General features: G+C 37.3%; 2 protein-coding genes across 2 annotated transcripts; both read right to left on the reverse strand.

Annotated features, from left to right (window-relative positions):
• Positions 1–11,160: 11,160 nt before the first annotated feature.
• Positions 11,161–13,483, reverse strand: LOC143856017 (uncharacterized). The gene is made up of 4 exons (XM_077366060.1): positions 12,894–13,483; positions 12,212–12,788; positions 11,776–11,896; positions 11,161–11,582 (listed from the first exon to the last, which is right to left on the reverse strand). Exons 1-4 carry the CDS (start codon positions 13,481–13,483, stop codon positions 11,161–11,163), a joined length of 1,710 nt encoding a protein of 569 aa, XP_077222175.1.
• Positions 13,484–44,681: 31,198 nt separating this feature from the next.
• On the reverse strand, positions 44,682–52,906 carry LOC143856354 (BTB/POZ domain-containing protein At3g56230-like). The gene is made up of 3 exons (XM_077366550.1): positions 52,389–52,906; positions 51,690–51,863; positions 44,682–45,789 (listed from the first exon to the last, which is right to left on the reverse strand). The coding sequence occupies exons 1-3, from the start codon at positions 52,599–52,601 to the stop codon at positions 45,316–45,318; spliced, it is 861 nt and encodes a 286-aa protein (XP_077222665.1). The 5' UTR covers positions 52,602–52,906; the 3' UTR covers positions 44,682–45,315.
• Between the last annotated feature and the right edge of the window lie 19,183 nt (positions 52,907–72,089).

Raw genomic sequence — 72,089 nt, forward strand, 5'->3', positions numbered from 1 at the left:
TCACTTTCTTATTTATTTGTGCTTGCATTCTTACATATTTGGAATTGAGTGAGTAGTTAGCATTTTGGTTTTGATTGAATATTGGTACCTTGCTAACTAGGCTATAAATCACCTAATTAAGTTTGCTAATCAACAAGGGTTTTTGAACTTATATTAATTTGTAATATTGTTTAAGTTCAACTATTTCAAACTTAATTAAACAAGGGATAAGTCTTGGGTGAAATTTTAGTAAAAGTTTTCAAAAGGTAAAAGTTTTATAAACATCCTATTCACCCCCCTCTAGGTTGCCAAACCAAGTCACTACTTGGATTTCAATTGGTATCAGAGCTTGGGCTCTTGATTAAGACCCTAACCGGTTAAGAGTTGAACGATCTAGTTTTTTTTGCAACTTAAAAGATGGGATCTAGACTACCTATTTTGGATGGTTCGGATTATGGATCATGGTTGATCCATATGAAGACATACTTAAAAGGTCTAGATAAAGATATGGTAAAGATAATTGAAAATGGATTTATTTTAAATGCTAAATCTAAAGGATTAAATGAATATAATAAAAAATTATCTTTATTAAATACGAAAGCCCTAATTGCAACATGTTGTGCATTACCACCACACATTTATGAGAAGGTATCCTCATGTACTAATGCTAAAGAGATTTTAAACAAACTTGAAAAATCTTGTCAAAGTGAAATCCTATGCTTAAGTGGAATAATTGAGAAATCTAATGAAAATGCTTTGGAAAATATTGATTTCACATTTGAAGAACTACATTGTGCTTTTCAAGATTTGAATAAGAAACTTGAGGATCAACTAACTAAGAATTCAAACTTGAAAAATAATTTAGCTAGTATTCACAAGGAGTTTAGGTCACTAGAAATAGACCATGCACATCTTAGTGAAGAGAATGAAATGTTTGAAAATAATTTTATCGAACTAAGTGAAACCATTAAATCACTAAGAGAAGAAAATGAACTCCTTAAAGAAGAAGAAGATAAAATCAAGAATTCCTCATCTCTTGAAACAAATAACTTCAAAATGGAAATCAATGATTTGAAAATCAAGAATGAGAAACTTGAGTTGGAAAATTACAAACTACAAGAAAGTGTAAAACATAATTGCCATCATGACCATTCTTGTAGATCATCATGTTCATCCCGTCCATCTACCTACTCATATATGTCTTGTGATTTTTGTGGTAGATTTGGACATTACAAATCTAAATGTATGTTTAGATTTGTAAAAAGCAGTAAGTTTGTTTGGGTTAAAAAGGACTTATCACCTAGAGCAAACTTGCTTGGAACCAAGATGGTTTGGGTTCCAAAATCCCCTACTTGAATCACATCATATGATTAGTAGATTTAGGGGTAATGAGCTTAAAATGAAATATCTTTTGATAGATTTGTTTGTGTAGATACCATGTACTTATTCTTGTTTGATTCTCATGTATCTATACGTTCTACTCTAAGTGCACACACTATGATTTAGATCTTATTGCACTTAGTATTCATCCACATTCATGCCACTATAGAATTTAATGTGAAAACCATAATTTGATCCTAATAGAATATACAACCACATCACTTGCCCATGTGTTCAAATTAAATCTACAAGTATATCCTTAGCATTTGAACCCATATTGGTAGTTGCTAGTAATTACATTAAATGATCACATCTTTCTAGCAAAACCAAAGGAAACCCATAGGTTTAAGACTTGAACCTAAATGGTTTTAAAATCCTTGGTCTCTTCCCAAAATTCATAAAAGGATATAATTTGTAAGGAAGTTGAAAATATGCCTAGATTCAATGTATCACTTGAAATGAAAATATCATAGGAATCTAGAATCATATTTGGGCATTTACTCACTTGAGTAAAATTAAAATTCACTATGGTGATTGTGTACACTAGATTATGATGGGAACATATATCTCCCACACATCTTGGTTTTCAATGGGCTTATGCACTATGTGCTTAATGCCTTATCTTTACATTTGTGGTATGTGAATGTAGGAAGAAGATGTTTGGACCATGTACCTTATGTATCATGATCATTGTGTCCAAACATGGTAGACTATCCATGGAAGCTTTGATATAGATCATATCTTCCTCATGATTACCCATAGTGGTATACTCTCACTCATGAGCCATGGATGTCTCTCTTAGACATGGTTCTTTAATGTCCATTCTTCTATGTCTAAGTTCTATAGAATCAAGTCAAATTGGAATTCTTATATATATATATTCTATAGATATCACCCCTTGGTTGATTATATCTACATGTATGAGATGTCAAACTTTAACTTAAAAGTCACTCAATTGGTGCCCTTAGCCTTCTTAGATTCTAAGAGGGAGATGGTACACTCACCGTAATTAAAATATTTAACAAATTGGCATTGTGCCTACCTCTCAAACATGAATAGGTATACATTTACATGTGATCTCCCTGGCTAGTTATATATGTTGCATACTTAGGGAAGTAAAACTTAAATTTGAAAAATATTATATCACATTTAGGGGGAGCATGAGCCAAAGATTGAACATCTTTTGTGCTATGCTTGTTTATCATGATGAGCTAGACTATGACTATCATTTTATCATGATAAACCGACACTTGGAGAGTAAAGTGTCTTCGTAGCCCAAGGGTTGATCTAAAATCATTCATTTGAAGATCCTTAGAGTCTATGTTAGGACTACACTTTGGATTCATGCATTGCATGACTCTCTTTCAAAGGGGGAGCTTAAAGGTCAAGATTTGTCCTTAGTGGCTTATCATATGATACTCAATGTATATATCATTTGGATTATGATAAGTACACCCATTAGGAGCCATGATTGCTCCATATGTGGTTAGTTCGGGCTTGTCTTATGCTCCTAAATTGGTATCATCTAGCTTGTGACTGTTTTAAGACAAAAAGCCCATAGCCTAGGACTTAAAGTCATATCTTTTAGGCTTTTAGACTTATCTTGGATGATCTAGATTGGTATCATCTATTCCAAGAATAAGTTTTGATGGCCAAGCATTCAATTGTCATATCTTTGGCCTATTGTGTAATGTCATACCTTGTTTTTATATAAGGCAAATGACAAATACAAAGGGGAGAGATTACCTTTGCTATATTCATGTTTAAAATGACTATAATGACTTGCTTATATAGTTCATTTTTTCATTCCCCACCTATATGTGCTTATATGTTCATACTTTAACAAAAAACAAAAAAAACAAAAAAAAAACAAAAAAAAGGCTTAAATGTTCATCTTTTTGAATTTTGTGCTCAATCTTGAATATCTTTCTTGTTTCCCATTCATAGGAGAAAATTATACTTTGTAATCTTAATCTCTATGAATTTGATTGCTTATCATGTGTACTTTCACTTGAAAATTTGTATTTTCATGATAAGTTTCACTGTCATGCCATATATCCTAATAGTTAGCCATATTAGGATCAAATGTCCATTTCTATGCATGACAATTTAAGAATATATTTTTAACTTGAAATATATATATTCTTGCTTATCATGATGAGTCTATACTTACACATCACCTCATGATAAGATTCTAATAGGAATTTTAAAAAACAAAAGGGGGCTTATCATGCTAAGTCTAAAACTTGCTTAATTTCTTTCATGATAAGTAAAATATAAGCTTTAACTTGCTAATCTATTACTATATTTTGGGTCATAGGGTAGATTTATATTGGAATTATATATATACTAAGATATACCCTAAAAAGTTGTGCTAAATTTGGAATGTCTCTTTGTTTTTCCAACATAGGCTTGATTTGTTTTGTGTCATTCCTTTCCTATGTTGATTATATCTTATCATGCCATATATACATTAATTTAATTGGTAAATCATGATAAGAAACTAGGGGGAGCATCATATTCTCATTGTATATCTTGATGCTTTATGTATTGTGCTTAAGTGCTTAATTCTTCCTTTTTGCTTATGCCAAAAGGGGGAGAATTTGTATAATTGATTAGATCCATTATCATATGCATTCTTGTATTATACCTTGTTGAATATATCTCATGCATATGTTGAGGGGGAGTAGTCATGATTAAATTGTCCATCTAATCCTCATAAGAGGTTCCTCCCACCTATCTAATCAATTTGGTTTGTCATCATCAAAAAGGGGGAGATTGTAAGCCCAAGGGTTCCCCAAGGATTCCCCATGGGTTCATTCAATCACCTTGTTTTGATGATTAACAAACACAAATTGATTAGTCGTTTATGGACTGATCAGTTGCCTTGAGTGTTGTGTCTTAGACAGGAACTTGACATGCTTGACATGTCATATCGCCATTACACAATGCAACACAACACATGCTTGAGGATCAACATGCAAAGGAGCTTGAACACATTGGTGGCATCATCCTTGGAAGATGTTAAAGCAAGGAGCTCAAGTGAAGATCCCACAAGCAATCCAAGAACCACATTGAAGATCAAATGAAGATTGGCTCAAGAGTTCATTCAAGAGAGTGTTCAAAAGGATAGTATGTATCACCTTTCTCTCTTGTGTTTTCTCTTGATCAAGGCACATCTTAAAACCCCTAAAATATGTTTTTTCAAAGAGACTAACACACCCTTTAAGGACTTAAATGGATAAGTGAATGGCCATGGTGGTGTACCAACATGTTGGGACCCATATGGCATTCAACACAAGAATGAACAAAACAGAGTTCCGAAGCAACAACCTGGACCAGCAACTAAATCCTATCAAAACTTATTTAAAACATTTTCAAATATTTTTGAAAATATTTTTAACAGATAGCTCTCATTTTTCTCATATCCGTAGAGTATAGGAACGTCAAAATCCGAAGAGAAATGAGGGAGATATGAATTTTACAAGTTCGACACTGTTTGCTGGAAACCAGTCTCGGAACTCCGAGAATTATTCTCGGAGCTCCGAGCTCGGAACTCCGAGAAAATTCTCGGAGCTCCGAGAAATGCACCAGGTTCTTAAACTTAAATCTCTGTTTGGTTTCTCGGAACTCCGAGAAACCCTCGGAGCTCCGAGCTCGGAACTCCGAGAAAACTCTCGGAACTCCGAGAAGTGTATTTTCTCAAAAAATTATAGCCGTTGGAGGCCCAACGGCTAGTTGATTTTTTGACCCAGTTTTGACTGTTTTACCCCCCAAACGGTCACATGGAGTTGGGACTTCATATATACCCATCTAATGGGTCTAAAACAAGAGAGGAACATTGTCCAACTTCAACAAACCATAGAAAATCATTTGTGAACTATTTTTGGTTAAATTCTCTCACCAACCAAACTCTTTGTGCCTTGATTTGAGAAAATCTTTTGAGATTGGTTTAGGCTTAAACTTGTTTATTCTTGAGAGCATCTTTGGAGCTTCAACTTGCATTGTAGCCTACATAGAGGCAAAGCTTTTATCTTCTTCTTTATTCTATCGGTGGCAAGGGCATCCGTGTTTAATTCCCTTGGGAGAAAGCGCTTAGAACTCGGCGGAGAAGGAGAGTCATTGTAAAGGTGGAAGGGCATCCTTATCTAATTCCCTTGGAGTGTAAAAGCCTCGGAGCCGGGCGTCGTGGAGGTCTCAATAGTGGAAATCCTCAAGTGCGACCTTGAGTAGAGTGGAGTAGGCCGTTTGCCGAACCACTATAAATCTTTGTGTCACTTGTGTTGGTATTTCTCTATCTTTCTCTCCCTCTCACTTTCTTATTTATTTGTGCTTGCATTCTTACATATTTGGAATTGAGTGAGTAGTTAGCATTTTGGTTTTGATTGAATATTGGTACCTTGCTAACTAGGCTATAAATCACCTAATTAAGTTTGCTAATCAACAAGGGTTTTTGAACTTATATTAATTTGTAATATTGTTTAAGTTCAACTATTTCAAACTTAATTAAACAAGGGATAAGTCTTGGGTGAAATTTTAGTAAAAGTTTTCAAAAGGTAAAAGTTTTATAAACATCCTATTCACCCCCCTCTAGGTTGCCAAACCAAGTCACTACTTGGATTTCAACTCTAAAGTGAGTTGACCAAAGAGGTCTTTATGAGCATATTTTTGAAGTATTGGAATTTTCACACTTGATAATGCTCACTCTAAGGTCATTTTAAAGGCAACATATCAAGTCCAACAGGGTCAATTTGTTAGATATTAAGACTTGGTATTTAGTGTTGCCCTTGTGGTGGAGGGAGGACACATGAAGCAACAATATCTTAAGTTTGTGATGGCTATAAAAATATGATGGGATCCTATTTTTCTCTCTTAGAAACAAATTCATGAATAGATTCAGATCTTACTATCGATATTGAAGTTTCATGTGAGGATTCTTAAGAGTAGATTCTAAGTAGAGGAAAATTGGATGAATACATTAGGGAATGAGAATAAAGTACGGATTGAAGCCATTATCATTATCTGTTAATTTCTGAATACGAGTTTCATTAGTTTCAGAAACTTTATTTCAGGAAACTTGGTTCTTTCAGCTATGAATCAAAGTTCGGAAGCATGGCGGGTTCTTTCTAATTTTTCATTCCCATTCAGTATGTAAGTGGTTCTTTTTCAAAGGCAATCCATAAAGATTCAGATCATTTCTTCTTATTATCAGACTTGAATTACCTCACATGAGAATAAGATAGTCAGTGATATTGGAGATAAGCAAGTCGAGTGGATAAGAGCTTATCCAATTAGTGGCTCAAACATTGCGTTTCATATCTGTTTGATGGATTGGTTGAAAGGAAAGTTCTAAACTTATTTGATTCTATTGATTTCAATATTTGTATGGAGTACATTAAAGGAAAACATATAATGGTAAGGGTCTAAAGGTGTCACTTAGCCTCCTAAATAGAGGTGGCCAACCGGTTCGGTTCTCGGTCCTTGGTAACTTTTTTTTTCGGTTCTCGGTTCCCGGTTCTGTAGACCGTAAGACCGAACCGAACCGGACTACATAGTTGGACCGAACCGGACCGAACCGAACATAATCGGTTCGGTTCGGTCCGGTTCTCCGGTTCTCCGATTAACTATCTTAATTACTTAATTAGTGGTTTAAAAAAGGGAAAGCTTGTCTGCAAAAAATGCCTTGTTCGATGGTCCCTAGCAAATCCCTTTAAAACTTGGAATAATGTTTTAAAAAGGCTACTGATGTTGGCACTACTATATTTTGAAAATTGCACTCACTCTGCTTATCTTTTATCTTTAAATTTCATTAATATATTAATGATATATCTATAATTACTTCATTGCATTGCATGATTGCATCCATAATAATAATCTCAAACCAAAATATTACAGTCATGATATCAAATTTAACTTCCAAACCAAGTTCCAAAGTCCAAGCCACAAAAAAGCAAGCTCCTCCTCCTGCAGAAAAAAAGTTCCTAAGTAAGGTTTCAAGCAGGCAGCAACATCGAACAATAGAAGTTAAATCATAAAGAGTTATTAATGGACAGAATTACAGAAACATTATTAAGTACCTATTCCACTTCCAGGCAGGCACTAGGCAGCATTGCAGCAACATAGAATGATCACAATTTGTTATTCTTTGCAATTTCTGAAATTAATAAAGGAATTGTTAGTTAGCACTAGTGAGTAGTGACAACAACAAGCAATTGATAGATATATTAACAAAGCAGTAAAGCAAGGTCCATATCATCTCACCTTTTTCGAACACTTCTTGTTCTTCTAACTCTTCCTCTTCCATGTTCATGGTCGAACTAGAGGAAGATCGAACCCAATCCGATCCACAGATGAGTGCCTCGGCTATCTTAGGAGTTAGAGAACTCCTAAAGGGGTTTAGCACTCGTCCACCAGTGCTAAAAGCAGATTCAGAAGCCACTGTGGAAACTGGTATAGATAGGAGATCTCGAGCCATCACCGATAAAACAGGAAATCGAGCACTGTGAAAACTCCACCATCTCAGTATATCGAAGTTTTCATCCGCCTCTTCAATTCCTTCTGATAAATATTTATCTAGGTCGGTTAAATTTGCACCACCTCCAACCTGAGATTGTAATCTTCTAAACTTGGCTCTTGATCTATCTTTCGCTGAAAGTTCATCCGAAACCACTCTTTCAAGCAAACTAGAACTTTGACCCACACTGCTAGCTGGTGAGATAGTATTTTTGTATTCATCAAACAATCTATATGTCAAACCCTTCACTACCTCCGCAACTACCTCTCCAACTGCTCCTTGGTACATTTCTTTGATCGCAAGCTCAACATATTTCAACTTGTACCATGGATCAATTACAACAGCTACAAAAAGTAGCTTGTTCATCTTACACGAATACCCACCCCAATACTTGTCACATTTTTCTATCATTTTGCTTTCCATCGAAGAAATATCACGTTCATTTCCATTCTTCCAATCAAACAACACATCATACAACACAGTCAACTCCTGAAAGAAATTGGATGAAGTGACAAAACTAGTGCCCGAAACCTTGTTTGTGAGCTCATAAAAATGTCGTAGAAAAACCATTAATCTTCTCACTGCAACCCAATCAGATGAAGTAGGCGTGCCTACTCCATTATTCGCCTCTAAATCAATCTTAATCTGAGGCTCTATACACTCAAATCTAGCAAATGCAGGTTCAAACTTTTCTGCAGCATCCAACATAAAATAAGTGGAGTTCCACCTAGTACACACATCCAGACACAATAGATTCTTACTTTGTATTCCTTCCATTTGGACACATTCCCGGAATTTGTGTGTCCTACTAGATGGACCTCTCACAAATTTAATCGCCTCACGAATTCTAGCAATTGAGACATTATACTCTTTCAAACCATCACAAACAATAAGATTTACAATATGCGCAACACATCTCATTTGCATGAACTCTCCTCCTAATATGCTAGAAAATGAACTTTTCACCCACCTCACAAGGTTATCGTTAGCACTAGCATTATCCACGGTACAAGTCAAAATTTTCCGGATCCCCCATTCTTTCAAACACTTTTCTATGGCTCTCCCCATAGCTTCACTCTTGTGATCGATTATAGGACAAAAGTTGAGAATTTTTTTATTCAACTTCCATTGATCATCAACAAAATGAGTTGTGATAGACATGAAACTCGTACATCGATTACTAGTCCATGTATCCGTGGTAATGCAAATGCCTTGGCTACTACTCCTTAAGTAGCTTTTCAACTTGGATTTCTCACCCTCGTATAAAGTTACCACCTCCCTCCTGCATGTTTGCCTCGATATTGGGATGAAGCGCGGTTGTAGTAATTTCAATAAGCTCCGGAAGCGCGGTTGTTCGACAAACTTGAATGGAAGTTCACCTATCCATAATAAAGCAAACAACCAATTGTCAATATTCAATCAACATAATTAAATTAAAAAATAACCTTGAATTGAATGGATACAAACCTTCCATAATCATCAAAGCCATTTCCCTCTTAATAGCTGCGTGATCAAACTTCCATGTCGTTAGTGAAGATTCACCAGATTTATCCATGGAAAAGGTCAATTGTGATTGACCACTAGAAGCTAAAGCTTGCGGCTTCTTTTTACAAACATTCAAGTGCTTCCACAAAGATGAAGTCCAGTTAACGCCACTGTTGCACTTATACTCCTTCTCGCAATAATTACACTTGCACATATCCAAACCATAAAGTGAAGATTCACCACCACTAGCAACATCATCTACGTTGGGCTTCAGTTTTCGGTAAAAATGAGTCCAAATAGCGGATCTTGGCTGCTGCGATTTTCTGCTTCACTTTGTCGAAGTAGTAGCAGCGACACTTGCATTTTCAGTTTCTTCATCGTTGATGTCAATATCAGCATCATTGTTGTTGATGTCGTCGACCACCAACGACGGGAGTGTATCAGAAGAAGAACTCCTTGACATTCTTTAGCTGGCCGAGCGGCCCGAGCAGATGGAGAGATTTGAAAAGAGTCAAGAAGAAGCAAAAAGAAAACCATCATTCAAAAGAAAAAAAAATCATTCAACATTCGAAACAGAAGAAGACCCAAAATAGAACAATAACCCTAATTGAAATTAAATAAGAACAGATACTAGTGGTATCAAAAGTCAAAAGACTCAAAACTCAAAAGAGACCCTTAATTAATAAATTAAATGTTTGATAATTATAGGATTAATTATTTGTTAATCTAGAAAATATAAATCAATCTCATTTATTATTCTTTCAGGGTACGTTTGGGCGTTTGGCAAGCGTAAGATTGGAGCAGCCGAGCAGATGGAGAGATCAGAGATTTGAAGGGCCGGTGAGGGAGGAGAACATGAGATGTGAGGCTGGAAAACATGGAAAAATAAAAAAACTATTGTAAATAGCAATTTTTTCTGATTTATCAGCCATGTTTATAAACAAAGAAGGTTAGGTTGGTTATGCGCCAGTCTAAGACACTTAAGATCTGTGACAACCATAACGGTCAGATATCTCGTTTCTTTAATTTTGATTTTTTTGTATTGATTTCTTTCAGATCTTTGCTACGGGATTTAGACCTGTTTCTTTCTTTCTAGCTTTTTTATTGCAGTTTTTTCATCGACCTCGATGTAGGAACATGTACGGATTGATAAGTCGTGTGTGTGGTACACTTCTGATTTCTCCAATGGGGAATTGAAGGAGGAGCTTTGCTGTATTCGTTTCAGATCACTGGAGAGTAAGTATTTTTTGGCCACTTCTTGCCTCTGCTATTGTTATCATCAGATCATTTTCCTCAATTTGTGGATCGTGAAAACGGGCGATGGTTCAACTTGGATTGATTTATGTCGTGTGCTACTGATCGGATACAAAGTTCCTTCCGTGTCTACGTAGGCAACTTTCCTGTTCCCTCCATGCATTCTGATTGGAAGCTGTAAAATGTTTTGGAAAATCAGATGGGTGTTTGATAATCGAGCTGACATGTGTAGATAAAAAGGCTATTTTTGCCCTAAGATTATAAAGAAACTCGGATCATGATTCGTTCAAGCAGTTGCAAAGGAGGAGACTAGTAGATGGGAGGAGAAGCCGATTGCCATGTAAGTTCTGATTGTTTTTAAGTACTTTCACTATTACAAAAAGCTCAAGGGATTTCAAGATTTTATTTTATTTACCCCTGTTTATACGGGAAAGGCAGCTATATCTTCTTTTTTTGAAATTGTAACATGATATATATTAAAAAGAAAGCACCGAGATGGTCCTTAAGGAAAACAATATAGAAAATAAAGAAAGAAACCAGAAAGGGAGTCAAGAGGGGAGGAAATCAAACCATTCGAAACCCAACCGAGACACACCCGCCCTAGCTAGAGAGTCTGCTTCACAATTAGCAGACCTCCTTACATGCCTAAACACAATAGAAGACCCACTAATTAGGTCAGAAATCTCCTCAAAGAATGAAATAAATCTCCATCGAGGAGCTATAGCTCCTGATAGCCATCTAATAACATTTGAAGAGGCTCCTTCCGCAATAACCTTGTCATAAAATTCCCTATCCAAATGCTTGATACCCTGGAAAGCCGCTAACACCTCCGCTTCATTTGAATCACATATTCCGATAGGCCCAGAATACGCCCATAAAACCACTCCCATAGAATCTCTACACAATCCTCCAATTCCAGACGAACCCGGGTTGCCAAGACAAGAGCCATCAAAATTTAGTTTAATCAAATCTGAAGGAGGGGTTTCCCAATGCTAAATAGATTGAACTCTGCGCTCCCCTTCATTACAAATTATCTGCCAACCTTCCCAAAGATCAAAAGCCGACACAAATCTAAACAAGGGAAGGCTTCTCGCCCAAAGAATTGAGATAGCGATAACCCTTACATAAATCCAATAGGGAGATTTAGCCACCCCATCGAACACCTTGGAATTCCTTTCTTTCCAAATGACCCACCAAGTGGCCAAAAGACAAATCTTCCATAAAACCTTTCCTTTCTTTTTCCAAGTACACAACTCTCAGCTCTTTATCAACCCTTGAATAGATCTAGGAAACACCCAATCTAATCCAAAGCACAATAGAATAAGACTCCAAACCTCTCTTGAAAACTTACAATGAATAAACAAGTGATCTATGGACTCTCCATCAGATTTGCACAAAGGACAGTGATCAACCAACTACATTCCTCTCTTTCTTAGAAACTCAATAGTTTGGATACGCCCATAACACAGCCCAACCAAACAAAGATACCCTCGGAGGACAATGGAAATTCCAGATCTTGGCTGAAAGAGAAACCATTCCACAAGGCACTAAGTGGAAATAAAAGGATTTGAAAGAGAAAAACCCTGAAGAGCTCCAAACCCAAATTCTTTTATCAACCCCACACCTTTTAATGTAATACCCTTCAATCAAACCCAATAGCTGAGAGATTGAATCCACTTCTCTATCAAAGAAGTTTCTTCTGAAACTAGGATTCCAAACCACCTTACAATTGACCCTATCAAAACATTCTGCTACAAAAGCCTCCTTGTGGGAAGCTACCACAAACAAATCAGGAAAAAGCTCCATAAGAGGAACAACAGAACACCAAGCATCTAACCAAAACCAAATGCGATCTCCCATATATACTTTGAACCGAATGCCTTTGTTAAACTCATGACTCACCCTCAGAATATCACACCACACAGTCAAACCTTTGAAGTAGAATTCATTAGCAGAACACCAACTTCCAACCGCAAAGCCATACTTACTCCTAATCACCTTCACCCACAGGAAAGATTGCTCCACCCCAAACCTCCAAAGCCACTTCCCTAAAAGGGCATGGTTGAACTCCTTAACTCTCTTACTACCCAAACCTCCATTCTTTATTGGCTTACAAACAGATTCCCATTTCACCAAAGGAACCCCTCTCTTATTACTCCCACCTCCCCAGAGGAATCTTCATTGAATTTGTTCAATTCTCAAAACCATAGTAACCAGGCACTTAAACAAAGATAGGAAATAAATTAGAATATTAGATAACACTGCCTTAACAAGAACCAACCTCCCTCCTCTCGAGACTAAACCATGCTTCCAATCTTCGCTCGACTCTTTGAATAATTGGGATCGGCCTAGATAAGAAGAGGGCAAAGATTCCAAAGCACAACCCAAAATCTTCGCAAAATCATAAGCATCACTCAAGGGAGTATTGATTGTATACAACCTTGATTTTAGAAAGTTGGATCTTTGACCGGTAATAAACTCATAACACCTTAAGGTCACCTTTAAATTCCAAATTTGAGAGGTCTCAGGAGCACAAAATAAGAGCGTATCATCAGCAAACTGTAAAAGCGATACCTCCACTCTATCCCTACCAATAATAAAACCTTCAAACAAGCCCAAACTGCTACCTTTTTGCATCAATCTACTAAGAGTCTCAGCAACATTGACAAAAAGAAAAGGAGATAGAGGGTCTCCCTGTCTCAACCCCCTAGAAGACTTAAAGAAGCCGTTAGAAGAGCCGTTGATAAGAATAGAAAACCAAGCTGAAGAAACACACTTCCTAATCCACCCTCTCCATCGGCTACCAAAACCCATCCTCCTGAGTAAATAGTCGAAGCAATCCCATTCCACCCTATCATAGGCTTTCTCCATATATAATTTACACAATAATGAGCACATTTATGTGAGAATTGTAGGTAGGAAAAACATGCATATTTTGTGTTTAGAGCGGTACTAATAAGGTGTTTTGCTTGTTTTTTGGTGTTTCAGGGTTATTCTCGAATTCACGGAAAATGGAGCTTAGAAGATGAGAGCACAACACATTTATCACAATGCCAATCATTTGAAGGATTCATATCATTTTATGGCCCACCAATTGGTTGGTTCAAATAAGATTTGGAAATAATATTGAGGCCACAACTAATTTAGATTGCAGCCCACAAGACAGATGGTTCGGATCATCCATTTGATGGCGCACCTAATGAACCGTTTAGATCATCTCATGCCGGAAATTATGGCTTATCAATTGGATGGTTTGGATCACTCTATAGCACTTCAACCAATACTCTCTCTTGTTTTTATCCAACGAATTAGCAATGCTTTCCAGATTTTTAGCCGCCCTTCCCTATTTAATAGGAGCTAAAAATATTGAAATTCGTTATGGATACTTCCTATTTCGTTGGATCTCATTTTTCTATTTAGTAGGAAACTTCTCTATTTCATTTTGGTAATAGGAAAAGGAAAAAGAAATATCCGAATTTTGAGCTCATTAATTGGATGGCTTCGATTGTTCCATGGATACGATTTAAGACTGTGCAACTACTTTACATTCAAGTCCCACATTTGGTCCAAAAATTTTGAGAGTTATGGTTCGGTTAATTGGCATGGGGCCATTGGATTAAAAGTGAATTGAGTTTCGGCCAACTTGGTGGGGCCTACCATTGTTGGGGAGAATGCATATTTCGCTAGCAAGTAATGAGGGCTGTTCGAAATTTTTTTTCACTTATCTAATTAGAGTTATGTTAGAAGATGGGGGTTGACTTTGATTTTTCACTTATTTAATATTGTGGGATGCAATCTCGGGGGACCCATCAAGTGGACGGTTGGATTAACTTATGGAAATCAAATTGGGAAGTTCAAAATGGGTGATGATGCAACCAATCTATCGGCCCATTAAATGAACGGTTCAGATTATAGCACCGTTCAGTCAAGGAGTGGGATAACTACTAGTTGATTATTTCCACTGGAATCCGTTGAAAAGGTCATCTACTGCTTGCACGAGTCTATGTTTGGATGGCAAGTTAAAATTTTGTTTCTTAATTATGAGATGCAAGTATAAAACAAGGGAAAGGAAGGTCCATTGTTTAATAGAAACTACCCAAAAGTAAATGGCAATATTTATTGCCAACATGAACAGCAGCCCACGTTTTTGGATGATTAAGCAAATAGCATTTTCTAATTTCATGTATTGCATAGAAAAGAGACAACATATGTAGGACCCACTTGCTATTCCCACTAGTCTCAATACTTTTGGGCATATTATATGCATTGTTTTTTTTCACAACAGTAGCTTCTATATTAAAGATGGGACGATTTCACATATTAGCCATGCATTATAAGCACAATAGAAAGTGGGACCAATTTGGGGTTTTATCTTAAGGAAAGAGGTTGTTATGGAAACTTTGCATGGGAAGAAAGAACCGACTTCTTATTCTTGGATCTCGGGAAATTTTGGCATTATGTGATGATTATTTCTAATTGGGTAAAAGCTCTCCACGTTTTGGACTATTCTTGGGATATAATTTCTTTGGAAAACATTAGTACCTGTGGGACCCACTTGCTTACTATTCTTATATATTTGGCCTTATATGCATGCGACTCATATTCTTTATTTTTTCTTCTTGCCAAAAATCGCCACCTTTCCCACGTATTTTCTTTGAAAATAGTATTTTCTAATTGCATGTAATTTATATATATGCAATTATGTGGGACCCACTTGTATTTGCTAAAATTCATTCCCTATATATATATATATGAGATTTTATATGATTTCTAACATATGCATAATCATGCTATTTTGTCTTGTAGCAAAATAGCACCAATTCCCACGTAAGAGCAAGAAGAGGAGGACAAAAAGTTAACAAAAATTTACCAAAAAGGAGCGCAAGGTTGCTGAAATTATGAAGAAAGAAAAGAGGAACTTTGCCATTACCAACAAATGATGGAATTTTAGAAATTGCCAAAGACAGGAGGGGTTGCCAAAAATACAAAAAGATGCCAAGATTGTGTCTTTTCTTGGAGATGAAAATAGAAGGGGAAGAAAGCTATATATTGGAGTGAAGAAGACATTCTCTGGACTCTCTCTTTCTCTCTATACTCTCTCCCTCTCTTGTTCTCTTACATTATTTTTTCTCTACTCTCTCTTTTCTCTACCACTCTCTCAAGCTCTCTCTCTCTCTCTTATTCTCTTTTGTTTTCTTATTCAAATTCTTCTTTCTTTCTCTCTACCAAGGATCAACCATCCAAGGCTCCACTCCAAGGTGACATCAAGAGACGAAGAAGGGCAAGTTGGCCGTTGCTCGAAGGAGAAAATGTCTAAGTCTTCTTTACTTTTATTTATTTTTGTTTCAAGTTGATGTAATCTTGTTATAAGAGCAATTAAAGAAGAGTTTTTTTTATTTTCTTTTTCTTTTCATTTAGATGGATATGTCTGTATTCTACATTAATTTCTAGGATTCTTTTCCTTTCTCCATGAGCAAATAAACTCCCTTGCTTGGGGTTTAGATGAAACCATGGGAAGGGGAAAGAATTTTGATTAAAAATATTTTATGATGCTAATATAACGTACATATATATATATATATATATATATATATATGTTGTATAATTGCTCTATCCCAATCATTCATGCCATCGGCTTTTTCCGTTCGTATGATTGATTGTTGATGAAGTAGATTATATACTCCTATATATTCTTTAAAACTTGTTAGATAATCGATACCAACTTACGGAAAATGACATCATTCGATCTTATCTTCCATACACCTTGTTTATCAATTATATAATGAGTTAAAGCAAAATTTTGGTTTAATTAATTATCCCAACCGGAACCATGGTGGATTCCAGCCCGTAAGTAAGTTTTTAATCTATCTTTTATCTCTTAAACAAATCTTGGTTTTAGTTGTCTTTGAATTCTAGGTTTCAAGTTTGATTTCAAATCTGATTTTCCCGTTTTAATGCTGTTAGTCAATTTTCGAAGCCAATTTTGGACATGTAAACGACCAAATCAGGAAAAATCATAAACATAAAAGTTGTAAATATTTCAAAATACATTAAAATGAGTACTCAAGGGTTAAAATCCGAGTTCAGAAGAGTGATATATGACTATTTTAGTAAACAGTGTTTTTAATTCCAAATTCTAAAATTCAGATTTTAGTTTTTGATTTTCTAATTAGAATAGTTTTAATTTGTTTGTTAATTAGTACTGATTTTCCTCTTTAATTAGAACTAATTTTCCTTATTTAGTAGGTAATGAATAGAATCATTAAATCTTTGGTTCACTTTGCCTAGATATAGGAAATAAAGTAATAATCAAATTAAAGTTAATTTCGATCTTTGTTTTGTTTAAGGAGTAAATTTATAGTAAGTTGTTGGCTCCGAGATAAATCTATGGAAATCCTGAGACCCATGCCAGGCAATAACTTATTATACTTTTATTTTCTAAATAATATAAAGATAGAAAGTCTACATCATCTTCCCTAAGATCGATCCTTGACTGCATATGATCCGTGCACTTGCGGTTATTTAATATCACAATCATATTTTTGGCGCCATTGCCGGGGAAGAGTGCGTTATTACTTTAGTTTCTATATTATTCGAAGTGATTTTTATTTCTTTCTATTTTTAGTTTTTCATAATTAGTAAGTTTCTTAATTTGGTTTTATTGCCTACCTCTCTTTCTAACTTGGTTCTTTTGTTTTTATGACTGCAGGTTGGGTACGTAACTTGGCCAATCGATTAGAAAGAGCTAACCAGTCAGAAACAGAGGAAGACATCGAACCAAATCAATGAACTATGGCGGAAGAAGAACCGCCCAAAACCTTACACGATCATTTCTATTCAGCCCGAACTGCGCAACGTTCTTGCATTAGATTGCCGGTTGCGCAGGGCAATAATTTTGAGCTAAAATCACAATTTATCTCTTTGCTTCCTCATTTTCATGGCCTCCCTTCGGAGGATGCTTATTTATTTTTCGTAAGTTTGAAGATGTATGTGCTTTGATTAAGTTGCAACAACTTACCGATGATGCGGTAAACTTGCGGTTTATTACGTTTTCACTCAAGGATGGAGCCAAAAACTGGCTCTATGGTTTACCAACAAACTCCATCACCACTTGGGAGGAGTTCGCCGTCGCTTTCCTAAAAATGTTTTTTCCATTACATAAAATTAATAAGCTTAGGAACGATATTTTACAATTCAAACAAAAGCCATTAGAGTTATTTTCTAAGTTTATGGAGAGGTTCAAACACCTACTCCAAGAGTGTCCTCACCATGGAATTGATTTGTGTTACTTATGCCAAATTGTTTATGAGGGCATAGATTACCAAACAAAGCAACTTCTTGAGTCTATGTGTCCTAACGGTTTTACATCTTTCACGGATGAGGCCGCGGCATGGAACTTCTTACTTGATTTGGCGAAAAAAATAAGAGGGTGGGAATCCACTCAAGACGGTGAGAGAGCCAATTCAAGAAAGGGATTTCTAATAGAGGGTGCCATGGCAAAAGAGGTCCATCTTAATAGCCTAATCAAAAGGCTAGAAGCAATAGTTGTCAAAGGACCTTCACAAGTCAATCAAATTGCACATAGTGTTCCCATGTGTAATTGGTGTCAAGCCACGGACCATGTCACGGAAGAGTGTCCAACTCTTGCTAAATTTGGTAATTCTAATAAGAATGTGAGTGCTCTTTATGCTAATAATCCTTATTCTAGAAATCATCCCAACTTTTCTTGGAGTCAAGGTGGGCCATCCAATTTCCAAGGCCAAGGCCAATTCGGCCATCCTAGGCCCACCTTCCCTCCCACTTTTGTTCTGCCATCCCCTCCCCTTCCTACTTTTTAAAACCCCATAATTAATAATATTTCAAATCAGCCCCCTCCGGGTTTTAAAAAACAAGGGGATTCGGCACGAATTGCATCGTTAGAGAAGAACATGGAGCTTCTCATGAGTACCTTCATGACGGGCTAACACAACTTAGAAAAGCAAATTTCTCAACTTGCTACGGCCCTCAGTGAAAGGGAAAAAGGAAAAATGCCAAGTCAACCCATTCCTAACCCAAGGAATGTGGCCATGAATGGGAATCAACAACCATAGGTGAATCAATTGAATGCCATGCAATCTAGTTTGCTGTAGCATGACCCTGCGAATCAATGCAATGCGGTTTATGCTTTGAGAAGTGGAAAAGAATATCACAAAGAGGAGGTCAGCACCGAACCTTCTAAAAATGTGCAAGATCTTCCAAAAGCGGTAAGTGAAGAACCTCCTTCAACAGGCTCAGAAGATGAGCCCAAACAGGTAAGTATAGAAGAGGTAACTTCTCCCCCTGCACGAGATTTCATTCCTAAAGCTCATTTTTCAAGGATACTTGCTAATAATAAAAAGGTAGATCAAATTGATAAAGTTTTGAATATTTTTAAACAAGTGCATGTGAATATTCATTTGCTTGATGCGATATCCCAAGTCCCCACTTATTCTAAAGTGCTGAAAGATCTATGTACACAAAAGAGAACAACGAATGTGCCCAATTTGAGCCTGTTTGGGAACGGTATCTCATTTTCCAAGTCCATTTGGGATTGGTCTCCTATCTTCTTCGAGCCCGTTTGGGAACGGTGTCTCATTTTTTGAGTCCATTTGGGAATGGTCTCTTACCTTCCTTGAGCCTGTTTGGGAACAGTGCCTCATTTTCTGAGTACATTTGGGAATGGTCTCTTATCCCATTCGAGCCCGTTTGGGAATGGTGCCTCATTTTCCGAGTCCATTTGGGAATGGTCACTTATCTTCTTCGAGCCCGTTTGGGAGCGGTGTCTCATTTCTCGAGTCCATTTGGGAATGGTCTCTTATCTTCTTCGATCCCGTTTGGGAACGGTGTATTATTTTTTGAGTCCATTTGGGAATGGTCTCTTATCTTCTTCGAGCCCGTTTGGGAGCGGTGTCTCATTTTCTGAGTCTGTTTGGGAATGGTCTGTAAGCCCAATGGTTCCCACCTTGGCATTCCCATCTTATTTTGATGATTCCAATACACAAGTGATTTAAGATCACTAATGTGTTTGAATGTCTAAGTTGTAGATCATAATGGTGTTAAGACAAGATTGCTTGGATTGAAGCCAAGAAGCTCTCATTGGACCGCTTATAAAGGCCAAAGACATCGGAGATCTAAGACGAATGAAGACTTGAAGAATCAATTGAAGATCGAAGTCATATTAGAATGCATAAGATCCAATCCTAGTATTAGATTTTAAGAGGCATAAATTAAGTAAATAAACACATACCCTAAATGTTTAAGTGATTGTCCTTGTGGTGTTCCAACACTCTGGAACCCTCATAACAATCCCAACTTGGTGTAAAGTTGGAAGCCCAAAAACAGAATTGAAAATCTGATTGACATAGGCTTCTCGGAACTCTGAGATTTGGTCCAGTAGCTTTTTTGCAACTTCTGTTTATATTCCCGGAACTCCGAGATAATCTCTCGGAACTCCGAGAACACTATAACGGGAAGAATTTTGTGACCGTTGGAAACTTTGCCAGAATTACGACTATGCCCCTCAAATGGTCATATTTGGTTTTTCTATATATATGGGTATTCCCACCTTCCCAATAATTAATCCTAACACTCTAAAACTCTATTTGAACATCCCAAGAGTGATTCAAGCTTGTTTATGCCTCTCATCCTCTAAAATTAGGATTTGGATCATTAGGCTCAAATTTGTACATCTTCTACAAAGTTTGTAAACCCTTGTGAGGGATTTTTTTGTTCTTTCTTTCTTATTCAAGAACATTGTATTTGGGCGAGTGTTCGGAGAAGCGGAGCCCACTCTCCGTGGTGAAGATTGCCACCAAGGTTAAAGGTCGGAATTGTAATCGGCACCGATCTTCGCCGAAGTTAAGAAGATCAAATAGTGAAGCCATCAACGGGTTTGGTTGGTGGAGTGGAGTAGGCCTCACGTTTTGAGGACCGAACCACTTTAAATCTCGGGTGCACTCTCTCTTAAACTCTTGCTTTACATTTGCATTGCACTTAGGATTTAACTTGTGAGCTTGAATTTCATACTTGATCTCTTAATCTTCAAAATTGGGTTATAAGTTTTCAAAAGGTTAAAACTTGTTAGTAACCTAATTTTCACTCTCATAAGTTGCCGTACTCAGGACCACCCTTGGAATTTCATGGTCTCTTATCTTCTTCGAGCCCGTTTGGGAGTGGTGTCTTATTTTCCGAGTCCGTTTGGGAATTGTCTCTTATCTTCTTTAAGCCCGTTTGGGAGCAGTGTCTCATTTTCCGAGTCCATTTGGGAATGGTCTCTTATCTTCTTCGAGCCTGTTTGGGAGCGGTGTCTGATTTTCCGATTCCTTTTGGGAATTGTCTCTTATCTTCTTCGAGCTAGTTTGGGAGCGGTGTCTCATTTTTCGAGTCCATTTGGGAATGGTCTCTTTTTTCTTCGAGCACGTTTGGGAGCGCTGTCTCATTTTCCAAGTCCATTTGGGAATGGTCTCTTATCTTCTTTGAGCCCGTTTGGGAGCAGTGTCTCATTTTTCGAGTCCATTTGGAAATAATCTCTTATCTTCTTCGAGCCCGTTTGGGAACAGTGTCTCCTTTTTCGAGTCCATTCAGGAATAGTCTCTTATCTCCTTCGAGCCCGTTTGGGAACAGTGTGTCATTTTCCAAGTCCATTTGGGAATGGTCTCTTATCTTCTTCGAGCCCGTTTGGGAACAGTGTCCCATTTTCCGAGTCTATTTGAGAATGGTCTCTTATCTTGGTCCAGCCCGTTTGGGAACGGTGTCTTATTTTCCGAGTCCATTTGGGAATGGTCTCTTATCTTCTCAGAGCCCACTTGGGAACGGTATCTCATTTTCTGAGTCCATCTTGGAATGGTCTCTTATCTTCTTTGAACCCGTTTTGGAACGGTGTCACATTTTCCGAGTCCATTTGGGAATGATCTCTTATCCTCTTCCAATTGAAAAATGGTAACTCATTTTCTCCAAATCTATTCATAGTCTTCCATATGAATATGATGTCTCATTCCTTTGAGCCCGTTTGGCTACGGTGTCTCATCTTTTTTAACATCCATTTGGGAATGGAGTTTGGTCCTTTCTTTCCGAAATCTACTTGAAAATGATATTTCATCCCCTTGTTGCCTGTTTGGGAACGGCTCAACATTATGATTACCTCTCATTCTAGGTCGAGTGATTCTCGCTCTGAGATCGAATTCAGTTGTTCATTATTCTGAACTAGCAGCTCATGGAGTAAAGAATAAATGATTTTGATTACATTTAATTATAGGACTTCATCTAGGGTTTTTAGCATTTAAGATTGCATTGTGTGTGGTGAATCTTTCGTTGATTAAAGCTACGCGAAACGGTTCTGTCATTTTTGCTTTGGTATTCGATGACTACGTCATCTCTACCAAAGAGGGGCATCTGTAGACACCCCCATTTTGCTACTAAAAGTGAAAGATTTAGTTGGTTTGTCAAGTCTCGAGTCTGTATTCCGCATTAGATTAGGCATCCATGCATTTTAGGGTAGATTTCATCTCATTTTAGGTGTTTTGAAGTTGATTCGCAATCCTAAAGATTTCTAGGGTGCTCCAATGGTCTCTAGAAGATGAGAATTTAAGTTTCCAATCAAGTAAAAAAACCTGCCATTTTTGAAATTTCGTAAGGTTTTCTCTAGTTTCACCTATTTTGCACCTCAGGGGTAATTTGGTCATTTCCAATATATTTCACTTGACCTTTAGAGTGTATCTAAAGAGTCTTAGATGATTTCATGAGTTTTTGAAAACCAACCAAATTTAGAAACTCTTGGGGGTTTGACTTGACTTGCAAATTTTATGTGTCGAGGGCATTATGGGGATTTTTAGGAAATGTCAAATGATCCTGTTTGATCTTATCTAGCAAAAGAAGCGAACTTAAAGGGTTGCTATTTTTAAGGTTTTTGAAATCCCAAAGGGCAACCCAAGAGGGAGGGTGAATTGGGTTATTTAAGATTTTCTTCTAAAAACTAAAAGGAGTGTGAGATTTAAACCTAGGCTAACCCTTGTTCAAGATGATATTTCAAGTTAAGGAAAAAAATTACCAAACACCATAGAGAAGAGGGGAAGAGTAAAGAGACCACTCGGAGATTTTTATAGTAGTTCGGTCACAGACGGACCTACTCCACTACCCAAGTACTTTGTCTTTTCCTTGGAATTTATCTTCACTATGTTGAGATTTCACGCGCCAAATCTCCGGACTTTTACAACAAATCCGCTTCCAACGGAACAAACCCTCTTCGCAATAACCGTCTCTAAGGAATCAACCATCTTCGCACACCGCCTCAAAGGGTTCAACTCCGCTTTGCAAATACAAGAAAGAAAAAGAAAGATAAAGCTCACAGGCCTCTAAATAGGCAAATACAAATCTCTCAAGCTCACAATCAACTCCAAATGATTACAAATCAAAGTCCTATGGAGTCCTCTTGACTATGAGTAAATGCAAGGTTAAAAGCTTTCAAGAGATTGAAGAAGAATCCTTTTGATTTTGAGAGTACAAGCTCTAGGATTTGCAAAATGATTGTCCAAAAGGTTCTTTGGATGGTCTTGAATGAGGTTTAAATAGCCCAAGTGCTTCTATGACCGTTTGGGGGCAGTACTGTAAATACTGGGTCAAAAAAACGTAGCATGCGCAGGCCCCAACGGCTCTTTTTCCAGACCGAGGCGGTCAACCGAGCTAGGGCAGTCGTCCGCCCTTATCGGGCGTTCATTTTTAATTTTGAATTTCGAACCGCCACGGTCGACCAGGGTTGCCGCCACCGTCCTCCGAGGGCTTCCTGTTTGTTTTATTTTTTTCATTCAAAACCTATACGCGGTCGACCAAGCCAGTTGCGGTCGAGCGCAAAGACCCTTCCTGGATTGCTCCAATAAATCTAGGAGCATATCTGCGGTCGACAGGATTGGCCTCGGTCGACCGGCCCGCTTTCAAAAGGTAATTGCTGGAATTCCAGCAACCCTTCCGCGGTCGACCTAGGTACCCTGGTCGACCGAACCTGCATTGAAATTTAGTTTTACAATTTAAAACTATGGGGCAATGGGCTAAGGTCTTTCAGCTTTTGTCCTATGTTTTCATATACTTTTATAAGTTTGTCAAAATATGTTTTAAAGGGTTTTGAAAACATAAATCCATGCAAATGACTCCATGTCAAGATGACTCTATTACACACTACATGAATCTTGAGTCTTCTTGTGTATTCTTGTGTCTTCTTGAGTCTTTGTCTTCTAAGCACTTGCATGAGATGTTCACTTGGAAGAGTCTTCTATATTGCTTTTGTGCATGTGGTTTCTTTGAGTCTTCAATGCTTGTAGGATGACCACCAAGGCTTGACCTGCTCCAAGTTGAGCCCTTCTTCTCTTTGCTTCTAGTGATGACTTTAATGATTCCTGTCTTAATCACATCACTAGAGGAACCATTAGTAATCTACCATCAATTTGGGTTTGCTGATCATCAAAATATGAATGGGTTGCACCCTTTGGCTTACATTCTCTCCCTTTTTTATGATGACAAACTCAAATTGATTATGGGGTGGAGGCTCCCCATAAATATGATACATATGTAATTTTATGCCTCCTCCTCATTATATGCTTATCATAAATGATGATTAATCATGATATGTACTACGCTTGCATGTATATCTATTAGCGCACAAGATAAGCATAAGTAGTCAATTCAAGCATAGAGGAATTGCAAATATGGTTCATGATCCAAATAATCAAATTAAAGCATAGTCATGAACATACTAACCATAATTAAGATTTCATATTTCACCCCTTTTGGTTTCATCAAAAAGAGTGAGGAGAGAGAGTCTCCATAGATAGCACAAGATTCCCCCCCATTTTTTCACATTTTTTTTTGTTAGGAGTTCACTTTTAACTCCCCCTATCTAACTATGGATATGCCCATACATATATCAAAATAGCATCCAATATCACACATACAATCAAGTACATATAGTAGATATAGATAATCATATAAGCATTAATTCATTCAAATTCTTTCACTTGATCAAGTGTCCACATATTTAAACCACTTCTAAGATCACAAAATCTTTCCTCATTTAGTGGTTTAGTGAAAATATCCGCAAGTCGATCATTTGTATTGATATAAGAGATAAAGATGTCTTTCTTTTGGGAATGATCTCTTAAAAAATGATGTCTTATATCAATATGCTTAGTTCGGGAATGTTGAATTGGGTTCTTGGTTAGATTGAAGGCCAAAGACATCGGAGATCCAAGACTCATGAAGACTTGAAGCATTACAATTGAAGATCGAAGTCGTTTTAGAATGTAAAGATCCAATCCTAGTTTAGGTGTTTAGAGGCATAAATAAAGTAATCTCACACACCCTAAATGTTTAAAGAGATTGTCCTTGTGGTGTTCCAAACACTTTGGAACCCTCATAACAATCCCAACTTGGTGTAGAGTTGGAAGCCCAAAAACAGAATTGAAAATCTGCTGGAAATAGGCTTCTCGGAACTCCGAGAGAATTCTCGGAGCTCCGAGCTCGGAACTCCGAGAGATTCCTCGGAGGTCCGAGAAATGGTCCAGTAACATTTTTCTAACTTCTGTTTCAATTCCCGGAACTTCGAGATAAATTCTCGGAACTCCGAGAACACTATAACGGGAAGAAATTATAGCCGTTGGAGTTTTTGCCAGATTTACCACTATGCCCCTCAAACGGTCATATTTGGTTTTTCTATATATAAGGGTATTCTAAACTTTCAAATCATCAATCCTAACACTCTAAAAACATATTGGAATATCCTAAGAGTGAATCAAGCTTGTTTATGCCTCTCATCCTCTAGAATTAGGATTTGGATCATTAGGCTCAAATTTGTACATCTTCTACAAACCTTGTAGATCCTTGTGAGGGATTTTTTGTTTCTTTCTTTCTTAATCAAGACCAATGTATTAGGGCGAGTGTTCGGAGAAACGGAGCCCACTCTCCGTGGTGAGGATTGCCACCAAGGTTAAAGGCAATTGGAATTATAATCGGCACTGATCTTCCCCGAAGTTAAGAAGATCAAATAGTGAACCCATCAACGGGTTTGGTTGGTGGAGTGGAGTAGGCCTCACGTTTTGAGGACCGAACAACTTTAAATCTCGGGTGTACTCTCTCTTATCTCTTGCTTTATATTTGCATTGCACTTAGGATTTAACTTGTGTGCTTAATTGTCATTTTTTGATCTCTTAATCTTCAAAATTGGGTTAGAGTTTTCAAAAGATTAAAACTTGTTAGGAAACTAATTTTACCTCCTCATAAGTTGTCATTAGGATAATATTCGGGCCTACCCTTGGAATTTCACTTGGTATCAGAGCCTTGGCTCTTAAAAAATTTTCTTTTCTTAAAATCTTTGGTAAATTTTTAAAAACAAATTTAACAAGGAAAAGATCATAAGATCTTTGGCAACTTTCTAATTGTGAAATGGCAAACATAAATGGAACCGGACTTCCGGAAGGCCATTCCACAACTAGACCTCCTTTCTTTGATGGGTTCAACTATGGACATTGGGAGATAAGAATGCGCATCTATCTTCTTTCGATAGATGTGGAGCTTTGGCATATTGTTGAAAATGGATACACTTTGCCTTCCAAACCATTTGAAGAATAGAATGTTGTAGAGAAAAGGCATGCAAATTTAAATTACGAAGCTATAAACTCTTTGTTTTGCGCCTTATCTACGGAGGAGTTTAATAGAGTAGCTCTTTTTTATTCCGCCAAGGTTATTTGGGATACTCTTGCCGTTACCCATGAGGGAACATCACAAGTCAAGGATTCCAAAATAAACTTGTTAAAGAGCAGATATGAAATGTTTAGAATGGGTCAAAATGAAAGTATTTCCGAAATGTATACCCGATTTTCTAAAATAACAAATGAATTAGCTAATCTTGGTAAATCTTATCCTACTGATGAGCTTGTGGGTAAGTTGCTTAGGTCATTTCCTCCACATTGGGATCCAAAGGTCACCGCCATACAAGAATCAAATGATCTCAAGACGCTAACTATGGAGGAGCTTGTAGGATCTCTTATCACTCATGAGATGCTCCTCACTAGCCGTCAAGAAGAGAAGAAGCCGAAGGAGAAAGAAAAAGAAAGTCGATCTCTAGCTCTAAAGGCCTCCAAGACGGACTCATCATCCTCAAGTGAAGCGGATAGTGATGAGGAAGAAGCGTTAAAAAAATTCAAAAGCTTATGGAGAAAGAAGCACAAAAAGGATAAAAACAAGAAGAAAGTGAAGTTGAGGGTAGTATAAGATGTTATAATTGTAAGAAGACGGGACACAAAAGATCGGAGTGCCCTCTTCTTAACTCATCTTCCTCGAAGTACAAGGGAAAGAAGAAGGATTGGAAGAAGAAGGATTGGAAGAAGAACAAGGGTCTCGTCGCCACTTGGGATGCGTCAAGCACGTCGGGCAAAAGTTCAAGCGAATGGGAAGCTAATAAGGATGATCTTTGCTTCATGGCACTCACCCATGAAGATGAGGTAAATTCTAACCCCTTTTGTAATTCATCAAGTAGTGATAGTGGAAACATATCTTATGATGAATTGTGCATTACCTTGCATTCTCAAATTTCAAAAAATAAAGTTCTTAAAAAATCTATTTCAAAATTAGAAAATGAACTTGATGTTTTGAAAAATGAGTCATCTTCTTCCATATCTAAATCTCAAGCACAAATTGAAATTTTTAAACTTGAGATTAAAACCCTTATGCTCTGTTTGGATGCTAGGTTTTTTTTGTTCCCAGGATTTATGTGGGTAAAGTTTTAGTGGTCACATCAGCTTTTTCTTGCTGACATCAGCAAAATCTTCTCTTGAAAATGGTGTTCTCTCTTTCTCTCTCTACCCTCTCTCTCCACTCATCATAATATCTTTCTCTAATTAATGCTTGTCCCCTCTCTTGTCTCCTACCTTTACCCACATAAATCCCAGGTAAAAAAAAAACCCGGCATCCAAACAGAGCATTAAGGGTTGTTTGGATGAGAAAACTTGCCAAATTGCACTTGAAATTGAATATCTTTATATGGTTGTTTAAATATCCTCTCTTGTGTTGAATAAAAACTCTAAATAGGGGGAGTTCTATGTTTGTCTTTTTCCTTGAAAAAGGGGGAGCTTAAAATTGTAAATTTTATCCCTTTGATTTTCTTTTACCCCATCTTTTTTATTGATGCCAAAGGGGGAGAAAAATCTAGTGTAAGAAAATATAAGTATGCTTTTATTGGAAAATCTCTTGTGCTTGTCATCATCAAAAAGGGGGAGATTGTAAGCCCAATGGTTCCCACTTTGGAATTCTCATCTTCTTTTGATGATTCCAATACACAAGTGATTTGATATCACTAACGTGTTTGATTGTCTAAGTTGTAGATCATGAGTGTGTAAAGACAAGATTGCTTGGATTGAGGCCAAGAAGCTCTCATTGGACAGCATTCGGAAGGCCAAAGACATCGGAGATCCAAGACTCATGAAGACTTGAAGCATCACAATTGAAGATCGAAATCGTTTTAGAATGTAAAGATCCAATCCTAGTTTAGGTGTTTAGAGGCAGAAATAAAGTAATCTCACACACCCTAAATGTTTAAAGAGATTGTCCTTGTGGTGTTCCAAACACTTTGGAACCCTCATAACAATCCCAACTTGGTGTAGAGTTGGAAGCCCAAAAACAGAATTGAAAATATGCTGGAAATATGCTTCTCGGAGCTCCGAGAAATGGTCCAGTAACATTTTTCTAACTTCTGTTTCAATTCCCAGAACTCCGAGATAAATTCTCGGAACTCCGAGAAAATCTCTCGGAACTCCGAGAACACTATAACGGGAAGAAATTATAGCCGTTGGAGTTTTTGCCAGATTTACCACTATGCCCCTCAAACGGTCATATTTGATTTTTCTATATATATGGGTATTCTAAACTTCCAAATCATCAATCCTAAGACTATAAAAACCTATTGGAATATCCTAAGAGTGAATCAAGCTTGTTTATGCCTCTCATCCTCTAGAATTAGGATTTGGATCATTAGGCTCAAATTTGTACATCTTCTACAAACCTTGTAAACCCTTGTGAGGGATTTTTTGTTTCTTTCTTTCTTAATCAAGACCATTGTATTAGGGCGAGTGTTCAGAGAAGCGGAATCCGCTCTCCGTGGTGAGGATTGCCACCAAGGTTAACGGCAATTGGAATTGTAATCGGCACCGATCTTCGCCGAAGTTAAGAAGATCAAATAGTGAAGCCATCAACATGTTTGGTTGGTGGAGTGGAGTAGGCCTCGTGTTTTGAGGATCGAACCACTTTAAATCTTAGGTGCACTCTCTCTTATCTCTTGCTTTATATTTGCATTACACTTAGGATTTAACTTGTGTGCTTAATTGTCATTTTTTGATCTCTTAATCTTCAAAACTGGTTAGAGTTTTCAAAAGATTAAAACTTGTTAGGAACCTAATTTTACCTCCTCATAAGTTGTCATTAGGATAGTATTCAGGCCTACCCTTGGAATTTCATGCACAACAAGCTCATGCAGCATTGTACTCTGCTTCTGTGGTAGACAGGGCAACATAACCAAGACACCAAGGATTTTCCTAGAAACTGACAAGTGCCACTAGTGCTCTTCCTATCAATTCTACATCCGGCAAAGTCAGCATCGCAGTATCCTACTAGGTCGAAAGAATTTGACCTTCCATACCATAGACCTAGACCGGGAGTGCCTCTCAAATATTTGAATATCCTTTTTACAGAGAGCAAATGAGATTCTCTTGAGTCTGACTGAAATCTAGCACATAGGCAAACACTAAACATGATATCCGGTCGGCTAGCAACTAGATAGAGAAGACTCCCTATCATGCCCCTATACTTTTTCTGATCAACCATTGGTCCAATGACATCTACTGTTAATTTTGAAGATGTGCTCATAGGAGTGGACTTTGGAGGAGAGCTTTCCATTCCAAATTTCTTAAGCAGTTCTTTTATGTATTTTTCTTGGTTAAAGAAGATTCCATTGGGCAATTGGTGGATTTGTAGACCAAGAAAATAATTAATTTCTCCCATCATGCTCATTTCAAACTCATTTTGCATGCATTTGGAGAATTCTTCACACATACTCACATTAGTTGACCCAAAGATGATGTCATCTACATAGATTTGGACTATGAGTATGTCTTCACCCTTCCTTTTGATAAATAAAGTCTTGTCGACTTTTCCCATTTCAAATCCTTTGCCTAATAGAAATGAACTAAGCCTTTCATACCAAGCTCTAGGAGCTTGCTTCAATCCATATAGGGCTTTGCCAATCTAAAGACGTGATCCGGGTACTTGAAGTCTTCAAATCCAGGAGGTTGCTCAACATATACCACCTCCATAATATATCCATTTAGAAATGCACTCTTGACATCCATTTGATATAATTTGAAACCTCTATAACACGCATATGCAAGAAGCATTCTAATGGACTTCAACCGGGCTACAGGGGCAAAAGTCTCATCATAATCAATCCCTTCTTCCTGGTTGTAACCTTGGGCGACTAAACGGGCTTTATTTCTTTGGATATCACCATTTTCATCCAATTTGTTTCTATAAACCCATCTAGTTCCAATCACAGGATGATCTTTTGGCCTAGGAACCAATTGCCATACTCTATTTCTTTCAAATTGATTTAACTCTTCTTGCATGACAATTATCCAAAACTCATCCTTTTCTGCTTCAACAATAGACTTCGGTTCAATTTGTGAGATGAATGCTAAGTGACCACAGACAGTCCTAAAATGAGACCTAGTCTTAACTCTATGTAAAGTTTCACCAATAATTTGAGTAAAGGGGTGGCTTGCAATAATTCTTTTCCCTTCTGGATCCTCTTCCTCAATCCGTCTCTCTTCAATTGACTCACCTTCAATGCTAAGATTTTCCATTGAATTAGTTAAGGTGGAGGTGTTCTTTTCACATACCACTGGATGAATCTCATCTTCCTCATCTAAGTTAATTGTTACCCTCGTTTCCCCACTTTGTTCATCAAAGTTTACATGTATAGCTTCTTCTATTGTCAAGGTCCTTTGATTGAACACTCTGTAGGATTTACTTCTATTTGAATACCCCAAAAATATTCCTTCATCTGCTTTAGGATCAAATTTGTGAAGATTATCATTGATGTTTAGAATATAACACTTACATCCAAAGATCCGAAAGTAGCTAATATTGGGCTTTCTTCCCTTCCACAGCTCATATGGTGTCTTGCTAGTATGGGGTCTAATTAATATTCTATTTATTACATGGCAAGCTGTATTCACAGCTTCTGCCCAAAAATGTCTAGAAATATTGTTATCATGAAGTAGTGTTCTAGCCATTTCTTGCAAGACCCTATTCTTTCTTTCCACCACACCATTTTGTTGAGGGGTTCTAGGGGTTGAGAAGTTATGATCTATACTTAATTCTGCACAATAGTCCTCAAATTGATGATTCTCAAATTTTGTTCCATAATCACTTCTAATTTGCTTGATATGACACCCTCTATTTCTTTGCAACCAATTACACAACTTGTTAAATTCTTTGAAAGTTTCACCCTTGGAAGCAAGAAATAGAACCCAAGTGAACCTAGAGAAATCATCAACCACTACAAGGACACATCTTTTTCCACCAAAGCTACATGTCTTCACGGGACCAAAGAGATCCATGTGAAGTGTTGCAACGGTCTAGAAGTAGTGATAATGTTCTTAGGTTGAAATGAGTATTTTACTTGTTTACCAAGTTGACATGCTCTCCACAAATAATTTTTGAGATAATTGAGCTTAGGCAAACCATCAACAATATTCTTCCTAGAGATTCTAGCAATGATTTTCATATTAGAATGCTCTAGTCTTCTATGCCATGTCTATGTATTATTTTCAAAAGATGCAAGACAAGTAACATTTTGACAGATGAGTTCTTCAAGCATAAAAGTATAAACATTATCATCTCTAGTAGCTACAAATTCAATTTTGTTATCATTTGAAGTCTTAACAATGCATTTATCATTTTTGAAAAGTACTTCATTACCATTATCACATAGTTGACTTATACTAAGCAAGTTATGTCTAAGTCCATCAACAAGTAATACATTTTTAATGTTAATACCTTTGAATTTGATTGTACCTTCACCGATGATTTTTCCTTTGCCATTGTCTCCAAAAGTCACTGTCCCTTGATCTTCCATGTTGAGAGTAGAGAATTTGGAGGGATCGAATGTCATATGCCTTGAGCATCCATTGTCAATGTACCATTTATCCAAGGTAGAATTGCTACTCAAGCCTACCTACAAAATAGAGAGTCAAGTCTTGGGCTTAGGTACCCAAATTTCTGTGGGTCCTTTTGGATTAGTTGTATATGAGTTAGCCTTTATTGCCCATACATATCTGCTTGATTTCCTAAACTTGCAATTGTATTTTATATGTCCAAGTTTTCCACAATAGTAGCAAGTGGGAATGACTTTAGGACTAGCATTATGATTCAAATGAGAATGTGATGTTCTAGTCTTTACAAATGAAATTGGCTTGTGGGTATCATTCTTGTATGAAGATTTCTTTTGATGAGGTTGGTAACCAAGACCACACTTATCATAGGAAATTTTCATATCAAGTATTTCATCTAATTTTGTTTTCCCACACTTAAATTTCAAACATAGTTTTTCATTTTCCCATTTTAACTCTTTGTTTTCCAAATATAATTTTTCAATATTCAAATATATTTCTTGATTTTCTTTTAGAAAGTCTTGGTTCAAAACTTCAAGAGTTTTTACTTTATCTAACAAGACTTTATTTTCATTTACTATGCAAGTGAGAGCATTGCATTCCTTCTTAGATTTTTTAAGTTCAAGATTTATTTTTTCTATTTCCTTCATAAGCTTGATGTTTTTGGAAACTTCAAGGATGTGTGCTTCTTAAAATTTCTCACAAGCATCATATATATCATCATACGTAAAGGAAACATTTTCATCTTCATCATTATTTACATCATTAAGAGAAGATAAAGAATTTACCTCCTTAGGTGAATCGTCCTCTTAAATTCCCATGAGACATATGTGCGAGACTTCATCATCACTTTCTTCGCTTCCGGACGAGCAACTAAGCCCGTCATATGTTGCACTGAAGCTCTTTTTCTTGTCTTTTCCTCTTCTCTTGTTAAACTTCTCATCGAGCTTTTTGAGGGGGCAATCGGATCTCACATGTCCAAGCTTGTGACATCTAAAGCATCTAAGTTCGTCATTATCTTCCTTCTCATCTTCTTTCTCTCTTCTACTACTCTTCTCCTTTTGAAAGTCTCTTCTATTATTTCTTGTGAATTTTTTTGAATTTTCTATTGAGGAGAGAGATATCTTCTCTCATAGCTTTAAGGTTTTCCTTCTCATTTTCACTTCTGCTTCCATTGTCTTGAGCTTTGAAGGTTATGCTTTTCTTCTTAGAATCTTCTCTTGGGCTTCTTGCTCTTCTGTCTCCCTTTTCTTCATCTTTAATTCAAAAGTAATAAGAGACCCAACTAGCTCCTCCAGTTTCATGGTCTCTACATTTTTTGCTTCTTCAATAGCGGTTGTCTTGGGATCCCAGGTCTTCGGAAGTGATCGAAGAATTTTGTTGACCGTTTCTTCATTTGAGAAGACTTTACCTAACCCTTCCAACTCATTCATGATGTTAGTAAATCTAGTATACATTTCGATGACAGACTCACCGGTTTTCATTTTAAATGATTCTAGATCACTAAGAAGTAGATTAATTTTGGTCTTTTTCACTTGTGTAGTTCCCTCATGGGTTACCTCAAGTGTATCCCAAATCTCTTTTGCGGTCTTAAGGATGGAGACTCTATTGAACTCATCCGCAGATAGAGCGCAAATGAGGGAATTCATGGCTTTGTAATTTAAAGTGAATTCGGCCTTTTTGGTGTCTTTCCAAGTCTCACTATCGGTAGTTGGTTCAGTATACCCCTTTGCAATAATCCTCCAAATGCCAAACTCTTAGCCTTTTAGGTAAATCTTCATTCGGGCCTTCCAACAACCATAGTTGGCACCATTGAAGTATGGTGGCCTAGATGACGATTGACCCTCATGATATTGAGTAGAGGAAGATGTGGTTACCATGGATCTTTTCTCTTTTAGATTTCAATTAATAGAAATCTCTATTAAGAGCCTTTAGCTTTGATACCAATTGAAATCCCAAAGGCAACCTAAGAGGGGGGGTGAATTGGGTTATTTAAGATTTTCTTCTAAAAACTAAAAGGAGTTTGAGATTTAAACCTAGATTATGTTAACCCTTGTTCAAGATGATATTTCAAGTTAAGGAAAGAAATTACCAAACACCATAGAGAAGAGGGGAAGAGTAAAGAGACCACTCGGAGATTTTTATAGTCGTTTGGTCACAGACGGACCTACTCCACTATCCAAGTACTTTGTCTTTTCCTTGGGATTTATCTTCACTATGTTGAGATTTCACGCGCCAAATCTCCGGCCTTTTACAATCAAATCCGCCTCCAAGGGAACAAACCCTCTTCGCAATAACCGCCTCTAAGGAATCAACCATCTTCTCATACCGCCTCAAAGGGTTCAACTCCTCTTTACAAATACAAGAAAGAAAAAGAAAGATAAAGCTCACAAGCTCTAAAAAGGCAAATACAAATCTCTCAAGCTCACAATCAACTCGAAATGATTACAAATCAAAGTCCTATGGAGTCCTCTTGACTAGGAGTAAATGCAAGGTTAAATGCTTTCAAAAGATTGAAGAAGAATCCTTTTGATTTTGAGAGTACAAGCTCTAGGGTTTGCAAAATGATTGTTCAAAAGGTTCTTCGGATGGTCTTGAATGAGGTTTAAATAGCCCAAGTGCTTCTATGACAGTTTGGGGGCAATACTGTAAATACTGGGTCAAGAAAGCATAACCTGTATAGCCCCAACGGCTCGTTTGCCAGACCGGGGCGGTCGACCGAGCTACTGCGGCCGTCCGTACTTATCTGGCGCTCATTTTTAATTTTGAATTTCGAACAGCCGCGGTCGATTGGGATTGCCGCGGCCGTCCTCCGAGGGCTTCATGTTTGTTTTATTTTTTTCATTCAAATCCTATAGGCGGTCGACCGAGCCAGTTGTGGTCGACCGCAAAGACCTTCCTAGATTGCTCCAATAAATCCAGGAGCATATCCGCGGTCGATCGGATTGGCCTCAGTCGACTTGCCCGCTTTCGAAAGGTAATTGGTAGAATTCCAGGAACTCTTTCGCGGTCGACCTAGGTACCCCGGTCGACCGGCCCTGCTTTGAAATTTAGTTTTACAATTTAAAACTATGGGGCAATGGGCTAGGGTCTTTCGGCTTTTGTCCTATGTTTTCAAATACTTGTATAAGTTTGTTAAAATATGTTTTAAAGGGTTTTGAAAACATAAATCCATGCAAATGACTCCATGTCAAGATGACTTTATTACACACTACATGAACCTTGAGTCTTCTTGTGTCTTCTTGAGTCTTTGTCTTCTAGGCACTTGCATGAGATGTTCACTTGGAAGAGTCTTCTATCTTGCTTTTGTGCATGTGGTTTCTTTGAGTCTTCAATACTTGTAGGGTTACCACCAAGGCTTGACCTGCTCCAAGTTGAGCCCTTCTTCTCTTTGCTTCTAATGATGACTTTAATTATTTCTGTCTTGATCACAACACTAGAGGAAACATTAGTAATCTGCCATCAATTTGGGTTTGTTGATCATCAAAATATGAATGGGTTGTACCCTTGGGCTTACAGTTTTTCTTGAAAAGTTTCTATTGTTAACTTTCCCCTTTAGGGGTAATCCAATTTGAAAATATTTTTAGTCGCCTTTAGGTGTATCTATTAAATGGGGGCATTTTGGTCCGAAAAATTACTTTTTCTAAAAAGGGTGGCTCGATCATGAGTTGAGGGGTGCACCGTGAATGTCAAATGGCCTGGGTTCATTAATAAAAATTTGGATTTAATGAGATTTTATTGAATTTTTGTTAAAAAAGTCCAAAAAATACTTTAAAAATACCTATTGGACATGAGCCCATATGGGAGACCCATGTGGACTCACTCATGTGGGTTGGCACACATAAGTGAGCGCCCACATGGGTGGCCCACTTAGTTGGGCGCCCAATATGGATGAGGTGGGATGGTGATGTCATATTCGATGTGTTTTGAAAAAAAAATGAAAAGAAGGAAGAGTTCTAATTAGAAAGGGCTAAGTATGGTCAGGTTAGTAAAACGGTCATAACTTTTTAGCTACTTGTCCAACAAATTTGCATTTTATATTTGTGTCGAACGGTCAAAAAATTCTACAACTTTCTAGTTTACGACTTTTCTTGATTCTGCCTCTAAATAGGTCAAAAACTAGCTCCGACATTGGGTAGTCCTTTTTGGATGGGAATCTTTCACATATATGTTATTTCCATTGTGTGAGAGCTTCTAGAAGAGTCTTGAAAGATCTACCTTATGTAAAATAGTATGCCTTGGTTTGTAAGTAATCACAATTAGAATTCAAGTTGATTTGAAAACTAAAAGGAAGGAAAGATAAGAAAGAGAAATAAGAAACTAGCTAATGTGAGACTCCTCACAAAGGAAACTACCTATTCTTTGCAAACCCTAGCTTTTTCTATAAAGCAAATCAATTCAACCTTAGGAAGGGCTGGAAAAACATCCAACATGGTCTTCCTACTCTAAAAATTCATCCCCTTTTGGAGAGCTCTTGTTCATCTTCTTCTCATATGGTGTTCTTCTCCAAAAATCCATTAAACCTCTTCCATTCTTCTTCTATATTTGTGATATTGGAGATCTTTGGATCAATCAACGGGATTTTCTAGTGATTATAAGGGAGCGTCAAAGCGTATACCTCAGATCTACGCACCCTAGAGACAAGGAGCGCTATCAACGGTAGGTTTTCTTTATCTTTGTAATATTATATTTAGAAAAGCATGTTTAGGATTTTTATTTTTGTATATGGTATAAACGAATTGATTTTTTATTGAAATTTCAGTATGTTATAATATGAATCATAATTTTTCAATATCCAGATTTTTGCTTGAAAATTAATTTTCCTCCATTAAAAATAAATTTTTCTTTGATTTTTCTTCAATAAGGATTCAAATTAGGTTTTCAAAGCAAGTCATATAAATCTTTAAGTTTTTTTAAAATAAGTATTTTTCGAGATTAAATAGACTAAAAAGCTACTGGAAAACATAATTTCCAGCCATCGTTGGCTTATTTGATTTTATTTTTGGTTTTATTTTTCGAATGGTAACCCTGAAAAGGGTTATTTCTCGATGAATAAAATAAAAAACGTATCAAATCAAGTAAAAAATGAATGTAATTTAGTTTCCAGTGGGTTTTTAATATTTCTAGATAACTCAAAAAAATTCTGAATTTTTTGAATTATTTTGGTCTTATTTTGAATTATTTCAGTATTGGCCTATTTTTAATAAATATCAAACTGATTTGAAAACTAATGAAACTTTCTAGATCTTAAGTTTAGACATAAATAGATTTTTTTATTAAATAAAATTTTAAAAAATATGTTTTCTTTATAGTTTTCTAATCAAAACCTCGTTTTACGTGTCGTAATTTTTTTTTATACTAAACTTTATAATTTTGGGAATGTTTCTTTACAAATCCGTAACATATGTTACTGGTATGTTAGTGAAAAATTTTCAGGAGTTTTTATAATTTTTAATATGGTTTTTGAATTTTTTATGATTAAAACGGGTTTGGATTTCAAAAATAATAATTAATTGTTTCCTTAAAATTTGAGTTTTTGGAGGAGTATTAATTTTCAAGTTCTGAAATTTTGATAGAAAATATTATGATTCATATTAGATTATCTATGATGTTTTCATGATTTCAGGATGTCAGTAATCATGTGATTTTTGTTTTTCTTTCAAAGTAGCCCGATTTTGTGAGATCATTAATTGATAGAAAATCATGATGAAAATCCATGAAAGTTTCACAGTATGCTTTATTCATGATCCTCATGTTACTGTAGAATTTTGGATTAATTTGGAATTTGTTTGTTATAGGTTGTTTTGTAATTCATACAATCTGGACTAAATCTAATAAAATTGGATTCTGGTAGTAAATCACCTTATAAATTCATGAAATTTTTACAGTAACCTTCTCTAGTTATGAGAAAGTTTTTGTAAAAAATTTGAACTTGATTAGAATCTAATTGCTATATGTTGCTTTGTAAATCAACAACCTAGACTAAAATATTAAAATTGGAAAATTAATCGTAAATCATAATAAAAATCAATGAAATTTCTACAGTAAGCTCATTTCATGATTATCATGTTATTGTAAAAATTTGAACTTACTAGGAATAGATTTGTATGTGTTGCTTTGTAAATCAACAATTTAGCCTAAAATTAATAAAATCCTTTAAAAATCAATTTTAATTCTAAAAATCAATTTTAATTCCAAAAATCATGAAATTTTCCAAAACATCTTAACTTTTCACTAAGCATGTAATCCTTAAATATTTTTAACAGAAACCATAGATGTTAGTAATTCCTTTGTAATTTAGAGTATTATGATATTGTAGACGCCAAGGTTGCATTCCTAATCGTATCCTAATTGCGATCAATCCTTGACAATTTGAGCGTTTAAATTATAGTATGTTGTTGGCTCTGAGATTCTAGTCCACGGAAATCCTGAGAAACATGCCAGCCAATAATTTATTATAACTTATATGCTAAATTGTGAAAGGGTGGAAAGCAGATTCCCTTCCATGGATGCAACCCAATGATGAAACTTGTCAGCCTTAGAGCCATTGGTATTCCTTAGATTTTAGGAATTAGAAACCTTTAAAGAACTGAAAATTATTAACTTCACAATCTGGGTTAATCAAACCCATATTTTTGGAACCGTTGGATAACGGTACCACCTCGTAGGAACCCTTAGAGCTAATTAGGAACACTTACGTCACATTGTGTTCTAGGGTTTAGGGTATCCTAGAGTTAGGGAATTCAGCCTCATCACGACCAATTGTTATTATTAGCAATTGAGTCATAGATCTAGTTACACTAGTTACCTTTTTTCTTCCCATATGACAAGTCTAGTTGCTTAGGATGTAGGTTCACCTGCATTAGTCTAAGGGAGTGTCTTGCATTTAGATACGACCATATAGCATCTTAGATGAAGTCCTAAGATAATAAAAGCTACTCAACTTGAATCAAAGAACCCGTTTTAAACTGTTGAAATAGTCATTCCAGTCTAGACTAGTGTCCTAGATGTTTAGGCATATAGCTTATTTTAGGCACCGAACTACGATCGACTCTGATTCCAGTGAGGCTTGGATACGTAGGCAACTTTGGATGTTTTGAATGGCATACCGAGCACGAGTCGGCCATCCTCACATGGTGGGGGTTTTAGGATAATTTACTTATTTCTTCTCTTAATTGAATTAATTAAAATACTTAAGATATTCTGAAATTAGAATTTAGGAGAACTCTCACATGGATTGAATTCAAAAAAATCAAAAAAATCAAGAGATAGATTAAGGATTATATTGAAATTAGATTTTAGGATGCATGCCACATAGTTCACACATTAATATAGAAATAAATGAGTCAATTATAAGAAATTCAAAAGAGTTAACTTTTGAAATTGAAGACCGGATTATTGGGAAAAATGGTGAATGTGGTGGTAATTCCCCATACCTTCCATTCTCGTAATCAGGTAACGAATCTAGATTTCTGGTCACTTATGGGTCCTAGATCTCTCATCTAGGTGGAGACTCTAGCATTCTCTTTTGCATGAAATTCAGATTGCTTTAGTGATCCCAAGTTCACGGAAAAGATTAATTAAATCAATAATAAACGGCACACGATAACCGCAGGGGTACGAGAGACCAAAAATAGAAGGCGGGTCGCGCCGCCCCTCTCGCGGGATCGGATCCCACAAAGAGGCTTGATACGAGTGTTTTTATAGTGGTTCGGTCTTAAACCCAAGACCTACTCCACTCTTCTCAAGTTTCTCTACTTGAGGATTCCACTAGTCTTCTTCCAAGGAACTTAAATATGACGTTCCTTCCGCCAAGTACAATCCGAGCGTGCATGCTCTAAGGGTCTTAAATACAGTGCCCTTCGTTGCCAAGTACAATGTAGAGAAGAAAGGATGTTGCACACTTGCCTCTTAGTAAGCTGATTACAAGGAAATAACACTCACTCTCACTCAAAAAAAGATGAACAAGTAAAAGCCCTAAGGTCTCTCAAGAATAATCTAAAGCAAGGCACAAGAGAGAAGGAGAGAGTGATTTGTAGTTTCAAGAGGATTCTCAGCTTGTATGATAGTCCAGGAGTGTCATATGAGTCCTTAAGAAACTCCTTTGAAAGCCTTGAAACCCATATATATAGTGAAAACAAAAATATAGCCTTTTTAGGGTCTCTAAAGGCTAGTACAGAGGCATGCCACGGAGCTCCGTAGTGATCGTTATGCATTTTATTTTTTCGGACAGGTTGCTACACGGAGCTCCGTGAGGTTCCACGGAGCTCCGTGAGGTTCCACGGAGTTCCGTGCACGGACCTCCGTGGGAACCCACGGAGTTCCATACCTGGATTCCAGATTTTCGCATCAATCTTGTAAAATTCATATCTCCTTCGTTTCTCGTCGGATTTCGACGTTTTTATACTCGATTTGAATAGAAACAATGAGATCGTTCTGTTAAAAATATTTTCAAAAATATTAAAAAATATTTTGGACCAGTTATGATAGGTTTTTAGGTGCTGATTTCAGTTTTTCCTTCGGAACTTATTTTTATACCATATAATGGAATGCCACATGGGTCCCAACATGTTGGTACACCACCATGGTCATTCACTTATCCATTTAAGTCCTTTTTAAGGTTGTGAGTCTCTTTGAAAAATATTTTTGGGGGGTTTTAAGATGCGCCTTGATCAAGAGAAAGTCCAAGAGAGAGAGGAATACATTCTACCATTTCGAACACGCTCTTGAATGAACTCTTGAGCCAATCTTCATTTGATCTTCAATATGGTTCTTGGCTTGCTTGTGGGATCTTCACTTGAGCTCCTTGCTTTGACATCTTCCAAGGATGATGCCACCAATGTGTTGAAGCTCCATTGCTTGTTGATCCTTAAGCTTTGGCCTTCAATGATCTTCCTTTGCTTGTTCGAATGCTTGAGATGCTTGATATTTAGCTTCTCCTTGGTTTTCCCTCCAATGCATGATTGATCCAAGTATGCTCCAGCTCCTTTGACTTGTGTTTGGTTCATCTTCCAGGATAGGCCATCTATGGTGGTGTGCTATGTAATCCTGTGAAACACCTGTCTATAGCACAACACTCCAACGCAACACATCAGTCCATAAAGGACTAATCAATTTGAGTTTGTTAATCATCAAAACAAGGTGATTAAATGAACCCATGAGAACCCTTGGGCTAACAATCTCTCCATTTTTTAAGATGACAAACCAAATTAATTAGAGATGTGGGAGGAACCTCTTCTGAGGATTAGATAAACAATATAAGCATAACTACCTTTAGTTTCTAATCATGAAAACAAGATAAACAAAGTGTAGGTGACATGATAAGAGACAAACATCATAGGAACAATATACCAAATGTAAATCCAAGCCTATGTTGGGAAAACAAAGGACATGCCATTTAGCTCAATTTTTTTTGTTAGGGTGATTAGTTAGGAATTACATAAACGATATTCATATACACCCTATGACCCATAAAACATAAATGATATGACAATATAAAGCTCATAATATACTTATCATGAAAGGGAAGAAGCAAAATTAAAAACTAGCATGATAAGACCCTCCTTTTTTTGTTAAGATAAGCGAAATTAAAGCACCACTAATGGAGAAATGTTATAATGGATAATGTGAGCATCTCACAATGATCCATATAAACATAGATATAGCAAGAATTAGCTCCCCCTTAATATTTGTCATTGGCCTTTGAAACAAAAGACAAGGTGGGTTTTGGTTCCCTCTGTTTGTCCAACACCGTCGGAGCACTAGGCTTTCACCTCTATCTCTTTTGTCTATAGGAAGACCGGAGACAGAGTGGTGGGATAAAGAGAGGGAACATAACCTTATTTACAAGAAAGATGTGGGGATTTACGCTATAGGATTCAGGGTAAGGGGATCAACAACTCTATTCCTACCCACTATCGGGTTTTATAATTGGAATACAGAAAGATGGAAATTTAATGTAAATATACCTAAAAATCGAGTACGGCTTCTTGAAATTCAGCGGCGTAATGGCACTTGTCAGATGGTGTAGCTTCGAGTTCTCCGAAATTCAGCAGAACAACAGCGCTTGAACAGTGGTGTCGCTCCGAATCCTCAAAAATTTGGCAGAAGGCCGATGCCCAATGTTGGTAAGCTCCTCGAGTGTTTATTTCTCTACTTTCTCTCTGGTCGGAAAATAAATTAGGGTTTTCATAAAATATTTTCTGGAAAAGGTCAAAAAAGGAGGAAAGTACAAAGGTTTTTTACTGATTCTGATCTACCGAACTCTACTGATTTCTGACTGATTCTCATCTTTTCTGATCTGGTTTTTACTTCTACCCCCCTCCCCTATTTATAGACATTAGGGGAGGAAATCGTAATTTACTATTTCAAATCACAAATTGGATTAAAAATCGTAAATTGCGAGTTTCGAAACTTCGATAGCCCATAACTCCTTCATTTGGACTCCAAATCACATGCGGTCAGATCCGTTGAACTCCTTGCGGCAAGGAGAATCCAATGAACCTAGTTTCATACTTTGAATCGGTGTATCCAATTTTGGTACGTTTTTGCTCAAAGTTAAATTTTGGTTAAATGCTGTGTGAAAACGGGCTTTTTGGTTGTGCCATAAAAGACGAGTGCTGCGTGAAAATGGACTTTCGGTTTTAACTTTGGAAAAATTCATTTTTGATAAATGTTTTCTGTTTCACAAACTAGAGAGATCGAGAGAAAGAGAATAGGGGCCTTGAGCTCGTCATAGGACTCATCCTCGCGACAACCTATCAATAGTACCACCATGACAAAATTGTGTGTCTACACTACCCACTGGCTAGTTGATGTGTATACCAGCATATCCCTACCCATTGGCGGGTTATGTATGCAATGTGCTCATAATCATTATGCATGTTAGAGGTATAGATACAAAAACAGGTATCGAGTCCAAATCTGAAACAGATATCAGAACCAAATAGCAATTCAGAAATACATCGAATGCTTGTACTTCTTGCTTTTATTCACAGGTCATAGCTTATAAGTTAAGTCACAGAGTATCAGAATAGTTGTCAACTTGTTCCGTCATCTTAATAACAAGTATTTTATTTCCACACACACACACACATATATATATAGAGCCCTTGCAAAAAAGAGGTGAAAGGGCTCCCCCATTGGCTGCACATTACCATCATGTTTGACTTTTCAGCCACTATTAATGCATGATGGTGATGTGTAGCCAATAGGAGAGCCCTTTCACCACTTTTTTGCAAGGGCTCCCTTCAGTCTAGAATTCCTATATATATATATATATATATATATATATATATATATATATATACACACACACACACCCCGGTCGATTAGGTACCTACACTAATACACCTCCCAGAAGTTCCGCGGCCGACTGCTACAGAACACATATGCACTCATTCAGGGAACCCATTTTCACTAGACCAAAAAATAATCAATCTTACATATATTTTTATATAAAAGAAATCTCGAAATCTTCCCAACATGAAAGTTAGTCTATTTACCAAGGCCTATAACTTTCATGTTGGTCACTCCGGAGAATTCTTGTCGGAGACGATCGGAAAAATGGAATTACATTCTGGTGATTTTAAAGAGGCTTTCAAGGCTTGCTGAAACCTTTCACATGTTATATCTCTTCGTACACAGAGGTTTTCAGAAAGTCTCCAACATGAAATTTGGTCGTTTCATCAATACCTACAACTTTCATGTTGGTCACGCTAGCAAATTCCTGCCGGAGATGGTCAGAAAAATCATATTTTTATTCAGATTAATGAAAGAGGGTCTCAAGCTCAGCTGGAAACTTAAACTTAGTGTATCTCTTCCTACACACATAATTTGAAGATGCCATAAACATTAAATGTGTTCAATTTATCATTTCTAGAAACTTTCATATCCAGTCCTCCTGCGAATTCTTTTCGGAGGTGGCCCGAAAATATGAAATCACCATTTTAAACCCTCTTTTTAGTTGAAGCTTAATATTAACATAACTTACTCAATACTTTACCAAAATTTATAAAATTTATATGAATTTGGATCTACAGAAAAATTTATACAACTTTCATGTTGAGCTTTCGCGCCAATTCTTGGCGAAAAAGTTCAAAACATAAAGATCTATAAACATTAAAAAAATCCAATTTTTAAACTTTTACCTTGGATTTTTCTTCGACCTTTTCTTTTCCACCTCAATTCTTTCAATCCAATCTTGAAAAATCTTTGATTTTCAGCAAAGATTAGTTCACAGACCTCCGTGCTATTCTTCTTCCTCTCTCTCTCTCTCTGTCTATTTTCTCACCTTTTCTTTTATTTTTTTTCTTTATATAATTAAGTCTAATATTAATTAGACTTTGATTGTTGTTTGATATCTGGATTTCTAGATGTCAATTCGTCTCAATTCTTCTCTCTCTTACTCAGCTGAGATTATTTCATTTAATTTAATTGATTTATCTAAATACGAATTTCCGATTTTGCCCTTAGGGCAAAATATTTATTACATTCTTGTCCTTTGTCTTGATTTCACTATTTGACCCTTATTTATTTAAGATAATATAACTCACATCCTTTGATGAATTTATCAAACTATCTTTTGCTATTTTATCACTTAAGTTTAGGGTATTTCATAGCCTCGCCAGATCCGCACGCAAGCAGTGTGATAAAATGCTAGCACAAGCGAAGTTTGCATTCAATAAATCAAAGAAATGTTCCACAAGATTAAACCCTTTTGAAGTGCTTTATGGCTATAACCCACGGTGTGCATTGGATATAGCGGTCACCCCCACAGTTGGGTCAACCACATGCGAATATCAAGTTCATGATAAAGAAATTGCAAGAGCTGCATGAAGAGGTGCAGAGCAAGTGGAAGGACATGTGCCAGATATAAATTACAAGGTGTCCAACACAAGCGCACACCCCACAGGTGGGTCGAGGACATGATACAGAAATTGCAAGAGCTGATGGATATATGCCAGAAATATAAATCACAAGCCGAACAACACAAGCACAATGTCATCTACGAGCCAAGTGACTGTATGTGCAGTGTTGACCAATGATCGACTCCCGCCATCCTGCCAAGAGAGCATGGCAAGCTAAATTTAAGAAGAATAGGGCCCTGCAAGGTGATTGAAAGGATCAATAACAATGATTACATGTTGTGACCCCCAACCACACTCGGACCCTTGACGTGTTCATCATGAAGCATTTGGTGTCGTATACCGGCGATAGCTCGTTAGACGATTCAAATCCGGGGTCGAATTTTTTCCAACCTGGGAGGATGATGGGGCCCAACCATCCATGATGAGATTGAGCGGAAGTGGGCCCATCCATGCTACTTCACCTTAGCTCCCGTCTTATTCTTCGTTCAACCAAAATAATGTAGTGGAAACAAGCAAAAAAAAAAAAAAACTCACCTAAATGCGACAAACCATGTTTCTCTTTCTTGTTTCCAGTGCTTAAAAATTTCAACTACACTGTCCATTTCACCCCACACTAGTTAGACAAACTGGACTGTACACAATTTCTATTTTTAGCCTCTCTTAATAGAGACCTTGTGATCTCTACACATAGGCTTGCATTCTTAAGAGCAAATGAATCATATCTAGTGGAGAACACTATATCCTCAATGTGTTTCACAATAGAGATCATCGCACTCTCCTTCAGTATACTATTGGAGCAAACTTCAGACACCTCAAGGACTTCAAGGGCATTGGAAGAGTCCAACACCATGAGTATCTCACGCTCACAGAACTTCTTCAGGAATGGAATTTCATATTTATCAGCTGCGATTAACAAGGAATACACATGTTTCTCAACTTCTTCCTTGGGTAAGGTTCCTCTGTAGAGGAACTCTAGTAGGCATCGGAGCTCTTCATGGCTCAATTCAGGCAGAGAAATGGTGTCTTTTGGAGGGGTCTTGCATTCGTCGCATTCTAGCATAGTCCTGAGAATTTCCGACTTTGTTGCCTGCACCATGTAAAAAGCAATTCAAAAGTCAGAAAAATTCCACCATGTTCTTATTGGAATGAATTTACCATTTTTCCAATGGGGCTCAATTGGAAGACTCCATAACTACAAATTTTAACTTAAAACAAAGGAAATGATATCAGCACAACCGTGTTTTGATGTTTTTGGTAACCTATCTGGTCTTTTAGTATTTAAAGAGCTGTCAAAAGGTTATTACATTTCCCAAAAGAGGAAAGTGTTCCGGAGCTATAGCACAGATAAGCTTATCTGAGCTATAGCTTAGGACACATGTGGCCCCTCATTTTTTGGGGATCCAAAGCATTCATTTGGAAGGCCCTTCCACAGATAGGGTGTGTACCAAAAATCAGCCCTATAGGATCATCCTAACCCTGCCATTTGTGGAGGGAAAAAATGGGCAGATACATGGACACACATTGTCTGTCCATTTTCCTCTCCACCTTTGATTGGGTTAGGATTATCATACAAGGCTGATTTTTGGTACACACCCTATCCGTGGAAGAGCCATCCAAATGAATGCTTTGGATCCCCCAAAAAATATGGGGCCACATGTGTTTTTGGCTCAGGAACACTTTCCGCTTCCCAAAAAGCTCTCACAAGCCAATTAAAAAACAAAAGACAATTTAGAACCACCCAAATAACAAAATGTGGTTGTGCTGATATCATTTCCCTAAAACAAAAGGGATATAAATCTGTTTCACCTCTTTTGCTACTAAGTGTGTCGCCCAAAATCTACCCGGCCATTCACTTTCCCGTGAATAGGTGAGATTAGTCGTGATTCATGAGTGAGGTGAAATCGACACTAAATGTTTAGAAGTGTAAAATGTGAACCAGTTAATAATTTACTCTTGAACTGCTTTCTATTGGTTCACCTGAAGTAAATGGGACAGAAAAAGGGGTATAAAATTTTGGGAAACACAACCTTGTTTTAATAATTGCACAAGTTCGGCTTGTCTTTTTTGTTTTAATTAGCTTGTGAGAGCTTTTTGGGAACTGTAATCATCGTTTCAAATTTCGGTTTTGGCTAAAATTTCGTACTTATCCGAAAACCAAAATTTCACCTTAAATCCTGAAATTTCGGGCGAAATTCCATACTAGCTAACGAAATGCCATTTTTTTGGGACGAAATTTCTACCAAAATTACTGAAATTTCGGCAATTCCATACGAAATTCTCTAACGGAATAAAAAATTAATATTTATAGTAATTTCTCCAAAATTTCAGAAATTTGGTAAATTTCGTCGGTTTCGGAACGTTTCAGTTTCGGTCCTCACCGAAATTTTGGTCCGAAATTTCGGATTTCGGTCGAAATTTAAAACCATTACTGTAATAACCTTTTAACAGCCCTTTAAATAATAAAAGACAAAAAGGGTTAGTGCAAATATCAAAACATGGTTGTGCTGATATCATTTCCCAAAAATATTACTATCCCCTTGACAAAAATTTTTACCAACGGAAGCACTAATTTGGTGGTATCTATATGTACACAGTTTCTAAAGAAAACTCAATAATTTGAAACTATAGGCCTTTTTTATATGCATTTTCTGTGAGATGGAAAATCATTGGTAATGGATTTTAAGTGAAAAACAACTAAAACATAACATTGGCTCAATGTTCAGATTTCACATTCATTGAGGCTCTGTTTCTTTCGACGTAAAATGGGCGTAAAAAATTTTAAGTCCATTTTCTCACCTAAAAAATTTTAAGTCCATTTTCTCAGCTAAAAATGGTCCTCAAATCTGTTTTAGCCCATTTTACATCCAAAGAAAGTAAAATCATACCTTACAGGGACACATGCAGGGTCATGTTAGGTGGGCAGAAAGGGTGGTTGCAAATGTGAAGGGTCGTTTTAGGTTTTTTGGAAAACGATTTCTTCAATGTGAGTGTGTTGCGGAGAGAGAGAGAGAGCATTCTCTTGGGTACCTCTTGGGTTTTTCTCGGGTTAGTCTCACATACGATCTTTGTTGAGAGAACAAGGGAAAAGGTTGTGGTTTGCAGGTTAATCCCATGGTAATTTTTATATTGTTTTTTCTCATAATGGATGACCGCATTCTTGCTTGTGGACATAGGCATCTTGGCCGAACATGTAAAATCTCAGTGTTCATCATGTGTTTTGCTTTTATTTATATTTATTTTGTTTACTTGTGCACGATAAGATTGCATTTGTCCGGCAAATTTCTCAAGAAGTGTTATAAGAGCTAGAGCTATAGTTGCAATGATCATTGGTTGAGGCGCTATTGGAGTGGTCTTGGGTGTCATTGTTACATCATGATTAGAGTGATCATCAGAGAATAGAAAGATTGTTGAAAAGGTTCGCATTTGAGGTCAAGAATTGCATTGAGGGTAATTTGAGATGGCGGCAAAGACTTCTACCCAGCTCAACATCAATAGGTTTGATGGAAAGGGATGACATATGAGGGTGAAGGACAACTTCATTCAATAGGGCATGTCTAAGGTGTTTAAGGGTGAAGGATAAGGCCCTTTTGCTTCTTACTTCACTTTCAAATTCGTATGACAACTTAGTGATGACTCTATTATATAGTAAGGATAAGGTGAAGTTAGAGGAGGTCATGATGTCAAGAGCATGGATTGGTTAGATATACTAGAAATCAAAGATAAAAGTCGTCTGACAGGGAATCATGGAAAGAATGGTCAAGATCTAAAGTCAGCAGAAAGGGTGTGCAATGTTACCATTGCAAAAAATACTGTCACATCAAGCGGGATTATCCAATCGAACTGACACCTCCTCTTGGGTTTTTTTCTCGGGTTCCTCTTGGGTTTTTCTTGGGTTACTCTCATGTACGATCTCAATTGAGAGAACAAGGGAAAGGGTTACGGTTGTGAAACTACAAATTACTCCAGAAGCTTAAGCTATTAGAGATGGTGGATTTAACATTTATACTTCAACAGTCCCCCTAACATATGGCCCCTCTTTTCGGTTGGCCGAACACATGGCACATGTGGCCCTCTTTTGGGTTTGGTTTAGATGTGGATTTTTAATACCAAGAAGTTGTTGGGTTTTAGACTCAGGCACCTGCCATGAGGCACTAGTTCTGATACCATGTGAAACTACCAATTACTCCAAAACCTTAAGCTTATTTAATAATTTATACTTCGATAAGGGTTTGAAGGTTATAATCTTGTTATTATCTTTGTATTTTAGTTTTTTCATACTGGAAGATTGTGCTCTCTTTCGCAGATGTCTCACGCTGACGTAGGCATGGCCGAACCATGTAAAATCTTCGTGTTCAACTTTGATTTGCTTTTATTTATTCATTTCTATTTATTTGTGCACAATCGAATTGGATTTACCCAGCGGATTTCTTAATAAAAATTTGGCTTAAAACTTCATTTGCAAAGTCGTTTCAACCTTCTTTCTTTTTATTAAAATAAGGATGAGAAAAGCGTTCGTGCACTGCAGCGCAGGGAGCTTATCTGCGCTTTAGTGGGTTATAAAGCCTCCCATTGGTTCGTACAACGGGTCCCCCTTTGAAACATATAGCGGGTTCACAAGAAAGGAACCAATGGGAAGCTTTATAACCCACTAAAGAGCAGATAAGCTCTCTGCGCTGCAACACAGGAACGCTTTTCTTATTTTTTTTTAAATACTTAATTTGCAAAGTATTATCCAATTAGTCGTTGAATTAAACGAAGTAAAATTCCTATCTGCGAAAAAAGAAGAAGTCATTAAATAAATAATACAACAGACGTCTCTCCATTCTAAAATCATGATTTTCTCCTAAAAAGTTTATAGATTTATAAGAAAAATGTCCATTCAATGAAATTTAGGCCCAGCAGTTGTTCAACCAACCATCTTAGTTGGTGATCCACCGCAATCATCGCCAATGCACATTTACGATATGTGTTAGACCCTGTTCGTTATGGATTGGAAGATGAAATTGGGACCGAGAGTAAGACCGATGGGTGAGCCCAACAATCAGAATGTGTCATGTGTGTAAAAAATAATATATATTTTATTTTATTTTATTTTCCTAAACCTAAGGGCAGGCTTATTTCACTTGTGATGTGGTGAGAACTCCATATGTTCGGTCCCCTGTGTTGAAGCATAAATGATTAAATAACACCATCTCTAGCAGCTTAAGCTTTGGAGTAATTGGTTGTTTCACACACCTTGCTCGGTCTTAGGGCTGGCAACGGGGCGGGTCGGGGCCGGATGTTGGGTCCCCTACCCCTTCCCCTTTGCGGGGAATTTCCCCCCTCCCCTTCCCCTCCCCTCTGAGGGGATGGTGGGGAATCCCCCTCCCCGCGGGGAATATCTAATCCCCTCCCCGCCCCGCCCCGCCATCACCCCCTCTTTAGTCATTGATACACTAATGCTAGGTGTCCCTAATCAACTTGATGCAATTTCAATATATAAAAATGTTATAAACTAACAATCGATAGGCTAGCTGTTAATTAAATTAGAAAGAGATTGGTATCAGGAGTTTGTCTTCTCTTCTTTATATATTGATTGAAATGCTGGGCAGCAACGAACGTCCAGATTTCACTTGTTTGCAGTGTTTTTTACTTGAAGATTTAATAAGAGAGGGCACATCCATATTCAGTATTTGTGTGTGGACGATGGATGGATGGACCCATTGGACCGACAGTAGCTGTTGTTGGATGATGGGATTTCCGTACATTGCTAATTGGATTCGATCCAACTTCAATTTTAGATTAAGTGGTATCATAGCCTGCCACTTAGAGTACCCAACATCCAAACCCCATTTTGGATCATTAATTTTGGGAAATGTTATGAGCACTACTGTATTCTGATGATCGCACTCCTGACTTTATTAAAAGTAAGGTATGGCCCGCACCATAGGATGATCCAAACCGTCCATTAGATGGTGCACACCCTAAATAGGTTGCGCCCAAAAAATCATTTCCTTAGGTTGATCCTAACCCTCCGATCTATAGAGGTACTGAATGATCCTATTCCTCTATAGATCGGAGGGTTAGGATCAACCTATGGAAATGATTTTTAGGGCACAACCTATTTAGGGTGTGCCCCATCTAATGGATGGTTTGGATCATCGTATAGTGCGGGCCATACCATACTTTTAATAATAAAATGAAATTTATTTTGGCTACCGATGTTGGCACTACGATTTTTTGATAATTGCATACACTCACTCACTCAGCTTGTCTTTATTATTTCAACATCTGTCAAAAGGTTATTATAGTTTCCAAAATGCTCTCAGAAGCTAATTAAAAGGAAAAGACAAGCTAAGTCTATGTTTGGGGGAATCTTGTAGCCGATCCACAGAGTTTCTAGTAGTTTTCCTAAAAAAAAACACTTAAAAATATACAAAAAAATGACATTGATTAACGGGGTGAGGCAGGTCGGGGAGGGGACAACTCCATCCCCTTCCCTTTCCCCTCCCCGCACCGGGGAATTTTTAAAATCCCCTTCCCCTCTCAAATCGGGGAATCCCCGCCCCAAACAGGGCGGGGTGGGGCGGATCCCCGCTTTTTCGGGTGAAATTGCCAGCCCTACTCGGTCTTACTCCTCTTTTGGAATTTGAGAATTGATTTTAGAGTCCAAAACTGATTATTGGACTTTGTTTGAGATTGTGTCAACCGATTGTAAGCCCCAAACCTATTATCGGACTCAAAATTACATTTAATTTTGAGTCCGATAATAGGTTTTGGGTAGACAATCGGTTGACACAATCTGAAACGAACAGGCCCTAAATGCAATTTTGTGTATAATAATCAGTTTTGGACTCAAAATTAAATTCAAGCTTGATTCCAATAATCAGTTTTGGATTTAAAAATTAAATGAAATTTTGAGTTCAAAAATAAAGTTTTGGACTTGAAATCAATTCTCAACCAAAAAAAAAAAAAAGGCTTTAGAGGAATGAATGATCTTGGACTTACCAGCAAAGCTCTATGGGCAGGAATAGAAGGTCCATCGCCTGGTTTAATTTGGACGTCAGAATGAAGTTCATCTCTTAATGCAGCTGAAAATCCTTCGAGAAAACCCATCCTTTCATTCTCTTCCTTCTGCATCTCTTGCATCTCTTTCATCCACTTCAAAGCACATGAAATTCCCTATATATTTAACAACAATTTCATTAAAAAAAAGCCCACATTTTTCTCGGTCATGCATAGAACTGCACATTAGCATTAGTCAAAAGACGCAATTTTCATTTTCGCTCCTTTCTGTCTTAATAGAACAATCAAATAATCATTTAGGCCCTGTTCGTTTAAGATTATGACAAACAATTGAGAGTGCCAAACCAATTATTGGACTCAAATTCAATTTGAGTCTAATATAATTTCCCCTAAAAGGAAATTTCTTCAACAAATAAAATGCAGAATTCGTGGACATTTTATATGTCAATCAAAATCATCAAATTATCCTTTCACCAACCCTCAAAAGCCCATTTACTTAATCAAAATTCAAAACCCGACAACATTTTCCCAAGCTTCTCTATCAATCAAAACGATCAAAATAATATCTATTCATCCAATGTTATAAACAAACATTTATTAACTACAAGCAAATATAAATAGCCAACTCTTAGAAAGATTAACCAATTAAAACCCAGAAAGGAGTCGTTGAAGGAAGCTTGCCTTTGTTGAATTTGGCTGCGAGACCTTTGAATTTCTTGGTTTATCTACGTCTGTTTCACTTTCGAGCTTGTCTAAGAAGGCCATCATGGATCTAGCTCCTTCGTAGCAACTTAGGCAGAGGGTATTCCTTGGAGGCCTGAAAACCGATGCCATGGGACTACAAACGCAACAATCCATTTTTTTTTTCTTCATGAAAACCTTCTGATTCTCCATCTTTTATCATCCCTTGTTGGTAGTTTGAAGTTGAATTTTTCCTTTATTTTAGTGCCAAACACTCACAATGTTCCAAATTTAAAGAAATGATGAAAATACCCTCTGTCTTAGGCAAAGCTGATTAGTCTATTAATTGGCATTACCTACATGAATTTCCCTAAGTACCCTTTGTTCTTTATGGTGGATCAGTTTTTACTCAAAATCATTGCTCTTATTTTAAGAGCTCTGGTAATACTATGATTACTTTTTAAAAATGGTAAAATTGTCATTGCGAAATAACGAAGGAAGAGATGCGGGTTGTCCATATTGGTGGGGTGAGTATGGCTGCTTTGGTCATGCAATGTGTGGGCTTTGAATAGTTTTTCTGTGAGGGAATATTTAGTTAGTAGAATGACAATGACCTTCCAACCGAAAACAGCATATAGGTATGAGGTTGGCACGTCTCAACCACTTGTCTACTAAAAACATAAGAGAGAGAGAGAGAGGCTTGATGTTCAAGGAACAGAACCAACATTGTGGAAGCATCTACAGAAGATAATCCATATGAGGTGACCCTCCAACAAAGGGCCTTGAATAACTTAATGTTCAAAGGCATAACCACCATTGTAGAAGCATCTATAGAAGATAATCATATGAGGTGACCCTCTACAGAGGGCCTTGAATAAGTTATTCCCCCTTAGTTTGATATCGGCACCTACTCTTCAAAGTTTAAAATAAAGAGTGGAACAAGGAGAGATTAGTAAAATTAAGATAAGGAAAAAAGAAAAAAAAGAAAGACATTCATTAGAAAGGTAGGCCCCAATAGAATTTAAGAAAGTAGTAAAAAATGAGAATAATACTAATATTGGTTTGTTACAACCAACCATAATGAGTATTTAAATAGAACACCAATGATAAACATAGAAAAAGATAAATATGGGAAGAGATAAACTAGAAGGTAGCCTAATCCTAATATAACCTATGGGAAGAGATAAACATAGAATCTAACATGATCCTAATAATGCATATTTGCCTTATCTATCACATAGTTAATCCTATCATCACATATAGTATTACATATCCCATCAAACGTGAATTAGAAATTGACAAACGTTTAATTATAATAAAATGTCCAAATAATAAATATAAGAAGAATCTTTTAAATGTGAGAAGGTAATATTTTTTAAAATTTTAGATTTTAATTCCCTTTAATAGTCAAAGACCGTAGATATTAGATTTTGTTTCGTTGGTGTTTGGTCTGACAAGTGTGTGAGTGCGCATGTGTATGTGTGTATGCCCGTGTATGTGTGGTCGTTGCAGTCTCTCTCTCGAGGCAAGACATCGGAAACTCAATTCGAGGGGCTCGAAGATTAAAACGTTCCTGTCCCCTGGGATTGGATTTCATGCGATTGAGAAGAAGAGGGGTTACTTCTTTGGGCTCCTTTACCTTTGCATAGATGGAAAGGACTTTCTAGGTGCAGAGCACGACGCTAAAAGTAAAGAAGGGGGCCGATGTCTACATGCGCGGGGCGTGGACGTCACTCATGGTCGACAGACCGTCCAACTCAAACCGCACGGCAAAACAAGCACATACCAGGTGTCAGTGAGAGAGATAAAACGAACTAAAGAGACAAACTCACCTGAGAAGATGAATTCATTGCTTCCTTATGTGGGTACAACTACAACTACAACTACAAAAAATAAAAGGGTACAAGTGCCGGAAAGTAAAGATAGAAAGCTAATACATGTTTGGATTTGGTTCTGGGACCTCTTCCTTGGAGATAGACACCTCCTTATATGGTTTTATTCGGGTAATCGCTCCTCATTACCCCCACGTTCTTCTTGGAGGGAAACATTTTGGTAACTACCCATGATAGGTCACCTTATTCTCACGGCTTACATAGTCCATGTGGTTATCATTTACCTTCCAACGATTGGTAATAGCCATACCACATCCCTGAGTCATCCCAAACCGATAGTATCATGATAACTCGGTCCCATTTGACCGATTGTCTCTCTTGAGATGAACGTGCTCTAATGAAACCCTTATTAATTGTCCACCTCTATAGGTTTTGTTATATCAGTGTTCTCCTATATGTCCATTTAGATGTTTCGGGGCGAAACCCCACAAACTGAAGTAGTGGCTTCCCTTAATACGAATTTCGATGGAGGATGGGGCTGGATCTTCTCCTTAACTCCATGCCGAATGAAAAACAATAAGAACGTAGGAAGAAAGAACTCAAAATGGGTGAGAGAAAAGAAGTGAGAGAGGGATGATAGTATTGCCAAAACGTGTGTGGCTATATCTCAACATTTTGTACAAGGAAGAGTGGACCCCCTTATCACAATCGATGGGATTACCTCCGCCCTTTCGACGACATCAAGCGAGGAGTCCCTTGTGTGTGTGTGTGGCGTCTCCTCTCTCTCTCTCTCTCTCTCTCTCTCTCTCTCTCTCTCTCTCTCTCTCTCTCTCTCTCTCTCTCTCTCTCTCTCTCTCTCTCTCTCTCTCTCTCTCTCTCTCTGTGTGTGTGTGTGTGTGTATAAGTAGAACTATTCATCCTTCATTTTGGTTCTTCCTTTGTTCTTATCATTAGGAGCATGTGTTCTTAGGAAACTTGTCTTGTTCTTCTTATTCTTGTCTTTCTTCATAGGCTTAGAAGGAACATTTCTCTCAGCCACAAGGACTAACACATTAAACTTGATAAGATCGTCTACTGCTTGTAACACATTAAACTTCTCAAAATGAGTGATTTATAACTTGTTCATGTTGTAGTTTAAAACAAACTAGTTAAAGGACTCTAGAAAAGATGTCAAGATCGAAAGTGACATCACATCAATTTGACTATTAGCGTTCATTTATTGTTGCAAGAGCATCCTCCGGACACTTGACATCTGCCATTTGATTGCTCATTAACCTAGGTTTAATCTAGGGAAAATGATTAAAAAAATGCAAAGTTTTATGTAAATTGTTAATAAAGGGTAGTGATTTTGAAATTATAAAATAAGGGATGTGAGGTGAGACAAAATGTCTTTTAAGACAAATATACCCTTTTTTTACTTTTTCTTTCTTACTTTCATTTTTTACTTTTTACACTGTTTTTTTTTTACCGTTCTTCTCAAACGAGACTTCTCACCGTCGGTGGAGAAACGAGACTTCTCACCGTTGTACGTCGGCGTCAATCTCGGTGACGCACGACCTACTTGCCGGAAAGCATCCCCTCTTGCCGGAAATCAGTTTCGTCCACTATAGAAAGGTAATTTTTAAACATTTCATCTAGGTTTTTGTTAATTTTGGGTTTTTTTCGTGATGGGTTGGATCTCACACACCACGAACCATGTTTGTTGGTATCTGAACTTGTTTTAAGTACCTCTTTGGTAGTTTGTGAAAGGGATTTGCATGAGTATGTAGTTTTGAAGCCTTTGAAATGCTTTGCAAGGGGTTTCATTTGGATGGATTTAGAAATTTTAGGATTTTAATGGGCTGGAACCATTAATTGTTAGAAACAAAATATTTTGATATAGGGTTTATAGGTTTTCAATGGTTGGGCTTTGATTTTGTGTTTCAAAGGGTTTCGTTGAGGGCTTTAAATGGAAACAATGAGTAGGAAAATCTGAGGAGATCTAAATCCCAAGGGTAGGAGAGAAGAGTATGGGCATGGAATAGTCCTGACCAGTTTCCAATCATGTTTTTATAAAGTCCCCTCTCCTCTTGGGCAATCTATCACCTGGTGCCAAAGTGTGGCATGTCTGTATCCCTCAAAGAGGAGAAGCTTTCAGTTCCTGGGAGCAACAAATAACATTCTAACTTGCAATCATAACCAAAATAGGAAGATCCATCTGGCAAATTGGTGAACTCTTGTACGAAGGCAGCATAGGTGATGAACCAGTTCTTCATTCATTGTTCAATCGTAAGAGTTGTTCAATTTAAGAGATTAGTTTTTTTTATCAATCTTTCCGCATGAGATGATATTTCATCAGTAGGATGGTTGAGAGGGCCACTAACCGTATAACAAGGATCATCTTTTGGAAACTATATCATATGCTATTATATCATTTTGTTCAAAAACTTGAAAAGAGAACGGAAGATCGTTTAGCGATAAAGGCACATCCTTACTGGAGATGAAGATGTTAGTAATTCATAGGAAATTGTGAGGAAAGAGATTAGAGACATCAACGTACAAGACTTGGAACACAAATAGATGATGCAGCACAAAGTCATAAGTCCTTCAAACAAGAAATTGGAGAAGGAAAGAAAAGCTCTCCATGGTGAAACTCATGATAAACCACGGCCCCAATTCCTCAATAGTGAAAAAAGGTGAAGAAGAAGAATTAAAATACCAAAAGAAGGGCTCACTAATAAAATGAAAAATGTCGCAGAACTTTTGGGCACACACATCTTGGTTAGGACAAAAAAGTAGAGGGTGGTGTTGTTTGATATATTTGGATTTATTGATTTTGCTTGAAATTGGCTGAGTCTACGTTTACATTTGGTGAGGCTTACCCAGAAAAACAAGAATAGCGGTGATAGGGTTGTTTGCTTTTACTTTTGAATTAGTGGTTAAAGTGTTATACAGAAGTTGTCTTAGGAAACGATTCAAGTCCAGACAGAGGAAGTTGTGTTTTTGGAGTTTAAAAAGGGTTTATTAGGTTGAATTTAGCTATCTAAGTTAGAAAATAACATGCTTCCCAAGAGTGTATGGGACTGATATTAGAAAGCCATTCACGTCTAGGTAGGAGTTAAAATTTGTCGCAAGATAGTAGAAAGGCAAAATAGAAAGGCGTTTGCGATTGCCTTAAGTTATTATAAGCATATAAAAAGGTGTCATATTATTGATATAGACACTCAACATTCACACTTTTCTTTGTTTTCCTAGAAAAACAGGAAGAAAACTTAATGGTCTCTCCTTATGATTGACAAATCTTTGTGGGGATTATTTGTTTTTATTATTATTATTTTTTTTTAAGGGAGGGGGGGTACACTCAAACGGAAGGAAGAATTGATGGAGTTACAGAGAAGGACGAAGAATGTATTCCCAATCACAAAAGAGGAGATGAATCCAGTGTTAGGGTGGAGGAATCAGAGTTTGAGAAAGAACCATCTTTAATGAACATTCTGAAAAAGAAGAGAAATTTATTACAGAATGCTAGAAATTGTCTTTGAAGATCATGATGAGAGATGTGGAGGAGAAAAACCATTTGTTGTTTTTATGTGTTTCTTTCACTCTGCATGAAAATAGCAAATATACCAGAAGATCTTATGGCCGTGGTTGTGGATAAAAATTAAGTGACAGAATTACTGAGGAAGGTGAAGCTCTGGGACTTTGATTCCTCAATGAATGTACAATTTTTTATCAGAAAGGCATGGCACCTAAGTAGAAGGTTGTAGAAAGGATGAGTGATGAATCATTAAATCGGATCCGGACAAGGAGATGTTCAAGGAAACCATGGAACAAGAAATGGACAAAAATTAGGGGGGGTAGAAACATGGAAAGAACCTGTAATCGACACACTCACGCTCAACTTTGAAGAGAGGTTAGTTGGAATTTGAGAACATCCAGAATTGGGGTATTCAGGAATTACATAGGAAAACTCAAGTTAGTTTTCTTATAAATAAGGTGGATGCTAGAGTATTATTGGAAGGTTTACAGAAAACGACGTGAATGCTAGAGTATTATTGGATGAAAGAAGTTAGGCAAAAGATGAGTAGTGAAATAGGATTCAAGTAATTATAAGAAAAGATCATGTCATTAGTACTCAACTCAACTCAACTAAGCCTTTGTCCCAAACTAGTTGGGGTCGGCTAATGAATCGTTTAGAAAATTTTAATGAAGAAGGTGAAAGGATCTACCCCTCTCAAATTGAATAAGTCTACTCCTGACACTAGTTGGGTTCGTCTACATGGATAATTTTCTTCCATTCTATCCTATCCAAGGTCGGTTTGGGGTTTATTTTGGGTTTTAAAGGGTTTCATTTAGGGTTTGAGAGGGTGTAAATATTTTCATTTATGGTTTGAATGGCTTTGAATGGTTTAGGTTTTCATTTAGGGTTTGAATGGCTTTGAATGGTTTAGGTTTTTAGGGTTTGAATTGTTTTGCACTGTTTTGCTGATCTTTGCAATTTCCTTTTTATTTTTAAAAGTCATGCTAATTTCAAGTTGTTGGATATTCTTTTTTTGGTATGCAGCAATTCATGAGTGGAATCCATTTCACGATCAAGAGCAATTTTCATTAGTGGAAGGCTTCTTTCCGTAGAGTAAATTTCACAGTTGTTGATAAAGCTAGTAAGAAAGTCCTTTAAACACTACAGGTTCATGTTATTGATATTTTGCTTGTCTCTCTAATGCCATCATGGAACAAAATTGGCTATGGTTTCAAAAACACGTGTTTTTTAAAAAAAAAAATTCTTTTGCATTCTAATGGAACTCGTATCAAGGTTAACTATGTGAAATACAAAGGGAAGAGGAAGAATGAGGAGTAAAAGAGGAAGATATGAGTAGAGAGAATTAATGAGGCGTCTCCCTTTTGTGGGGACATCCCTCTGTTATTACGAATCAAAATGCAAAGATAAATATTATACCAATGAGGAACCTAAATGAGAGTAAAAAAGATGCATAAAAAAACACTATGAAAGTATGATTTATATTTTCTGGAACTCCTCTCACGGTGCTGGTACATAAATGTTGAACTCCTTTGCCGTTATTATAACGGCAAAGGAGCTCCAAAAAAGTGGAATAATAATTTCTAAGTATTTTATTAATCGAATGAAGATGACATGTACGTTAGATAGAAAAAAAAAAGAGAACAGTTCATCGGCATCCTTATCCATTGTAAATCTGTAGTTGAAAATCTGCCCATACCCCTTAATAGTCAACCGATCTGCCATTCTAACTTTTTACGTAAAACCCTGCCCTTGCAGCCTTTACACTTTAGCATTGCGCCAGTGATGTAAACCTTAGCCTACAAGTTGTTTCCCTTTGAAAACTACTATCAGTCCTTAAACCTGAATTTTTTTTTTGTGAAATCCTAATACTTCAGCCCTAGTTCATACCCAAGATCTGTCATACTACCATGGAGATTTGTCGGAATTCCAAGTTGAGATTGTGAATGATATAGAGTAGCAAATTCATAAGAAACATGACTAAATTGAGCGAGTAATGTGGGTGAAGAGTATGAGTATGAGACAGTAGAAAATATCAGCAATACTTGGTGAAGTGGGAGAATGAGATTCATGGAGGAGATAAATGGATTTGTAGTGAAGATTTGGAAAAGCTAGGTACTGAGTCATTTCAAGTCTACGAAGCTTCGGATATATACTCAAGCTCCTTTGCCGTTATTTATATATTGTTACATATCGGCTATTTTTTTAAAGGATTCATATGCCGACCCCAACCAGTTTGGGACAAAGGCTTAGTTGAGATGAGTTGAGTACATATCGGCTATAAAAACAAACAAAGTATGTTGCTTTAACGAAACAAATTTATAAAGAAAAGTAAAAGAACACATGTAAATTTATTTAGCATCATCAGATCAAAATGAAAAAAACAGAAATCCAAGTTAGGATTCCACATTTTATTCGATGAGCTGCAAGAATATTTGAGTTGAATAATCCATGAGAGCATCTGGCGAGTCCAATACAGAGCTGAAGGGATGATGGAAAACCAGTTGGAGTTGGCAAGGTGTTTCCTCCGCAGAAATCTGTCAATATGAAATGCAATGGTATGTATTAACGGTTGTTTGTGGTGACGAAGAACCAATGTGGAGGAAAGCGATGGCATTTTGCGAGCCTGATTTTTTGGATGGGGCATCTTTCTCGAACCTGAATTGAGCGAATGCCCCTGGTTTGATGCATCTATTTGGTGTGTGGTGGTGGAAAGGAGGGATGGGGAGGGGGAGGGGGAGGGAGACAATGTTGATAGTAAATTTAAATGTATAGTGATATCGGATATGTTGCTGCTTATTGTGATTTAAGGGTGCATCTGAGCACACCTAATAGATCTTTAACATGCAGAATGCATTTTAAAATGTAAATTTAGTATCTTAACCTGAATCATCTTCTTCCCTCCATCTTACAGTGAACTTTACTAATGAAAACATAACCATGCCTACCTGCTTGGGTTGCATGCAATTAACGGGGAAAAAATCCCGATTCCTTTCATCATTTGATCTGTGAACTAGAGATTGTTGAAAGAAGACACTTCAATACTAGTTTGTATGCATCATTGAAGTTGACCTTGGACATTTTTTTAAGTATGCCATGGTGCTTGCTACCCTGCTAAATCTAAATTCTTAATTTTTTTCTCTCCAGGTTACTTCTCACCTGTTCTTTGGAGAACCCTGACTCGAGCAGTTTCACACGATTCTTGTCCTTTCACTGTCTATGTTGCTACCTCTATAAGGTTATCTCAGCTCTCACTGCCATTTATGGTGTAATGTTTCCATAATTTTTGTTACCTTGAAGCCTTATAATGTCTTCATATCCACTATTGTTGCTATAAGTATTATTTTTCTTGAATGGTATCTACTTCAAATTTTATATTCTCCAGCTTTCTGCAGATAAGGACCAGAAGCGGCTCCCTTTTTTACTTTGTGAACCCCCCTAACCACCTAAGCGAAAACCCCTATAGTCATGCGGCGTGCCAAGCAAACAAAGAAGAATGTGAATTTAGACGAAGGGTCTTCCCACCACAAACGGCGTGGGAAGGCTATCCGTGAGCCCTCCCCTAGTCCTCCTGCCTCTGACGAGGATATGGGCAATGAGGATGAAGATGTAGAGGTCGGCTCCCTCGGTCGTATAGAAACGAAGGGCATACTCTGAGATAGGAAAATCATTTTTAAAGATCTCGAAGTTTTTAATGTGAAACCCTTATTTCTGGCCTTTGGATGGGTCAATTTTCTCGAAATTCACTGTGACTCGTACCCGACTCTCGTGAAGCAATTCTATGCCAATTACAGATTCGGCAGAGATTTGAAGGTGTTCCAATCCAAAGTAAACAATAAAACCATCCATATGACACTTCAAAAGTTTTGTGAAGTTGTCTCTCTTCCCACCGCAGACAACGAAATCTACTTTTGGCCCAGTAATATGGATGACATTAGTGGTTGTTTACATGATCATGTCGCCGCCTATGGAGAGCTTGGTTGCGAAGGCCCACCTACTGACGGGTCAACCAACGTATCGTACAATTCCCTCACCCCTATGTGCAAAGTCCTACACAAGATTCTGACGAGCAATATCACGCCTCGCGGAGGCAATCCTGACATGGTCCAGCCTTTTGAGGCTTTTATTATGCACCGACTTCTTCGCGGCACGGCCCTTCACCTTGGCTATATCCTCCTTAGGTTCATGGAGGACACGAGGACGAATGCCTTGGCTAGTCTACCATTCGGGATGCTTCTCACGCATGTCTTCAACCATGAGATGTTGATACAAGGTGGTGAAGAACGCCTTAGTCCCTCTACTATGTTCAATGCTAAAATGATAAAGGCCATGCGGCTTGATATACAAGGCCCTGCTCCCCCTCCTCGTCAGCCGGGTCAGCATTTTGCATCACAGGAGTTTGTTGAGTAGGAGCTTCGTGCATATCGTCAGTACCTTGACGGACAGTTTACCGCGGTTCATCAGCTTCTAGAATCCCATCATCAGCAAGCTTTGACTAGGCTACGCACCGAGGTCTCCACCCTCCGCCAGGACTACGCCACGGCAGTGACCTCCCTCCGCCAGGACTACGGCACAGCGGTCACCTCACTCACCGAGCAGGTTTCTTCACTCACCAACTTGGTCTGCCGTCTGTTGCCCCCAGATCATTAGACCGTTGGTGTGCAATTTTTTTTTGTTTACTGTTTTTGGCATGTATATGGATCGTATGTTATTATGGTTGTGGTTGATATTATGGATTGATGGATGTTATGTTATATACGGGTTTCATATGTTATTATGGATGGATGGATGATATGTTACTATGGTTCTATTTCTGTGTCTTGGATGCATGGTATGTTTGTGATGGTTGTTATGAATTTGATTCAAGTATCTATATAGCTATGGTTCTTTTAAGTGATTTTTGGTGGTTTAAGTTTGGATGGTTTAGCTCCCACTCGTACGGTTTGTTATGGTTGCTATGAGTTGGGGAGGCGTATGTTGTTTGAAGTGATGTTTGATTGTTTAAATTTGAAGGGATTAGCTACGGTTGTCGTATTTGGTGTTGATGATCTTTACCTATGGTTGTTTAAAGTTACTTGGGGAACCCTGTGTTGTTTCAAGTGATTAGCTATGGTTTCTCTATCCTTGTTGTTTCAATGGAGTAATACTGTGTTTGAATAAACTAATATGGTGTTTGAAGTTATTGTTGCTGGTTTCAACAGATACAGACCAACTTAAGAAAATTGTGGATCTTTCCCATCAATTATTTGCATCTTCGTCATGGTGAGTAACTGTTCTATTTTCCGTTTGCATCTCCTCGTGTTTCTACCTCAACTGTTTCATAGTGCCATTTTTTTGCAGGCGAAATATGTCTTATCTAGATGTTGTCCGTCACGCTTTCACCAGTCCCTAAAAAAGATTCGGTTACGGGATGCACATAGGGATTTAATAAAAGAGACCCTATTTACAGATTTGATTCTACATGAGGGCCTCGAAGATGTGGAGTTGCGGAAGAAGATTTTGACGACATTGGTAAATAAATGGGATCCCAAACGGAAAGCATTTCGTTTGGGCGGCATTGTAGTCCCGTTTCTAAATAGTGATCTAGCGAAAATATTAGGTTTAAGTATGATTGGGGAAATGCCGCAATTAGATTGGTCTAGCAGGGATAGTGTGGATGGTTGGAGGTTTGGGGCTCCAACCGCCACCTTTGACGAGGTGGTCAAGGTTATTCATGCCGATATGGATTCAGACGAAGAAGACTTCGTGAAGTCGACTGTGAAACATTTGATAAAGTTATTCTGTAGCACTGTCTTATTTGCGCAGAGGGACCAGAAGGCATGTTCTTGCCTCTTCCTGTATTGTGGGACCCGATCCCGCGAGAGGGGTGGGGCGCGAGCCGCCACGCTCTCTCTTGGTCTCTCGTACCCACGCGATTGGCGTGTGCTCTTTTATTATTGATTTTAATTCATCTTTTATGTGAACTCGGGATCACTAAGGCAATCTGAATTCCACACAAAAGAGAGTGACAGAGTCGCCACCTAAATGTGGGATCTAGGACCCATAATTAACCAGAAATCTAGACTCGTTACCTGGTTACAAGAATGGAAGGTATGGGGAGTTATCCACCACATGCACCATTCATGCCCGATAATCGGTCTTCAATTCCAAAAATGAACTCTTTTGAATTTCTTTTAAATGGCTCATTTAACTCTATGTTAATGTGCGAACTATGTGACATGCATCCTATGATCTAATTTCAATGTGAATCCTAAATGTGTATCTTGATTTATTAATTTGTCTGGATTCAATCTAAGCGAAAGTTCTCCTAAAATTCTAATTTCATGGAAAGTCCTAAGTGATTTAATTAAGAATTTACAAGAAAATTAATATACAAAACCCCACAATTTGTTGTGGAGCCGACTCGTGATTGGTATCCCATCAAGCATCCAACCTGCCTACGTACCCAAGCCTCACTGGGATCAGAGTCGACGTAGTTCGGTGCACCTAAGCTAAGCTACTTATGCCTAACTCATTTAAGACACCGATCTAGACTGGATTGACTGTTTCAACAGTTTTAAGAGAAGTTATTTAATTCAAGTTGAAGATTTTATTATCCTAGGACTTCATCTAAGATGCTATATGATCCTATCTAAGTGCAAGTTGTCCTTTAGACTAATGTAGGTTAACCTACATCCTAGGTAACTAGGCTTGTCCTAGGAAACATTTGGGTGACTAGTGTAACTAGACCTATGGCACGGTTGTTATCCATAGCAAACGTCCATGATGAGGCTGGACTCCTAACTCTAGGACTCCCTAACACCTAGGACTCCCTAAAACCTAGGACACGACATGACGTAAGTGTTCCTAAATATGGCTCTAATGGTTCTTAAGACGAAAATCATAATCCAATGGTTCCGAAAGACACGAGATAAATCGATTTAAGTTCTTGAAGTTAATGAATTTCAGATTTCAAGGATTTTCGGTTTCTGGACATTTAAGGAATACCAAAGGTTCTAGGGTTCACCAATTTCGGCCTAGCATAGCATCCATGGAAGGGAATCGCGCGCTCTTTCCTTGTGCAATTTAATAATTAGGTTATAGCACCTTATTGCCTGGCATATCTCAGGATTTTCGTGGACAGTAACCTCGGAGCCAATAACATGTTATAGCCTAAATATTCAAATTGTCAACGATCGATTGCAATTGAGATACGATTATGGACACACTGGCCATTTTGCCTGGGAAATCTAAAGATCCTAAGATTTCTGTTTTTCATGGATTGAGGAGTGAACATGTGACAAACATTTAAGGTTCTTTAGGAATTTTCATAATGATTTTTAATTAACTTCAATTTTTAGTGGATTTTATCAATTTTAAACCGCATGAATGATTTTACAAGTGAACTTATTGCAAACGAATTCGAAATGAACAGAAATTTCTACAGAAACAAGATGGGAATATATGTAGCTTACTGGAAGAGTTTCACAGATTTTTATATTAAACTCCTATTTATTTTTGATTTAGCAATAATGAGATCAGATTGCAAAAATAACACAGAAACTACTAGAAATAGAAATCTAAATTCATTGAAATTTCTATAGTAGTAAGATATGAGTAAACATAGCATGCTGTGAGATTTTCATGAATTTTAAAGACTATTCACTATCAATTTCGAATTTTTGAATTTTAAGCCCAGATTATGAAATTTCGGACTATTCACTAACAGAGAGAGTTGATAGAAGTAGAGAGTGAGAGATATAGAGAGTGAGTTGAGAGAGTGAATAAGAGATTGACAGAGTGATAGGGTGAGGGAGAGACAGAGAGATGGAGATTGAGAGAGACAGAGACAGAGAGATGGAGATTGAGAGTGAGAGAGACAGAGAGATTGAGAGCGAGAGAGATAGAGAGGTTGAGAGATACGGCAGATTGAGAGATACGGTAGAGAGATTGAGAGTGAGATGGAGAGGGGCTGTTGAGAGAGGGTAAGATCGAGAGGGGTTGTTTATAAAGTGTAGAGAGACGAGACTCTGTTTTTTTAGAGGGATGAAAGAGACAAGATGGCTGTGAGGAGGGCGGTGTGAGCTGCTGTTCTTAGAAAGGTGAGGTGAGAGGGTTGTTAGGAGAGGAGATGAGAAAAAAAAATCATCCTACTCTGTTTTGAGAGGGATGTATCTATCGAATTTGAGGGCAGCAAGAGAAGGCTGAGAATCAAGGTGGAGAATGAGAGGAAAATATCGATCGTCCCTGTCAACCTCCCCCCAAACAAAACCTTTTTCTTTTCTTTTTTTAAGAGGAGGGATGCATCGATTTATCTCGGAGTTGGGATGTCCGAAATTGCTGAAGTGATTAGAGACATGTGCGGTTAGGATCACCTTCCATATTGAGCAATGCCTATGGATGGCTTAGATTGTTGCTACATATTTAAAGATCTTTTAGTGTAAACATTGCTAAAAAAAAAAAAAAAAAAGCATGCCTCTTGGAAAAATAATAACCTTAAAAGTGGCAATGAGATGTTTGAGTTTTAGAAACAAATTTTTCCAGCAAATCTCTTTCTTAAAAAAAACGTGCATTATAAAGGGGGAAAGAAGATTTTTCAATTTTTAGAAAACTGGGCAACATATATCTCTTCAAATTTGTGCACCTTTAGAACTCTATGGAAACCATCAAAGGGTGGTGTCTTTGGGAATCATGGGGCTGGAAATATATGATGCCACACATTTTCCAATGTTGAAAAATCGTGTGGGGCCACCATATGAGGAGAGAGAAAACAAGTTGGCAAAATTAAAAGGATTGCCCATGACCTTCTAATCAAGGTGAGAGAGAGATGCTTGCCCTTTTGATTTTCTTCCTTTTTAAAGAAAGATAGTTCAAGATATCTTTTTTAAATGTTGCATGCTTTCCATCCGGGCTCTTCCCTTCTATTTTACTGTTGCTTTTTTTTATGCCTTGTTTCCAACCATGATGTTGCCTTTTTTGGATAAGAGAAAAAGAGAGAGAGTCGGTTGGGAAGGGTGAAGAGAGAAAGTCGGTTGGGACTCTTTTCCATTAAGTGGATGGTTAGGATCATCCCATGCTGTAGGCTACACAATCTTGTGTATATATAGATATATAAAGTACTTATATGCCCAATTCATTGGATGATCAAAACCGTCCACTTGCCGGGATAAGTTGCTCCTAGAAGATCATTTCCATGGACGATCTAAACCACCTAATCGATGGGTCGCAATGTAAATTAGGTTGCGTCCCCTTGAACTATTCCCAAAGACTGATCTGAACCTTTCACTTTGACAGGCCATGGCATGGACAACTTGTATCCTCCAAATATCACCCCATGGGATGATCCAAACCATTAATTTATAAAGTTATGCCTCAAAAATTATTTCTGAGAGTTATCCGAATAATTCAACTTGATGGTCACAACAAAAATTGGTTGTTAAAATAACCTTCCTGAGATCTTGATTGTTCCCTTGATGGGCATATTTATGAACTGGATCGAAGTACGTTCATGTAGACACCCTCATTTTGCTACACTTTAACCAACAATAACCTAATATATTGATCCGTGGAATTTCATTGGTAAAGTATGCATCCTCAAATTTTCTGAAAATCGAAATGATAAAGAGATGTACCTGGTGAGATGATTAGATCCGAAAAATTGAAAAATACCCTGATTGGTGAATTTAGTGTGTTAAATCCATGTGAGAGCCCCTCTATCATGGATTTATATGTCTTAGGTCATTAATATCTCGATCTGACTTTACGGATCATCAATCGGGACAAAATAAGCTAGGGTCACTTCACAGCCCGGGACCTGATTCCATTCCGAGACCCGATTTCCGTAAATCGTTAGATCAAGGGCAAATCTTAACCTGGGTGTCTTTCCTTACTAAGAATTTGTGATCATTTAGTCAAAATAGGATCGATCAAGGTTAATCTCAAATTCAGATTAAACATTGTGTCACTTAATTGAGCAAAAACCCAGTGAAAAATCACGGATCAATATGGGTGAACGAGAGCCGTCGAAATAATTTAACCAAATTATCAACAACAGTGCTTTCAGTACTTTAATTGTTGTCAAAATTCATATTTCAAAGGTTATGATCAATCATCAAAAATTGATTAAGTTGGTTGGATCAATCGAATCGTCAATTTGATCAACGGTTGGAAAAACGATTCGCTGTTAGAAACCGACGGCTCGCATTGGTCAAAAATTCTGAAAATAATATTTCTATGGCAACATTGGGCTTAAATGAAAGAGGAAAAATCAATGATTTTAATGGCGAAAGAATTATTGAAATCGGACTTCAAAATCTCCTGAAAACCGTGTTTTTCGATTTTTACATTCAAAATATTTGAAAAATCTTTTACAAGATTCTAGGAGATTTGGAGGCATCATCTCGTCCATTCTTTCGATCGAAATTTATCTCAACCACCCAATCTTATTCCATATCATTGCAAAGATTTCAGGATATTTAGAGACCCGATCTCACCCGTTCTTTCGATCACATGGAGATTGCAGTTAATCGCAACCATCCAAATCGTTGCCATTCTCTACAAAGGCAACCAAATTGGACATTTCCCTTACCTTGAAATTTGCTTCCAAAATCTACAAAGATTCCAAGGACAAATGGCATCATCTTGGACCTTGAATTGTTCCTAAATCTTTAGTACTTGATCCTGGCCGCATAAGTGCCTGCCATTTTTAACATAGCCATGGCTTAAATGGAAGATGCCAAAGAAGAGGGAGAATATTCTAGAAAAATCCGATCTTGGCCATTCTTTCCCCTTCCTTTTTCCATCACTCAATCTCCACCCTACACCTCTAGGCCCTAAAGATGGCAACCTGGCTCATCCCTCACCTATAAATACCCATGCTCTCTTCTTTCAAAAGAGGGAGAAAAAAAGAGGAAGAAGACTAAAAGAAAACTACTAGAGAAATCCTCCATATCCCCGCCTTCAAATCTTGTCCTATTCAAAGGATACCCAAAATCTCCATCACAGGTAGGTGCACTATTCTCAGATTTTTCCAGGATTATTTGATATTTTTATTTATTTTTGCACGATTTTTAGCATTTAATTGAATTTAATTCAATATTATATGTGTGTACTCAAAATCACGATCTACATGAATGTTTCAATTCCAATTCGTCCCGAAATTTAATACACTGATCTATTTAAATAGACTAAAATAACCATCGGATTGGATCGGACATTGAATCAAAGGATTTCGAAAATTTGAGTGATGAGTGGAATTTTATTTAAAATAATGGCTGAGAAATTACAAAATTCGAAAAAATAGCCATCTCATGATGATCTATTTTTTGGAATTTAAAATTTTTCTTGGGTTCATCATATCAGAACAAGATTAAAGGACGTCTTCCGGAGTCGTAATTTCCTCGAAAATCGTGTTTTAAAAATAAAAAACTCTTCAAAAATATCTTTTCGACGAAGAAAAATAAAATATATACTAAATGAATTCCAAAATTAATTACATTTTGTGGGAAACTAATATGGTACTGATACATTCTACCATGAATTTTTAAGAAGTTTTGGATTCTGTTTGATATATTATTTAATGCTTTCTTTGAAAATTATCAGATTTTGTGAGACTTTTTACTGACATCAGATCACCATTAAAATTCACAAAAGTTTTACAGTAGTCTTATATTTCATATTTATTGCTGCTGTAAAATTTTCAATTTATTTGGATCTTGTTTCCTATGGGATGTAGTGTTAATTCATAATCTGGTCTGACAATTGAAAAATCCGAAATTGATAGTAACGAGTTTCTAAAATTCATGAAAATATCACAGAATGTTATTTTTACTTATATCTTACTACTGTAGAAATTTCAATGAATTTAGATTTCTATTTTTAGTAGTTTCTGTGTTATTTTTGAAATCTAGTCTCGTTATTGTTAAATCAAAATTAAATATGAGCTGAATGTAAAAATCTGTACAAATCTTCCAGTAATCTACATCTCATCATATCTTGTTGTTGTAGAAGTTTCAACTCATTTCGAGTTCGTTTGCAACAGTTTCACTTGTAAAATTACTCATATGGTTTAAAATTGATAAAATTCAGTGAAAATCCGAAATTAATTAAAAATCATCGCAAAGCTTCTAAAGAACCTTAAAATTCTATCACATATTAATTCCTTAATCCATCGAAACAGAAATTTTAGGATTTTTAGATTTCCCTGGAAAAATGGCCAGCGCATCCATAATTGTATCCCTATTGCACTCGATCTTTGACAATTTGAATATTTAAGCTATAACATGTTGTTGGCTCCGAGGTTACTGTCTACAGAAATCCTGAGATATGCCAGACAATAAGATGCTATAACCTAAGTATTAAATTGCACAAGGAAAGAGCGCACGATTTCCTCCCTTAGATGCCATTCAAGGCCGAAATTGGTGAACCCTAGAACCATTGGTAATCCTTGAATGTCCAGAAACCGAAAATCCTTGAAATCTGAAATTAATTAACTTCAAGAGCTTGAATCGATTTGTCTCGAGTCTTTCGGAACCATTGGATTATGGTTTCCGATATAAGAACCATTAGAGCCCAAATTAGGAACACTGGTGTCGTGTCTTGTCTTAAGTTTTAGGGAGTCCTAGGTTTTAGGGAGTCCTAGAGTTAGGAGTCCAGCCTCATCACGGACGTTTGCTATAGATAGGAACCGTGCCATAGGTCTAGTTACACTAGTCACACAATCTTTCCCTAAGACAAGCCTAGTAAACTAGGATGTAGGCTAACCTGCATTAGTCTAAGGAACAATTTGCATTTAGATAGGATCATATAGCATCCTAGATGAAATCCTAAGATAATAAAATCCTCAACTTGAATTAAATAACTTCTCTTAAAACTGTTGAAACAGTCAATCCCGTCTAGGTCGGTGTCTTAGTTGAGTTAGGCATAAGTAGCTTAGCTTAGGTGCACCGAACTACGTCGACTCTGATCCCAGTGAGGCTTGGGTACGTAGGCAGCTTGGATGTCTGATGGCATACTAACCGCGAGTCGGCTCCACAACAAATTGTGGTGTTTTGTATATTAATTTTCTTGTAAATGCTTAATCAAATCACTTAGGACTTTCCATGAAATTAGAATTTTAGGAGAACTTTCACTTAGATTGAATTCAAACAAATTAAGAAATCAAGATACACATTTAGGAATTACATTGAAATTAGATCATAGGATGCATGTCACATAGTTCGCACATTAATATAGAGTTAAATGAGCCATTTAAAAGAAATTCAAAAGAGTTAACTTTTAGAATTGAAGACCGATTATCGGGCAGGAATGGTGCATGTGATGGATAACTCCCCATACCTTCCATTCTTGTAACCAGGTAGCGAGTCTAGATTTCTGGTTAATTATGGGTCCTAGATCCCACATCTAGGTGGCGACTCTGTCAGTCTCTTTTGTGTGGAATTCGAATTGCCTTAGTGATCCCAAGTTCACATAAAAGACGAATTAAAATCAATAATAAAAGAGCACCCGCCAATCGCATGGGTACGAGAAACCGAGAGAGAGCGTGGCGGCTCGCGCCCCACCCCTCTCGCGGGATCGGGTCCCACAGTTCAAAACTCATTTTTCATTAAAACAATGTGCGGGCCCCCCTGTTTGATCCAAATCTAAACAAATGCTCAATGTGGGCCCACCAAACGGGTCCAAATTCTCCCTTGCTCGGATTCTCGTGAATAACCCTTCTCAATACGTGGCGGAAAAATGCGAAACACGGTAGAAATGATTAAAAAGATCGAGAAAATATAAGAGGCGGACACGGGAATGGAAAACGCCGAAAAACCGGTAGAAAAACACTAACTTCTTTGTTGATTAAAGCGGAACAAAATGGGGTGTCTACACGTATATTGATCTGCAGACTATAGGAAATGTTGCATGGGCTTATCCCGTTCATGAGTTCTTGGTCAAATTATTAGATTCACATACTGCACTCCGTGGAAAAGGACATATATTGGGTTGCTCTATCCTTTTATAGGTAATTTTCCATTCATTGCATAAAATTTTTTGTTTCTATCTTATATGGATCTAATCTAGTTTGATATCAGGTATGGTTATTTGAGCATACCACGTTATGGGCACCTAATTGTCCTGATGCGTATCCGCGTCTATTTAAGTGGACTGCTCAAATGGATACGAAGAAGATGGAGCATAAATAGTTGATTAACTGTATACTTCATGGGACGGTGAAAGCCTCAGAGGTGAGAGTATAATGCATGTTGGTCGTTGTATGTCTTTCGTGTTATTTTTACAGTCGTATTTGTAATTAATAATATGGAATGTATTCCAGGTGGTTAGGAGGGTCGAAGCTATGCTAAGGGAAGAATCTCCACTTCGAGTCGATGA

This window comes from Tasmannia lanceolata, unplaced genomic scaffold (genome assembly GCF_043159265.1).
Source record: "Tasmannia lanceolata isolate RefF3 unplaced genomic scaffold, GAP_Taslan_0.1 ptg000023l, whole genome shotgun sequence".
Taxonomy (NCBI): Eukaryota; Viridiplantae; Streptophyta; class Magnoliopsida; order Canellales; family Winteraceae; genus Tasmannia; species Tasmannia lanceolata.

What these genes read in the sequence shown, in the direction of transcription:
- LOC143856354 (XM_077366550.1), bottom strand. Translation starts at nt 52,601, where the DNA reads ATGGAGAATCAGAAGGTTTTCATGAAGAAAAAAAAAATGGATTGTTGC. An exon ending in CGCAGCCAAATTCAACAAAG is followed by an intron (nt 51,864 to 52,388) that starts GCAAGCTTCCTT and finishes TTAAATATATAG; the next exon opens with GGAATTTCATGTGCTTTGAA. An exon ending in CTGCCCATAGAGCTTTGCTG is followed by an intron (nt 45,790 to 51,689) that starts GTAAGTCCAAGA and finishes TACATGGTGCAG; the next exon opens with GCAACAAAGTCGGAAATTCT.
- LOC143856017 (XM_077366060.1), bottom strand. Translation starts at nt 13,483, where the DNA reads ATGGAGAAAGCCTATGATAGGGTGGAATGGGATTGCTTCGACTATTTA. An exon ending in GGGTTGATAAAAGAATTTGG is followed by an intron (nt 11,897 to 12,211) that starts GTTTGGAGCTCT and finishes GGTGTTTCCTAG; the next exon opens with ATCTATTCAAGGGTTGATAA. An exon ending in GGAAAGAAAGGAATTCCAAG is followed by an intron (nt 11,583 to 11,775) that starts GTGTTCGATGGG and finishes CCCCTCCTTCAG; the next exon opens with ATTTGATTAAACTAAATTTT.